Here is a 72,089-nt window from a genome sequence, read left to right on the forward strand (position 1 = left end):
CGAGTCTAATACTCGGCAAAAAAGCCAGGTCGGGTTGGCTACCCATCAAAAATCATGACCCAAACCCGCCCTCCTGTTGATCCTGGTCATACTCAGGAATTTGGATTCGGGTACACAACACACACCCGACCCATTGACAGCCCTAGGCCGAATGTTATCACTAACTTATTTTTAATCAAGTCCATTATTATCCTTTAACGAAATTAAAATAAAACTATTAGTATAATAACTTGTGAATTCTAATGGGATCCAGTGCATTAGTGTTGGTATGATTGCATTCGTAAAAGAAATGGGTGTGCCGTAGACGAAAAAAAAGCTGCAATACAAGGACTTCCCTGGATGCCATGTTTCATTGGAATGAACTTTTCCTTCAACTCAAAAAAAAAACTTGCGGTTTAAAAAGCTTATTGGATTAATGCTAATGATCATACACAACAATTAGTAAATTGACAGGTTGGTATTTGAGATTAGTTCTAGTGGCGAGTCAGGTTCAAATAGGTTTTGGTTTGATTACTCTATAGATTGGAGTATAAGTGAATTCAGCTGTAGATTGAGTAGAATCATGCGAGTTAGAATTGGAGTATAAGTGTAAACCAAAGTCAAGTTCGGGTTAATCAGGTTACAAATTGTATAAACCCATTTGGTTCAGAAATAAACGGATTGGGTACAATGAAAAAATTGATATTTAGAGTTTTTCAATTCAAAAGCTGAAATCAAGTACATAGATCACATCTGTACAGTTAGAATAAAAAAAACTAAAACTAAAAAACTCATTTAGCATGTTTGCATCTCTCTAAAATGTTTGGTACTCTCATGGGTAAGGAATCCCCCAATTGAAAGCCACAGTGGGAGGTGGTTTTGACCAAATCTAACCCTAGCATGATCAAAATAGTAACAATTAACTCTTGAATTGTACTTTCTCAATGTACAAATGTGATTTCTTGAGGATTGAAAATTTGGCACATTGTGCGCTGTTGATTTTTCAATCCCTACAAAATTTTACATATACGTTGGAAGATCATGATCCATGGTCAAATATGTGAAAAAACATTTAAAATTCAAAAATATTACACTTTTTTAATGTAGAGAGAGTAATTGAAACAACTCTTGTTGAACTTATATAACTGCTAAATTCGTGAGTCTATAAAAGTTGTTGCAGTATCAGATCCAAGATCCAAATCAAGACTCGGTCAAGATGTTTTTGGAGTCACTCAAAATAAAGTCAGCTGTGGGAAAGGAAAGGAAGTAGGACAACTGCATGAGCAGGATGAAGTTTTGGAAACCCAACTAATGAGGGAGTCAAGAAGATCTAGGTTATATTTGGTTGGGTCTCATGCAAATGAGAGAATGAATCTCATTGGGATCAGCTAAACAAACATGAGAAAATGAGTGGTGAGAAACGGAGAGAGTTGCTTTATCATTTAAATGAGAATCAGAATCACATGGAGCCTCATGATTATGATTCATATGATTCCAAATCATATTTAATTTGGAATCACATGTGACTCAACAAACCAAATTTACCCCTAATGAAAAGGAAAGAGATTGGAGTAAAAGACAAGTAATTCTAAATGAAAACTAATGAAAGTTTCTTTGGATCTCAAAATAGAGATCAAATCCATTATATTAAAAAAATTATATTTAATAAAAACTTATCTCGCCATGATTTGGTGAGTGAGAGAGATAAGAACAGTCGTAGACGTAAGACATTGTTGGGGCCGAAACACATAAACCATGTCTTCCTTACAGTGTCCTCATGTTCTTGCTCTTACAAAAGTCCCACATCGTATTGAAACGAAACATGGCCCAAACTCTCTCGCTGACGGAGAAATTCATTTCTCATGTTTGGCCTGGACCAAGTCTAAGAGTCTGTGGAGAGAAATCTATTCAGTAGCGTGACTTATGGCAACTAAGTAGATACATGGTCGAGATGTCTAACTTGAAAATCAACGGCGTGTACTTACCTGGTTGGGTTGAACCAATGATTAACATCGTCCCTGCACAGCAGCAGACTTTCAAGGAAAACCATGATCATCAATTTCCAACACGAGTTCATTCTACTAATTTCATGGTCAAACTAGACCAGTAATTAGTAGTAACATTTGAGAAGATCTTATCAAAGATACCACTAACACCAAACTTATGTAATATAAGATTGCCACACCAGAATCCATATCTGATGGTGCTTTACAGAGTTCTCAGTAATACCACAGAAAAACCATGGACACCAAAAAGGATAGAAAAGAGTACCACCAACTTCATCGTAACACTAGTTCACATTGACAGACTGAGAAAGAACTTTAATCATGGACACAAGTACTTCTTCATCCAGGACCTGAAGCGAGACCAAGCAAGATCTACTGCTGCATCATCTGGATCTGTTAATCCCATTTTCTTCCTCCTTTCAATCCCTTCTGGAGAAGCATTCATGAACGCGTGTCCATTGCCAGGATAAATATGAACCTCATGAGGAACTCCACTTGACTTGAGCTTTTCCTCTAGAGCCTTGGCAGCCTGAAAAATACACAAGATTAACAAATTACAAGATGCAAACATCGCACGCTCATGGTAATAACATCTTCAGTTGTCGTGTGTATGAACTACATATTACACTTTCCTATTGAGCACAGTGCAAAACTCAACAAATCACATGTTTACTCTATTTACACCTTGGCACTGTTTCAGAGATTGACACCACAGGGTGCCAAAAAGGATTTGTGGAATTCCCGATGTCCTAACCTATCTGAAATGAGAGATTTGACCAAGAATCCTGGAAATGGGATGGAATTTGGCATCACTACGAGTCTAATATGGATAACTCTAAAGCTCTTCGAGTCTGATGCATAAAGGCAGACATAAGGATCTCAGTCGTACGAAAACTGAATTACAAAAATAATAATAAAATAAGGTGTCTCAGTGAGGTAAAATTTCATTATATCTGCTAAAACCTTCATACAGACCAAAGCCTACAATAGGTCTGAGAAATCAGCAAAATTTATGGTAGACACCAGAGAGAAGGGCACAAACAATCTAAAGTGTCAACACATGCATATACCACGTCTTGAGAAATCACTCGACCCACCACAACCACTTTGCCTAAGGTCAATACATGCATATACGCTTAGGCGGCTCAATGAATCCATCTATTAAAGGAGAAATTAAGGGAATTGAATAAAATTCCTAGTCTTTCCTTTCTCTTATCAATAGTTATCTTACCCTTGACAAATCTATGCAAACAAAAACAGCCTCAATAAATGAATATGCAATAAGCAGCCTTACTCAGAGAAAAGGAAAGGAAAAGATCCAAATATAATTCAAGAGAAGAAGCAAATGCCGCAGTTGTGGAAAGAGTCTCGACAGAAAGGATCATACTGTAACATCTGAGAAGCCAATAAAATTATCGAGCTCTCCAAAATGTGCTTGGACAGGGGCTTTAACCAATGAGGGATCTGCAAGCTCTGAAGAAGGAACACCATAGAATGCCACAGCAGCATCAACTTCTGGAACCAAAGCAGCACTTGCAATGGACAGCGCACCACCCATGCAAAGGCCTATAACCCCTACCTGTGAAGCAATTTTACTACCATGATGTTAACAGAAAAAAGCAGCTCCAAAAGTTGGTCAACAATGTGAAACTCATTATAATACAAAATTTTCACATCAAACGTGTCCAACCAGACACACAGGCTTCTAAATGTTCGAAAGATAAAATTTTTACACTTTGGTTTACTAGAATGCCATATCTGGAAGAATGAGCAGCATGATTGTTTATGCATTTCAGCAAGATACAATGAATATACATGCACAGAAATGCTCCAGCTTATGAAAGCAGAATCACCAGCAGAGACTGATACATGTGCTGACACCATCATTAAGCACTTATGTATAAATGTGTGACATGTAGAGAACCACTGAAGAAGTCAAAATAAAATCTGCTTAGGATTTCTTTCCATCCTCCTTCAGCAGGGGCATGCTACTGTAGACCAAATTCGACGAGCACTAAAAACAACAGGAACGAGGAAAGGGTAACTGCCACCTTTTTGGTAATGCGGTGACGTGTTAGAAGAAAATTGACCACTTAAAATCATGTTCCTTTTCTTTTCGCATTGTGAGGAAAGGAGGAAACAGAACTTTATTTTCTTAAATACATTTGTTAAAATGTAACATGTAATACATATATAATATATATATATATATATTAATAAAATAATAATATAATATATAAATAAATTTTTTATTTCTTTTATTCTTTCTTTTTATTTTATTTTCTAGTACATTTTGAACTAGTTGACCATTTTTATAGTTGTTGGTCCAATGGCTACAAATAGAGCCGTTGGACTAGGTCCAACGACTCTTAGGAAGAGCTCTTCCCACCTCACTCTCCTCTTGTATATATATGGGTGACCCCCTCTTTTATATCTCAATGTTTTTTAAGCATCTCTTGTGAAGAAATAAATATTTATTATTTTAGTGTGTTCTTCCATTTTTACTCTTTTATGGGTTGTGCTTGAGGTGTCTCCAATAGATACATTTTTTTAAGGTTTCTTGTGCTTTTGTAGAAGATTACCATTTCATTACATGGTATCAGAGCCTTGAAAAACTTTTGATCTTGAAGATTCCCGCCTCATTTTTCATGCTACCCTTGCAAAGAGTTTTATCCTCTTGTGCGTGACTAAGGGATCATTTTAGAGAAGGAAAGGACTTTAGAGGAAGCTTGGCTGCGAAATTTTATGATTGTGCTCATTCTTTTCCTCTCTTATTTTTTTCTCTCTTCTTTTTCTTCTCTCATCTATTCTTTCTTTTTCACACCCTTGTAAAAGATAAATGACAATGATAAGATCACCATCATTGTCACGGGCCTATTTCCTTCAATGGGCCAGCGCGGCGCGACGGTCCTTCCTTACCGCCGCAAGCCTACTTGTCAGCTCGCTTGCCGGTCGCGGAAGCTTGTAATCAGAGTGCAAGAGAGAATAGAGGGAGAGAAATTGCAATCACAAGAAGCAATCACAACGAGGGTGAACAAAAGAAAGCTCAACGCATTTACTTCATTCACAATTTTGCCCGCAGGCTATTACAGTTCAAGTATACGGGCTGCCCCTTCGGGGTATTGATTCACCTGAACCGGGCAGCTTACATCAGACTCAACAAAAGCAAAACAGACTCTAAGCGCAACTGTACACTGTAAGTCGCAAGGGAACATGCTCCCCCCTTCAAATCATGCGCCGTCCTCGGCGCCATCTGTTTCGTGGTAAGCCCTGACTTCAACCGGGTAGCGACTGTTCATTCGAAATGCAGGCTCCCACGTTGGTTCTGTTGTTTCCTCCCACTGCACCAAGTATTTCTTCGCTTGTCCCAAGTAGTTGACCTTGTGGCGAAGGAGCTGACTAAGGTGCTTCTCGGCCCGTTGTGCTGTCGGGGCCCTCTGCATGATGGGAGCGCGTTGCGGCACACTGCGTTCCGGGTCTCCATCATCTGGATGAAACTGTTTGAGGTTGCACACGTAGAACACCGGGTGCACCTTGAAGTCTGGGGGCAACTCCAGCTTGTATGCCAGCTTGCCCACCTTCTTTGTGATGGTGAAGGGTCCCTCATACTTTTTGAGTAGTCCGCGGTGCCGCCCGCGAAAGATGCATGTGCGACCAGGATATAACTTCACCAACACTTGGTCCCCAACTTGGAACCCTGCGGGCCGACGGTGTTTATCCGCCCACTTCTTCATTCTCTTTGCCGCTTTGTGTAAGAATGCCTTCGCCAACTCATTCTGCTCGTGCCAGTCGCGAACAAACTGATAGGCGAAGGATGGCCTTCCCTTTTCTTGTGCGGCAAGCGTGTGCGGGGTCAGTGGTTGCTGCCCCGTGGCTATCTCGAACGGACTGTGGCCTGAAGACTCGCTCTTCTGCAGATTATAACAAAACTGAGTCACATCAAGAAGCTTCACCCAATTTTTCTGATTGGCACTAACAAAGTGCCTAAGGTACTGCTCCAGTATCCCGTTGATACGCTTTGTCTGCCCATCTGTCTGCGGATGGAAGCTTGTCGAAAACAGCAACTCAGAGCCAAGTAGCCGAAATACTTCACGCCAGAACTTGCCCGTGAAGCGAGCATCGCGATCACTCACAATGCTCTTTGGTATGCCCCAGTGCTTCACCACATGCTTTACGAACAACTCTGCAGTCTTCTCTGCAGGGCACTCCTTGGAAGCTGAGATGAAGGTGGCATACTTTGAGAAATGATCCACCACAACCAAAATAGAACTGAGGCCCTCTACCTTCGGCAGACTAACAATAAAGTCCATGGAGATGCTATCCCAAGGACGTTCTGGAATTGGTAGAGGCTCAAGGAGACCGGCAGCCTTCTGGTTTGTCCCCTTATCTTGCTGGCAGATGAGGCATGTCCGCACATACCCCTCAACGTCGTCTCTCATCTGCGGCCAATAGTAGCTGCGCTCAAGGAGTGCTAAGGTCCGCTCATGACTAGGATGGCCGGCCCATAGTGTATCATGGCACTCCTTAAGCAGTTCTCGGCGGAGGCTTCCCCACCGCGGCACAAAGATGCGTCCCCCTTTTGTGACGAGGAGGCCATCTTGTAGCCAGAATCGCCGAGTCTTCCCTGCCTGCGCCAGAGAAACAAGGTGTTGTGCGGTCGGATCCTGCTGCGTGTCTTCGCGGATGCGGCTCAGCAATGCGCCCTCCAAATGCACTTCAGAAGGCTCCGCGCGCGCAGCTGCCAATTCAGCCCTACGGCTCAGGGCATCTGCCACAACATTGGTCTTTCCAACCTTGTACTCCAAGGCAAAGTCGAACTCCGCCAAAAACATCTGCCATCGAGCTTGCTTAGGCGTTAACTTCTTCTGCGTCTGAAAATAGCTCGTGGCCACATTGTCTGTCTTGACGACAAACTCAGCACCCAAGAGGTAGTGTCGCCAAATCCTGAGGCAATACACAATGGCGGTCATCTCACGTTCGTGCACTGTGTAACGCCTCTCTGCGTCCTTCAGCTTGTGACTCTCATATGCGATTGGATGACCATCTTGCATAATAACTCCGCCAATGGCAAAGTCTGAGGCATCAGTGTGGACTTCAAAGGGTCTCGAATAGGGGTGGCAATCGGGTCGGGTTGGCGTGTCAGCATACCTCAACCTGAACCCGACCCGTTTATTAAACGGGTCAGCTGTGGCAAACACGAACCCGACCCGTTTAATAAACGGGTAACCCGACACGACCCACCAACCCATTTAATAAATGGGTTGGGTCGGGTAAACGGGTTTTCAGGTTCGTGGGTCAGGTTGGCGGGTCGGGTTGGCGGGTTGGCAGGTTGGCGGGTCGGGTTGACGGGTCGGGTTGGCGGGTTGACGGGTTGGCGGATCGACCCACCCGCCTAACCCGTTTATTAAACGGGTCAGCCGGGTTGGCGGGTTGGCATATCCCCAACCCGAACCCGACCTGTTTAATAAACGGGTTACACGGGTCGACCCGTTTATTAAACGGGTTGGCTTAAGCCCAACCCGAACCCGCCTAAGAGGCGGGTTGGCGGGTCGGGTTGGCGGGTCGTGTCAGAAATTGCCACCCCTAGTCTCGAATGATCAGGCAGTCGCAGCACTGGCTCCCTCACTAAGGCTTTCTTCAAGCCATAGAAGGCATCTTGGCACGCTCCTATCCAGAGCCATACTCGATTCTTCTTTAACAAATCTGTGAGGGGCGCAGCAATGAGGGAATAACCTTCGATGAAACGTCGATAGTAGTTTGCCAAACCGAGGAATGACCGCAATTCTGGCACTTTGCTTGGCGGAACCCATTCCTGGATGGCCCTTACACAGCACACCACGCCCCACAACGTGGCCAAGGAAGCTGATCTCGTCCTGCCCGAAGAGACACTTCTCTCGTTTGACACAGAGGTCATTCTCCTTCAGCACCTGAAACACGGTTCGCAAGTGCTCGACATGTTCCTCCATGTTGCTGTTGTAGATCACGATATCATCCAGGTAGACTACCACAAACTTGTCTAAGTAAGGGTAGAAGATCTGGTTCATTAAAGTCGTGAAAGTGGCTGGAGCATTTGTCAACCCGAATGGCATTACTAGAAATTCGTAAGCACCATAGCGGGTGACGCAAGTTGTTTTCGGCTCATCACCTTCGGCAATCCTCACTTGCCAGTAACCCGATCGCAGATCTAGCTTGGAAAAGATACGGGCACTGCCTAGCTGATCGAACAAGTCCGCTATCAATGGCAATGGGTACTTGTTCTTCACCGTGATCTTATTCAAGGCACGGTAATCCACACATAACCGTTTAGAGCCATCATGTTTCATCTGGAAAAGGACCGGGGCACCAAATGGGGCTTTTGATGGACGAACAATGCCTGCGTCCAACATCTCATCTAACTGTGTGCGCAGTTCCTTCAGCTCCGCTGGCCCCATACGGTATGGAACCATTGCAAGAGGCTTCGCTCCCGGGGTCAACTCAATCTTGTGGTCGACCTCGCGTCTTGGCGGAAGACGCTTTGGCAATTCCGGGGGCATCACCCCCCGAAACTCCTCCAATAGTGGGGCTAGGGTCGGTGGCACTGCTGCTTCCACCTTCCCTTCCTCTGCGCGCACTGCCACTAAGAATGTCTGCTCCCCATGCTTGACACCCTTCTTTAGTTGCATTGCCGACAATACTGAAGACTTGCATTTCTGCGTAAGGCACTGCACTGTGTGGGACAGGTCTGACTCCATGATCGTCAGCGTGTTGAATTTTGGCAACATCATAACATTCTGGCTTCGTAGAAACTCCATACCCAAAATCATCTTGAAATCGTCCAGGGGCACCACAGAGAAGTTGGCTTTACCGACCCAACTTCCCACTTGAATAGCCACATCCCTTATTTCACCAAGGATGGGCTTGGCCTCAGAGTTACCGTTTTAATGATCCTCTGCTTTGGCCCATGCTTCAAGCCCAACCGCTCTGCCTCTTCCCGCGAGACAAAGTTGTGTGTGGCCCCGGAGTCTATCATTGCTGAAGTAGACTTTTCATTCATAATAACTTCAGTGTACATGAGTTCTTTACTGACCTGCATGTTTTTAGCTGCACAACTTCTGGCTGCATTGATCGATCGCATGGCGCCCATCCTTAGTTGCATGGTCTCAGTGTCACTGCATTCAGTATCGCTGCATTCTTCCTGTGCAGCATTGGCTTGCCCGTCGTCCTTTACAAGGCGCTTTGGGCATTGTCGGGCGATATGTCTATCACCACAGAACCAACATGTCACAACCGCACCCTTGTTGCTGTTGTTATGCTTTGTGTAGTTCTGTTTCTTTTCGGATTGATGGCGTGTCGACGCCTCACCTTTATCGTTGCGCTGCTCATCCTTCTTGCCTCCGTGGTCAGGTTTTTTCCCAACTTTGGTTGATGGGGTGAAAGGCTTGCGCTGAGTGTCAACTAAGCGCTCAGCCGCCACATATGCATCTTCCAAAATACGGGGTTGCTCTTTTCCACTTCAGACTGTGCCCATGGTTGAAGTCCCACAATGAACCAGTTGAGCATGTCGTCTTCTGGCATGTTAGGTATCTCCAGCATAAGCTTCTGGAACGTTCTGACATAGTCTTGCAACGAACCAGTATGTTTGAGCCCACGAACCATCCGGTAAGCCTGTCTCTGCGCATTTCTTGGCATAAAGTAGTTGCGCAACTCTACTTTGAAGTCATCAAAGGTGTCTATCACACATTGACCCATCTCCATGTCATTTCGCTTCCGCCTCCACCAAGCGATAGCATCACCATCAAGTAAGGCCGCTGCAGCCTTGATCCTCATATCTTCGAGGGTCACATTTTGGATATTCAAGTAGTCTTCTACTTGGAACAAGAAGTTCTCAATGGCCTTGCTGTCACGAGAACCATTGAATTTTGCGGGTCTAGGTACATCAATCCTTGATGGTCTCTCACCATTTCCGCCATTTAGGGTGACCGTCTGCTGCAACGTACGGTTCCTCAACTCAAGATCGGTCACTGTAGTCGTCAATAAAGTGACCTGCCCCATTAGTAAGTTCACCTGCTCTTGCAGGCTCGCCACCACATCATTCAATCCATTGAATGATTCACATGCGCGTGAAATCGCTTCATCATGCGAAATCACATCTTCCACCAGCTTGTTAACAGTTGCAGCCAACTCTTCTTGGCCCCGAGGTGAACCCATCTCCTCAGCTTCGGCAACTGCCTTGCCTTTGGTGTTGCGCAAGTGTTGATAAGGCGCCACGATGTCTTGCTCACAAATCGCAGCCTGTCGGCGTGTCTGTCGACACCGACTCTGGAGTCCCTTCCCCAGCACGAGAACGGGCTCTAGTACCATTTGTCACGGGCCTATTTCCTTCAATGGGCCAGCGCGGCGCGACGGTCCTTCCTTACCGCCGCAAGCCTACTCGTCAGCTCGCTTGCCGGTCGCGGAAGCTTGTAATCAGAGTGCAAGAGAGCAAGAGAGAATAGAGGGAGAGAAATTGCAATCACAAGAAGCAATCACAACGAGGGTGAACAAAAGAAAGCTCAACGCATTTACTTCATTCACAATTTTGCCCGCAGGCTATTACAGTTCAAGTATACGGGCTGCCCCTTCGGGGTATTGATTCACCTGAACTGGGCAGCTTACATCAGACTCAACAAAAGCAAAACAGACTCTAAACGCAACTGTACACTGTAAGTCACAAGGGAACAATCATACTCATGAAATTAAATGACACCAACTATGTAATGTGGGCTTCAATCATGAAGCACCACATTTAGGGAAAAGGGTTGTGAAGTATAGTTGAGGTTCCGATTCAGAACCAAAACTAATTCTCACAAAAGTTGAGAATGACAAAGAAGTACCTCTCACAAAAGGAGAGAAGAATAAGACGTTGGCAACCTATGAGAAAATGTGGAAAGAATGGAGAATAGGGCATACCAAAATTATGTCATGGCTAATTAATAGCATTGACATTAAAAAATGCTCTAGTCTTGCTAAATTTGAGCATGTCGATAAAGCTTGAGAATATCTTAAAAATAGGTATTTCCTCAAAGATATTGCACATATGTGCAATTTATAAGACAAGGTTTGGACGATGACTCAAAATGACAAAACTATTAGAGAATATTACAATGAGTTACCCGAACTTTGGGAGGAATTAGCTCTTCTTGAGCCAAAATAGCATTTTTCTGAAGATATCGAGCTTCGCCAAAAGCAACTCGATATGAAACATTTTTATCAATTTATAAATAGTTTAAAGACTGAAATTTGATTCGACCAAATCGGCTCTTCTACATCATGGAAAAGTTTCCTCTATCATTGAAACTATAGAAGAATTAACTATGGAGGAAAACAGACTTAGAAAGAATACTCCAAAACTGAATGACTCTGTTCTAGTTGTGTCTAGACCGGATAACTATATGCGCACTTATAGGCATCCTCACTTTGGTAGACAAGACGGTGATTTTAAAAGAAAAAAAATCATTTGTCATCATTGTCATGAACTGGGGCACTATAGGCCTCAATGTCCTAAGCTCAAGAGAAGAGACGAAAAGAAAGTTGCATCAGTCATATCATAATCAAAGGATCAAGATGCACCGGTTTTTATGGCTCAATTGATGAAAATTCTTCAACCTCTTCTTAATGGAGCATCCTCCTCAACTCAAGCCTTAACTGGAGCAATTGTTTTATCATTCTTCGATCTCAGTAACTTTCCTTAGCTCCTTGATTCTGGTGCTTCTTTTCATATGACCCCAAATGTCAATAGCTTATTCGAATATCTTAAAAGTAACTCAAGTGTGTCAAAAGTTTTCACAGTTGATGGGACCTCTCTTGAAATACAAGGAATAGAAAATTTTAAAAAACTTCTTAAAACAAAAAAAAAATTATCCCAGAAGTTAGATATATCCTTAAACTGAATTTAAATCTCTTATCTGATTCTCAAATATCTGATTATGGGTGTAATATCTCATTCTCTTCTCATGGTTGTTTAATACAGAATCGTCAGTCAGGGAAGCTGATTGAGGAAGGCCATAGAGGAGGACTCTATTACATGGATTTTTTGAAATTGTCTAAGAATGTTTTATGTTATAATGTTCAGAAACTAGAGTTGGACTTATGGTACAAAAGACTTGGTCATCCTCGTATGTCTAAAATTCAACATTTTTCAAGTTTAGGAAAATTTTGTAATTCTGAAAGTTTTACTTGTAAATGATTGTATCCTTATTATCATTTCATGATAGAACTTTGGTTTCCTCTAGACCACTTGAATTAATACATTCGGATGTTTGGGGTCCTGCACCAGTTATTTCAAAAGGTGGATATGCATATTTTGTTATTTTTGTCGATGACTATTCTAAGCATACTTGGATTTACTTCCTTATGTACAAATCTGAGTTTTTTTCACATTTTTCAAACATTTCATAAAATGGTCAAAAATAAATTTCAAAATGATATTTTCATTTTTTGCACTGATTCAGGGAGAGAATTTGTCCAAAGAATTCAAAGACTATCTTAACTTACGCGGCATTACACACCAAAGGTCGTGTCCACGCACACCACAACAAAATGGCCTAGCCGAACGTAAACATCAACACATCATGAAAACTACTAGGACCTTACTAATAGCAAATCAAGTTTCTAAAGAGTTTTGGGCAGAAGCTGCCCTAACTGCTACCTATTTTATTAATCGAATGTCGTCTTCTTCTTTGAAAAACATAACTCCAATTGAAAAACTTGTCAGCTTATCTCCTGATTATTTTATATTAAGAGTGTTTGGATGTAGATTTGACTTCAAAATCCAATGAATGGGATCTTGAATGTGACTTTGACAATGATCAAAGTCCTAGTGTTGTTGAACACGATGATGATACTGAAGAGCAAACACATAGGGACGTTAGTCTACAATATTCAAGACGTAGAGGGTCAAATCTTCCATGTGCATTAGAAAAATATTGTGACGTACCAACCAGAAGGTCATTCAGAATTTTTAGACCTCCTAGAAAAATTGTCATAAGAATCTTTTTTACCCGCATACAGGACAGTTATTACATTAATACAATCATACATAAAATTGTCATCCTATTTTCAAGCCAAAAAACATATAGAATGGGTATAAGCCATGAAAAGAGAATTGAACGCATTAGAAAAGGCTAACACTTGGTCCATTCAAGATATTCCTCCAGGTAAGAAACCTATAGGTTGTCGATGGGTCTACAAAGTCAAAACCAAGAATGATGAAACTCTTGAAAGGTATAAAGCTCGATTAGTGGCCAAAAAGTATGACCAAGAGTATGGCATTATAAAGAAACTTTTGCTTCAGTTGCTCGTATGACCATTGTAAGAACATTAATAGCTTTGGCCTCCATTAGAAAATGATTCATATTTCAAATGGATGTCAAAAATGTTTTTTTCAATGGAAATTTAGTTTAAGAAGTGTAAATGGAAGTTCCACATGGTATTAGTAGCCCTAAGAGTAAAGTTCTTCGTTTAGAAAAAGCTCTTTATGGTCTTAAACAAACACCAAAAGCCTGGTACGATAAATTTAGTCATGATTGATATTGGTTTTCAATCTTATTTGACTGGCACTGCTTTGTTTATTAAGAATTCTGATGTAGGGATTATTATTATTCTTATCTATGTGGATGACATGATCATCACCGAAGGCGACAAACAGAAAGTTGAAAACACTAAAAAGCTTCTTAAAACTCATTTTGAAATGACTGATTTAGGTTTATCGAGATATTTCTTAGGAATTGAAGTTGCTTATTCTCCTCGAGGGTATTTGATATCTCAATCTAAATTTGTTTTTTATATTATTTTCAGATCTAGACTTAGAGATGATAAGAAAGTGGACACTCTAGAAGTTGTTCACGTTAAGATGAAAATTGATGATGGAGAACATCTTGAAGATCCTACTTCTTATAGACAACTTATAGGAGCACTTTCCTATCTTTCCATTATCATACCAGACATAGTACACGCTTAACACATAGCTAGTCAGTTTCAGCATGCTCCCATCTCTGTTCACATGGGAGTCGTTTTACGTATTATTAGATACATAAAGTCCACTCTTTCACGAGGCCTCTTATTGTATGCTTCCTCTTCGTTAGATTTAATTGTCTATATTGATAATGAGTGGAGATGTGATCCCAATAATCGACACTCAATTACTGATTTTTGTATTTTTTTAGGTGAATCCTTAATTTTGTGGCAGTACAAAAAGCAGTAAAAGGTCTCTCTCTTGTCCACTTAAGTTGAATAATGAGTCATGGCAACCACGACCATAGAAGTAGTTTGACTCAAACGTCTGCTTGCTGACATGGGAGATGAAGCAACACAAGCTTCATAAATGTACTGTAACAACAAGAGTGTGATCTATATTGCAAGCAACAGAACATTTCATGAAAACACCAAACATATTGAGATGAACTATCACTATCTCAGAGAGGAATATCTACATGAGACCATTGATCTGCCATATGTTACATCAGAGTATTAATTAGCAAACTTCTTCAACAAACCTTTCGCTGCTCCCAGATTTCACTTCCTCTTGAACAAACTTTCGTTCATTGTACCGTAAGTTTGAAGGGGAGTGTTAAAATGTAACATGTAATACATATATAATATATATATATATATTAATACAATAATAATATAATATATAAATATATTTTTTATTCCTTTTATTTTTTCTTTTTTTTCTTTTATTTTTTCTTTTTTTTCTTTTCTAGTTCATTTTGAACTAGTTGGTCAAGATCTAGTTAGATCTTGACCATTTTTATAGTCATTGGTCACGACTACAAATAGAGCCGTTGCACTAGGTCTGACTACTCTTAGGAAGAGCTCTTCCCACCTCACTCTTCTCTTGTATATATATGGGTGACCCCCTCCTTTGTATCTCAATGCTTTTTAAGCATCTCTTGTGAAGAAATAAATATTTATTATTTTAGTGTGTTCTTCCATTTTTACTCTTTTATGGGTTGTGCTTGAGGTGTCTCCAATAGATACATTTTTTTAAGGTTTCTCGTGCTTTTGTGGAAGATCACCATTTCATTACAATGTTCTGGTTGCTAGGGTCAGGCTACAGGAGTTGTTGCATGTGCTTGGAAAAGATGAAAAAGCCTACTTTAGTTTCAAGCTTAGTTCAGTATGTCACCAAACTTTGCACTTTTCATACTCACCAACCTATGCACCTCAGTTTGATTTGGACCAAAAAATCTTTTTATCTACCATTTCAAACATTCAGGTTCCACAGATCCTATTGATACCCAACAGGACATCCTACTACACTATATGTGTGTGACACGAGCAAGAATGAGAACACGATTTCTCAGATTTCTCATGATAAGACCAACTTTTGAGCCAAAATCATACTTTTTACAAAAGCAGATATCCACAAAGACCAGCTTTTGAACCACACTTTCAAAGAGTGGTCAATTTGCCACCATCCAATCATGATAAAAAGAGCCTACATGGACATCAAGGTTATTCATGTTTAACCCAACAAGAGAGACATTGTAATAAATTTATCCATAAAAAATGCACGGCAGATGTTAAGAGTTAGAGAAGAACAAGTGAAGGTACCAAACAAGATACAGTAACTAGCATTTGAAATAGACAAAAACACATGGTGGGAGGATCCAGGAAGTAGTGGTGTCAATAAACTGGATCCTAGTTGGGCTCCAAACATCACATCCAAATTTGCTGGATACAGGTCTATGGGTCATGACTCGGAATAGAAAAAGAAAAACAGGTCAGCTATGATTTCGATCTTTTTAGCCTGATTGGATTTTGATTCAGCAATTATTTATCATGAAGATCTAACTGGTTAACAAACAGTAAAGATATTCTCAAAAGAACATAAATGCAGATGCCCAAAAGGCTGCTACCAAAGCTGACGTGAAACTGAAACCAGCAATGGGAATAAACAATAGGAAAGAAAGGAAGCAATGACAAAAAGAAATAAAGGACTGCTGCAAAAACTGACGTGACAGAGAAAAAATCAAATTAACGAAAACACAAGGAAAGGAAAGGCTGCTGCAAAAAATTCATCCCCCCCTTCACGCAACCTTAAACAGGGTATTAATAGGTTGCTAACGGATCTAGATCTCGGGTCCAGTCCCTGGACCCAAGACAAACTCGATGTTGATGACATGTTGAAACGTGTCGAGATGGAACGATGTGGATGTACGTGTGCATGCTTCAGACTTTTCTCGCGGTTGGATCCACCATCCCATTGGCGTCGGCCTGGGTCACTCTATAGGGATCGGACCCGGTCCTGCTCTGCATCATTCTCCCCTGGTTGGGAAGCAGTCGGCTCTAGCAACTTGTTGTCTCCACAGTAAGCATATAAATCAGACACATTGACGATAGGCAACATGTATCGATATTCCTGGACGACTCCAAATCAAAGCCTGTAGATCGGTTTTGAAATTGACCATCTATGTCATCTGCTATGGCACCCCGTGGAAGCACAAGCTGAATTTTTGTCCCTCTAGCACGCGGTCTTAGGGGTCTGGCTAGAATACCAACAATACAAGCATGCTTACAAAAAACTGGACCACCTTCTGGAAACTTCACTATATCTGCCCCGGATGCATAGTGGCTCTGCTCACTGTTCATAGAGAAATCCCCGTTCAGGATCTTGTACACAAAAACTCTATAGGCTATTATGGTATACCAGCAACCAAGTGCATCATGTTCAATTCTAGAACCCATGTTGTCATACCACCATGCCTCGATCTTCCCATCAAGAAGAGTGGACAAGGTAAATTGAACATTTTCCTGATCATGAGGACATACTGAATGGACAAGAGCTTCATGACCCTCAAATGTAAACTGTTTAGCACCAATAGCTGCTTCCCACACCTTGATAATCTTGTCATCCCCACACATAATTATACTAAGTTGTTTGTTAGGGTGAGCAAAGCAATGTCATTAGCACCTCCAACATGAGTGTCAATCTCCAAGTGATGATCCGTCGAACAACTCGGACCGACTACAGAGGTTCCATCGCCGATCGTCCCCTTCGAGAGGTGGCCATCCTCCGTGGGATTCGATGTCGAAAATGGAGGTTGACCAGCTGACACGGAGACAGTCGGTCTTGGAAGGATAGGTGGGCCAGCATCCCTGTGCAGGCTCACTTTGACGCCATCCAGTCGCACGGCAGGTCGGTGGAAGGTTGGCCGGACTGGATCGGTTGCTCTTAAATCCATGAGACCAACAACATCGACGCCTAATCCACCACTCGTGTTCAACATGGACGTTGTGTGCATCTCCCTGGAAGACTCGATGGCCTCGAGCCGTTCTTCGCATCCATCCATACGCTTCGACGGACCGGCTACCTCCTTGTCTAGGAGTAGCAGATCTTCCTGGATCTTTGTCAACATGTCCATTCGTCGCATCATTGGATCTTCGTTGTCGGGTGTCTCTCGCGTCTTTCCACTTGTAGGTCCGTCCCTCGCTTCTTGCGACATGCCATTGACGAAGGAGGGGTTGAGCTCTGATACCATTTTGATGCAGCGAAAGAAGCCAAAACGCTTTCGCTTAATGGTTGTCGATGTTGATGCTCTTTGAAACAATGAGGGACAGAGTCACGCTATGGATGGACGTTGATGCTGGTCTTCCAATGCACAGCCAGTCGAGCAGCCACAAATAACTTAATGGAAATGCTGACGTAAGGGATCAGATCAATCGATTCGATCAATTGATGGAGAAAGGCTACAATGAATCAAGGCAACGTAACTTGCAAAAAGAGACTGAAAACTGTTGTAATGACTGGCAATAAAACAAAAGAACATAAATGCAGATGCCCAAAAGGATGCTGCCAAAGCTGACGTGAAACTGAAATCAACAATGGAAATAAACAATAGGAAAGAAATGAAGCAATGACAAAAAAAAATAAAGGACTGCTGCAAAAACTGACGTGACAGAGAAAAAATCAAATTAACGAAAACAGAAGGAAAGTAAAGCCTGCTGCAGAAAATTCGTCCCCCCCTTTCACGCAACCCTAAACAGGGTATTAATAGGTTGCTAACGGATCCGAAACTCGGGTCCAGTCCCTGGACCCGAGACAAACTCGATGCTGATGACATGCTGAAACGTTGTCGAGATGGAACGATGTGGACGTGCATGTGCATGCTTCAGACCTTCGCTCGCGGTTGGATCCACCATCCCATTGGCGTCAGCCTGGGTCACTCTGTAGGATCGGACCCGATCCTGCTCTGCATCAGATTTACTCTCTATTTATTACATCCTGTGATTATCATATCATCCACGTAGAGTAGCAGTATGACCATCCCTGCATTGGAAGACTTAACAAACAATGCAATGTCAGTAAAACAAGACTTAAAATGAAGTTGAGACATTAGATTACTAAATCTATCAAACCAAGCTTTGGGAGCGTGTTTTAATCCATACAAGGCTTTTCGTAATCTAAGAGTTTTTCCAAGTGCTAAACTCAAACCTGGTGGAGAATCCATATAGACCTCTTCATCTAAATTACCATTCAAAAAGGCATTTTTTACATACATTTGAAATATAGGCCATTTTTTAATTGATGGTATAGATATAAGGGTCATTCAAGCAACTGAGGCAAAGGTCTCTGTAATGAGATATTGCGAAAATATAAAGAGTGCTTATAAGCACTTACAACAATGAATAAAAGAGACTATCACAAGCCCACTAAGGGACAATACAAGCACAAGCCTTTAAGAAGGCAACAATATAAAAAGCCTCTTATTAAGAAGAGAGAGATCTCTCAAGCATGAAAAAATATACAAGGGGTTCACCCCTATTTATACAAGAGGGAGAGGAGAGAAAAGAAGGCCAAGGGCCTCAAAAGGAGAGCCCAAAAGGGGGCTCCCATAGAGTCGTTGGGAGCCCCCAACGGTCACATTTGTGACCGTTGGGGGCTCCAACGACTCTATGGTTGGAGCCCCTTTTGAGCCTCAAAAAATACAAAAAACAAAAAACAAAAATAAAAAAGAAATTTACATTTTATCAAAACTGAAAAATAGTTGTTTTCTAAAATAACTATGTGAAATTACAAAAATACCCCTATCGGGTATTTATGTAATATATATAATATATATATAAGAGGTACATTTTAACACCCCCCCCCCTCAAACTTTACGGGGAAATGACGGAAAGTTTGCCAAGAAGAAACATGAAGTGAGGAGCCGGAAGAGCTTTAGTGAACAAGTCTGTCAACTGATATTATGAAGTGACATACTGTAGAGCAATGGTCCCTCGTAAGAATTCGTCACGAACATAGTGGCAATCCATTTCGATATGTTTTGTACGCTCATGGAAGGTATGATTGCTCACAATATAGATGGCACTCTTGTTGTCGCAGCATAATTTTGAGGCTTCGGTAATATCAACCCCCATGTCTTTAAGCAGACTGCGAAGCCATACAAGTTTCATTGTCGTGGTTGTCATAGCCCGATACTCAGCTTCAGTGGATGATAGTGAAACTTTCTGCTGCTTCTTGCATCGCCAGGCAATGAAAGAGTCCCCTAAAAAGACACAAAAACCAGTAGTTGAGACTCGACCATTGGGATTACCTCTTCAATCTGCATCAGTATAAGCAAGAAGATTCAAGAAAGAAGAGGAGGATAAAAATAGCCCTTTATTGATGGTATTCCGAATGTAGCGAATAATTCGGAGAACAACACTCATATGCACAGTGGTAGGAGCATGCTGAAATTGGCTAACTGAATGAACCGCATGGGCGATATCTGGTTTGGTGATGGTTAAATAGGTGAGAGACCCAATGAATTGTCTGTAGGGTGTGGGGTCTTCCAGAAGAACCCCATCCTCCAACCGTAATTTGGCATTAATAACCTCGGGAGTCTCTACTTTCTTGTTATCAGAAATCCCAGACTTAGAGCAGACATCTGCAGCAAGCTTCATCTGTGATAAAATATATCCTCGAGAAGAATATGCAACTTCAATTCCAAGAAAATATCTAAGAAAACCTAAATCAGACATATCAAAATTATTTTTTAACATATTTTTAACATCAATAATACTATTTTGATCATTCTCAGTGATAATCATATCATCAACATAAAGCAACAATATTACAATACTAGTACCTGCATTTTTGACAAAAAGAGCAGTGTCAGTATAATAAGAGTGAAATCCTAATTTTATCATGATATCACTGAAACGATCATACCAAGCCTTAGGAGCTTGTTTAAGGCCATACAATGCCTTCAAAAGCTGAAGTGTTTGACCTTGCTTAATATTAATTCCGGGTGGCAGATCCATGTAAACTTCTTCACTTAAACTTCCATTTAAAAAAACATTTTTTACGTCAAGTTGATAGATAGGCCATTTTTTGGTTGATGCGACAGCTATTAGGGTCCTGACACTGGTCATTCGAGCTACGGGAGTGAATGTTTCTTCATAATCAATGTCATATTCTTGGGACTATCCCTTAGCGACTAATCTAGCTTTATATCGTTCCAAAGAGCCATCGCTTTTAGTTTTAACTTTGAAGACCCATCGACACCCAATAGGTTTTTTGTGTGAGGGTAGATTAACTATTTCCCAAGTATTAACCTTTTTTAATGCATTTAGTTTAACTTGCATTGCTTCAACCCAATGTGGTATAGATTTAGCTTGATTATAGTGAGCAGGTTCAAAATAAGAATGTAGGGTTATTAAACACGCCCGATAGTTGGGGGTTAAGGAATCATAGGATACAAACCTATTTGAGGGTATTGATATTCTAGAAGAATGCCTAACTTGTGGTTCCTCAGAAGATTCAGAAATTTGAGAGTATTTTTCGAGGGCACTAATAGGATTTTCTTGATTTCTTCTTGAGTAAACATTTATATTTGTATCACTATCATTCGAGGGTGTTATATCAAGATGGGACACCTCACGTGTATCTTCTATGTTTTCAAGAAAATCTTCTTGTATGTCATCGATAAGATCATGTAAGAATATGTAATCAATTTCATTTGTTTCTTCTATTTTATCAAAACCGTTCTCTTCTTCTAGAAATGTTACATCTTTTGAAACATATAGTTTATCATTCTTAAAGTCATAACATCTATACCCTTTTTTATTTTCACCATATCCTAAAAAAATACATTCAATTGTTTTGGAGACAACTTATCCCTTTTATGTAATAGGACAAAACATTTGCAACCAAAAATACGAAAACGATTGAAATCGGGTGGAATTTTAAAGAGCTTTTCATAGGGAGAAGCATTTTTTAATTTAGAAGAAGGCATTCTATTGATTATATAAGTGGAAGTTAGAACGGCTTCGGCCCAAAACTTCTTTGGAATATTCCTAGAAACAAGTAATGTTCTAGCGGTTTCTATAATGTGCCTATGTTTCCTTTCCGCTAGGCAATTTTGTTGATGAGTCCTAGGACATGACTTTTGATGGGAAATTCCATTTTGGGTTAGATAGTTTTGAAATTCATGAGATAAGTATTCGCCACCGGAATCGGATCTTAAAATAGATATATCATTTTGGAATTGATTTTGAATCTTTTTATGAAAATCTTTAAAGAAAGTGAATACTTCCGATTTATGACTAAGAAAGTAAATCCAAACATACCGAGTAAAGCCATCAATAAAAGTAACATAATACGAATAGCCCCCTTTAGACATAACCGGAGAAGGCCCCCAAACATCCGAATGCACCAATTCAAAAGGTCTTGATGAAAGAAAAGTTCTAGTTGGAAATGGAATAGACTTCATTTTTCCAAAAATGCAATCTTTGCAATTAATTTTTTTTTCCTTACAAAATTTGTTTCCAAAAGGAAAGAGATACATTTTGGAATAACTTGAATGACAAAGTCTTTTATGCCAAGTTTCTATGTTTTTTTCTTGGACATAAGAACAAAAATGATTTGAAGGGAGATCGAGATGGTCCATATAATAGAGGTCTCCCTTTCTATGGCCTTGCCCAATCCGCTTTCCGGACCGGAGATCCTGCACAAAGCAACCATTAGATGAGAAAGATATTTCACATCCATGGTCGGCAATTTGAGAGATCGAAAAAAGGTTTAGATTTAGTTTGGGAACAACTCTTACTTTTGGAACACAAAAAATTTGGGAATCTTTAAAAGAGCCAATACTTGAAATTTTTAAAAAGGTTCCATCGGCCGGAATTGGTGCAAACATCAATAAGTGCATTTTCATGGGGGGTCATATGAAAAGAGGCTCCGGAGTCAAGGATCCAAGAATACGTATCGGGTGATGATGTCGAAGCAATAGCCGCACCCGATGTGGAGGAAGAAACTTTTAGAATTTGTTGGAGAGCCATAGATATTTGTCTGTAAACACCCCAAATTTTCACTCACCTTCTTGACATCGCCCTCAATTGGCACATTTCGGTTCTCCAGAACCCATGAAGGGCAAAATGGTCATTTTTCAAGATTGAACCTTGCAGAAAGTCCAAAATTTCATTCTTAAGCCTCAAAATTTACATATTTAGGTTCAGAGACATCTTCAAATTGCAAATCTTCAAAATCCTTTTCTGGACAAAAAGCTAGAATTTTCAAGTCCGAGCTCAGAGTGATATTTCATAGAACATGTCTTTGCATAGCATTGCATCATTTCACTGCACAGCATGTCATTTTGAGATCCAGAACTCTTGAGTTTCAAAATTGTCCATCCAGATTTGATTTTTTAAACTTTTTCAAATTGATTTTAAAAAAAAAAAACCCTGGGATTTCAAAATTACCAATCTTTCCCATTTTACCCCCAGGACTTTGAATTACAAAAATTTTCTCAAGAAAACAATCTAGATGTTTGGATAGTGATTTTAAAGATTTTATCTCAAAACTTTTTGCAAAAGATTTTAAATTTCTTTACAAATTTTGTTTTTACATTTATCCATATTTTTGCCCTGAAAACCCAATTTTTCCAAATTCTTGAAAATAAATAATGTTTTATCTCGTATTTTCAAAATAAATGGAGCGGAACCCGCCTTTGAACTAGCATCATACTCAGACTCTCAGGTAAGTATCTTATTCTCAAGTGGGACCCACTCGAAGGTCATACCAATTTGCAAAATTTTCTTTTTAAAATTCTTATTTATTTATTTATTTTTTATAGTGGGCCCACACACATGTGGCACCCCAATTGAAAATAAAAGATTTGCAAAAAACAAAATAAAGCTTTATTTTCAAAAAGGATTTTAAAAGTGGATTGAGGTGGCATTTCCATAAAAGTCGCTCATTTATTTCCTTTTTATTTATTTGTTTTAATAAAAAAAAAAATTTAAGAAGGAGGCAGCCTTAAATGGCACAGCCGAATTTCCCTAAAGAAAAAATTTAATTTTGCCTAAAACTTAGGGAAATGAAATCAAATTTTTGAAAAAAAGAGAATGCGCCCCTCTTGAAACGGCTATTTCAAAAAAAATTCAAAAATGAGGTAACGGAACCTCATGAATAGGGGCTGCGTTTTCTTTTTGAAAGGGGATTCAAAATTCTTTAAGAAAGGGGGATTAGCCGATTGAAAGGGGGGGATTTGAATTGGATTTTGGGGTTTTTGCAGCTCAAGGTGGGGAGAAGCCATTCAGCAGATCTTCTTCAACCCACCATCTCCAGTCGTTCCTGCATCTCTCTTCAATCCAGCAGAAGAACCAGCCACCTCCAGCAGCTGCCGCACATCCATACATTCAGCCCATCCGCAGGAGAGCCCAGCCTACAGCCCCGTCCATCCCTTTGCCTTCAGCCAACCAGCAGGCTGGCCGTTTCATCCTTTTTCAATCCAGCTGCAGGAAATCAGGCGTGTTCCCCTTTCATTCAGCCCACCAACAAGAGCTCCAGCTACCATCGTTTTCCCCATTTGCCTTCAGGCAGCAGGTCGCCCCTTTTCTTCAACTCAACGATTGCTGCCCCACTCTGCTTCAGCCCATCCGTAGGTCAGTCCAGCAGAAATCCAACAGGCAGCCTCCCATCATTTCTTTCAGCCCATTGCAGATCTCCAACCTACCAACAAGAGTTGTAGCCTATTTCAGCCCAACCACCAACAGGAGATCATCAGGCTGCTGTCCCACCTTCAGCCCATCAATAAAAGAAGCTTCAGCCCAGCCGCACCTCCACTTGCAGCAGGAAGCCCATTTGCTGTCCACAAGCAGCAGGAACTTCATCATTTGATTGATGAAACTTTGCTTAGCTTGAGGGTAAAATTCTGGTTTTATGAAGTTATAGCTGGAACTTCATCATTTGATTTATGAAATGTTGCTTAGCTTGAGGGTAAAATTCTGGTTTTATGAAGTTATGCTGGAACATCATCATTTGATTTAGGAGCTTGATGTTCAAAATTCTGGTTTTATGAAGTTATGGTTGGAACTTCATCATTTGATTTATGAGCTTGATGTTTAAAATGCTTGTTTTATGAAGTTATAGCTTGGACTTCATCATTTGATGCTACAATTTCTGTTTTTATGAAGTTATGGCTGGAACTTCATCATTTTGATTCATGAGATTGATGATAAATTTCTGTTTTATGAAGTTATGCTGGAACTTCATCATTTGATTCATGAGATTGATGTTCAAAATCTTGTTTTATGAAGTTATGGCTGGAACTTCACTTGATGTTACAATTTCTGTTTTATGAAGTTAGGGCTGAAACTTCATCATTTGATTTATGAAATTTTGTTGAGCTTGATGTTCAAAATTCCTGTTTTATGTTGTTATGGCTGGAACTTCATCACTTGATGTTACAATTTCTGTTGTATGAAGCTATGGGTTGGAACATCATTTGATTTATGAGCTTCATGTTCAAAAATTCTGTTTTATGAAGTTAGGGCTGAAACTTCATCATTTGATTTATGAAATTTTGTTGAGCTTGATGGTAAAATTCTCGTTTTATGAAGTTATGGCTGGAACTTCATCACTTGATGTTACAATTTCTGTTGTATGAAGCTATGGGCTGGAACATCATCATTTGATTTATGAGCTTGATGTTCAAATTTCTGTTTTATGAAGATATGTTGGAACTTCATCATTTGATTTATGAGCTTGATATGCAAATTCCTGTTTTTTATGAAGTTATGTTGGAACACCATCATTCGATTTATGAGATTTTGTCTAGCTTGCTGTTAAAATCTCTGTTTTATGAAGCTATGGCTGGAACCTCACCCTTGGTTTTATGAGATTTTGCTTAGCTTAGTGCTAAATTCTTGTTCGCTATATTGTTATAGTATCATCCCATTTGCAGCACCAATTATACATATTGTTTCATCATTTTCACCTTTTCACCAAGCTTTTCATATCCTCTTCATGATATTCTTAAAAACAGCTCATTGCTTCCACAACCCATTTCCTGCACATTCATTTTCTGCTGCAAGTGTGCAGTCTTGATATTTGGCCATATTCATGAACGAATATCTCTATATCCAATCGTGATCTCCCAACCAACTTTTGCACGCTTCTTTATTGATATATAGAGAAGCTCTATACCCATTTTTGTTGAAATATATCTTATAATTTAGGAAATACGGCTATGTAAAGTTACCTACACAAACTGTGTATATCCATATTTTCTGATTTTACCCATTTTGTAGAATTTCCATTAGTGCATATATTTTCTCATTTTATTTCTATATATATATATGTATATCTAGGTATATCTACCTATATGTATACGTATATATGTATATATATATATATGTATATATATATATATACATAGATATATACTTATATATATATATATCCCTCCACGTGTCCTTATTTCCATATATGAGCATTCATGTATATATTTTCTCATATAGTTACACTTCCATCGTTACATGACATTTAGCACCTATTTTAGCATTTTGATATATGTATATGCCTCTTCGTTGTATATATTATATATATATATGTCCATTTCCTTGTTTATTTTGTACTGACTCTCATTTTGCAGGAAAATCTAGAAGATGCAGATTCCTTGGATCCATTTCAATTTTCTTTTACTTTATGTTATGCAATGTAACAATCCAATGTAAACCTTGGAATAAGATTTACTTTTACTGCTTAGATTAGGTCGCATCTCATATAGTTTGATTTCAGTAATATCCTGATTCTATGATGCATAAATCTCAAATTTTCAAAATTCACCGTGGATGAACACGAATGGCACGTGCACCAACTCTTAGAGAGTTGATGAACTCGGTGGAGTCCATATTTACGGCCCTAGTCGGAATATGGACGAGACCCAGATCCATCATCTCTCTACCAGTCACATTTAGCCTACACTCTTAGGCTATCTTGAAAATGCACCTCATATTTCCAATGTTTTCAAAATATTGTGAATTAATTCAAATAAACCCTGAATATATTCATGGCCACAGTCAGAATATGTGAAGGATTTATTTTGGATTAATCCACATTTTTCCAACAAATTTTTCAGAAATATTTTCAAAAGTGCATTCATTCATTTAAACCATCTGCATCATTCGTCTTTCTCATGATTTTCTCAAAAGATTTTCATTTCATGGAATCGATTTTCTCAAGAAACTATGATGATATTCGAAGTTGGATTTTCCAAATCAAAGTTTTTCTATGATTTTCCTTAAAATATTATTTTCTTAAGATTCTTTTCAAAGGAATTTCTCATTTTTCTCAAGAATCCAAGTTGATTTTCAGATATCAAAAAAAAAAAAAACCAGATTCTCAGGATTTCGATTTCCTAAGTTTTGAATTTACTTCTCCAATGAATCTTTCCTATAAATTTTCTATCCCTTTCTTAAGAAAATTCTCAAAATCCAAGTTTTCCTGATAAGTGTTTTTCTTTTCAAATGATCATCTTTTCTCAAGAATTCCTTCATTTTCCTGAGATTCTTATTTTTCATAGTTTTCTAAGTCTTTCTAAACTTTCTCAAGATTTTCCTGAGATTCCCATTTCTTCATGATTTTTTCTAAGTCTTTCTAAGCTTTCTCAAGATTTTTCTAAGATTCTCATTTCTTCATGATTTTCCAGATTTTTATAAACTTTCTTAAGATTTTCTTGAGATTCTCATTTCTTCATGGTTTTCCAAAGACTTTATAAACTTTCTCAAGATTTTCTCGAGATTCTCCCTTCTTCAAGATTTTCCAAATCTTTATAAACTTTCTCGAGATTTCAAACCTTCTTCGTCTGAGTTTTCCTGAGAGATTGATTTCCATCTTTTCCTGAGAAATACTTTTCAACTTCAGATGTTTTCTAAGCATACATCATATTTTCCAATTTTGCATTTTCCAAAAAAAAAAATCTCATGGCACATGCCTGAATTCTCTGTGCATTTAGGATAGAACACAGTTTCGGTAATTTCACTAAGTCAAGCATAATTTTGGTCCTTGGTTCGATTACCCCTGTTAAAGGCGGCAGGAACGGTCGAACCTCGTACCGACAGGTCGAGCCCCATCCCATGGATTTTCCCGCAATTTTCAAAACGGAGGCGAGTATTTTAAAATAATTTCCAAAATCCGGTCAAGTTTGAATCGCGAAAGCGTTTCCCTCTCTCTTCCGCAAGGAAGGGAAGACGGGAAAAATTTTACGACGATAACATTGTCCAAGAGTTTCTTTGAGATCATTGTTCTTGCCTTCATCTTCTTTGGTAGTAGTTTCTTCAAGCGAGGCCACCTTAGGCTTGAAATTTCCATTAAGCTTTGGGCAAGCGGGTTTAATGTGACCCGGCTCATAGCAATGATGACAAACAATCATTTTTCTTCCTCCATTGTAGTTTCCTTGTTTCCCAAAATGAGGAGGTTTATAGGTTCTAACATTGTTACCCGATTTTGATACGGCAAGTACTTCATCAACATGTTTACTCATGCCAAGCCTTGTCTCCTCTTGAGTGATTTCGGCAATAGCATCCTCAATAGGAGGAAAAATAGATCTATGGAGAAGTGAGGATCTCACTTGCTCAAATTCGGGACGTAGCCCAAAAAGGAATTGAAACAATCGTTCTTGTTCCATTTGTTTTTGTCTTAAATCAATATCTTCCATAGAAACTCATTTTGGCTCCAAAAGAGCCAATTCATCCCATAGTGGGTTTAGGGCACTATAATAGTCTTGAATGCTAGAATCACCTTGTTTGGTGGTTTTAATCTTTTCTTGCAAGAAATATGCTCTTGCAAGATCCTTTTGGGTATACATACCCTTCATAAAGGACCAAGCCTCATTGGCTCTACGAAATTTAGCTATGTTAGCACATACCTTAAGTTCAACATTGTTCATAAACCACGCAAGGATTTTTGCGTGATTGCTTTCCCAATTTTCCACTTCTTTTTGATGATTTTCAATGGCCTTGAGGCGAGCATCTCCTTCAAGAGCCTTTTCTTGACCTTCTTCGTCCTTTGTGAGCATAAGCTTAGGTTCCGAAACGGTCCCCATGACAAAACCCCAAAGTTTCTTACCTTTGAGATTATTTTTCATTGCTAATGCCCACATCATATAATTCTTTCCATTGAGCTTGAAGGATAAGTCAATCTTTGCCTCCATGATGTTGCCAAGAAGTGAGAAGAGATCCACCAAATATAAAATACACGAACCACACCTTTCCTTCAAGAATCGAGTGGCTCTGATACCATGTAATGAGATATTGCGGAAATATAAAGAGTGCTTATAAGCACTTACAACAATGAATAAAAGAGACAATATCACAAGTCCACTAAGGGACAATACAAGCACAAGCCTTTAAGAAGGCAACAATATAAAAAGCCTCTTATTGAGAAGAGAGAGATCTCTCAAGCATGAAAAAATATACAAGGGGTTCACCCCTATTTACACAAGAGGGAGAGGAGAGAAAGGAAGGCCAAGGGCCTCAAAAGGAGAGCCCAAAAGGGGGCTCCCATAGAGTCGTTGGGAGCCCCCAACGGTCACATTTGTGACCATTGGGGGCTCCAACGACTCTATGGTTGGAGCCCCTTTTGAGCCTCAAAAAATACAAAAAACAAAAAGAAAAAAGAAATTTACATTTTATCAAAACTGAAAAAAAGTTGTTTTCTAAAACAACTATGTGAAATTACAAAAATACCCCTATTGGGTATTAATGTAATATATATAATATAGAATATAGAATATATATATATATATTATATATATAAGAGGTACATTTTAACAGTCTCATCATAGTCAAATTCATATTCTTGATTATATCCCTTAACTACTAATCGAGATTTATATCTTTCCAATGTCACATCCCATTTAGTTTGAATTTTGTAAACCCATCTACACCCTATAGTTTTTCGTCCTTTGGGTAATGTTTGAATTTCCCAAGTTTTTGCTTTTTCTAAAGCTTTTAATTCATCAGTCATCGTTGTAATACATTCTTGATGGTTTTTGGCTTCATAATAAGATGATTGTTCAGTATATGAGTGTATAGCCATTAAACATGCTCGGTATATCATAGGATAGAAATCTACTAAGGGCCTTGGAAATTCTTATTGATTTTCTAATTCTATTGATTTTGTGAGTATCTTTCTAAGGTACATGGTGGGTGATCTTCGGTCCGCCGAGTGTATGTATGGTAGTATGAAGTGGGTTAATATTATCAAGACCATTGTCAACATTTTCACTTACATCATGAGTGTCTTCATTTTCACTCTCATGCTCATTATGAATGTTTTCACACCTATCATGTTCATTGATAAGATAAAAAAGAAACGAATAATCATAGTTCTCTTGGATTTTTTCTTTGCTAAAACCATCTTCATTTTTCAGAAATGTGACATTTTGTGAAACATATAACTTGTTTCTTTCCATGTCATAGCATCGATATCCCTTTTGATTTTCCACATAGCCTAGAAAAACACAAGAGATTGCTTTTAGGGAAAGTTTGTCATTTCTATGGGTAAGAATAAAACATTTACATCCAAAGACTCCCAACCTTTTGTAATCGGGGGAGATTTTGAATAATTTTTCAACGAGATATATTTTTAATAGTTTTTTAAGGCATTCTATTTATCAAATAAAGTGTCGTAAGAGCGGTTTTAGCCCAAAACATTTTTGGAACATTTTTTGATATAAGAAGTGTTCTAGTTGTTTCAACAATATGTCTATGCTTTCTTTTAGCTAGACCATTTTATTGAGGAGTGTATGGGCAAGATTTTTGATGAATAATCTCATTTAGGTCAAGAAATTTTTTGAATTCTTTTGATACAAATTCCCCAACGGAATCAAATTTAAAAATTTGAATCTTGGTTTTGAATTGAGTCTTTACATAGAAATAAAAAATTTTAAAGCATTCAAACACTTCTGATTTTTGTTTAAGAAAAAAGATCCAAGAATGTCTACTATAGTCGTCTACAAACACAACATAGTATGATACCCCACCTTTAGATATAACAGGAGTCGGTTCCCACACATCCGAATGTATTAACTCAAAAGGATTTTTTGGTATAAAATGTCTTTGTTCAAAGGGCAAAGATTTCATTTTGCCAAGAATGCAATCTTCGCAAACCAAATTCTTTTTTTTATAACTAATAAGAAATGGAAACAAATATAATTTGGTCACACTAGGATGTCCTAGTCTTTTGTGCCAATTTTATATATCTTTCTTTTCCACAAAATTACAAAAAGATTGTTTTGATAACTCAAAAATGTCCATTACATAAAGATCTCCTCTTCTATGGCCTTACCCAATCGGCTTCCCGGACTGGAGATCCTGTATCAAACAATCATTAGAAGAAAATAAAACTTTGCAACCATAATCCATAATTTGTGAAACTGATAAAAGGTTCAAATTTAGTTTTGGCACAACTCTAATACTTGGCATGTGGAAGTTTGGTAGTTTTTGAAAAATTCCAAAACTTTTGATTTTTAAAGATGTTTCGTCGGTGGTTGAAATATAAGAATTATTTGGGTTAGAATGACATTCGGATAATATCAACTCATTTGGAGTCATATGAAACGAGGCACCAGAATCTAAGATCCAAGAAGTTTTACCAGGGTCACTACTTGTGGATACGACGGCCCCCGAGAAGGAAAAAGTTTGACCTTTGAACATTGGTTGTAGTGCCTTCATTAATTGAGCTAAAGACAGTGAGTCAATGCATTTAGAGTCGTCTACATCATTTCTTTCTACCGAAGCAACTCTCTTATCATCACGGTGATCTTTTTTTCTTTTGAGACAAAAAGGCTTGATGTGTCTCGGTTCATAGCAATGATAGCATATGATTTTGCCACTTTTTTGTATTCATGATCTCATCATTTATCGTTTCTTTCATAGTTGTTGGGATTTCTCCCGTTTTCATTCTTCACAAAGTGAGGAGACTTGTAACTCCTAGTGTGGTTACCGGGCTTGGACATAGCAAGTACGGTTTCTTCATCTTTTGAAGCGGATGGCTTCTTTAATCTATTATCTTCCATAGTCAATTCTTCAAGAGTTTCGACTATGGATGACACATCTCCTCTATGAAGGAGAGCCGATTTTGTTCCCTCAAATTCGGACCTAAGCCCATTCACAAATTGATAGAAATGCTCTGTTTTAATTTGGTTTTCACGGAGTTCTACATCTTGAGGGCAATGCCATTTTAGCTCAAAAAGAGTCAATTCATCCCATAGGAGAGAGAGAGCATTGTAATATTCTCTAATATTCATCTCTCCATGAGTCATGGTTCTTACTTTATTTTGGACATTGCATATGTGGGCAATATCTTTAAGACTATATATGTCCTTAAGATGTTTCCAAGCATCGCTAGCAAAATCAAATTTTGCTAAGCTAGAGCATTTATGAATATCTACATTATTGATGAGTCATCCAATTATTTTGGAATGACCCATCCTCCACTCTTTCCATTTTTTCTCATAATCGAAAACGGCTTTACCCATTTCCCCACCTTGAAGAGCAATCTCCTTCCCATTCACATTTTTCGTAAGAATGAGCTTGAGCTCTTTTTCGGTACCATCCACCAAGCCCCATAACCCATTTTCCCATATCTCGTGTTTTACTATGGATGCCCACATCACATAGTTTGTATCGTTTAGGCGTACGTGAATAGAGATTATAACTTCTCTCTTCTCCATTTCTTTATAATACGAGAAGAAAGAGATAGTGGGAAGAAGGGAGAAAGATAGAGATACAACTTGTTTAAGAAATGACACGCTTTCCGATGCAACAATCCTTGATTTAATGTATCCGCTAAGTCCACGATCCTCTTGATATCCTCACGATCTTTCTTTTAGAAAAATGACTTTGAATCACCAAAGCTCTGATACCGTGTAATGAAGTAGATTAAATCTGATACACATGCAAGAACACACTTTCAATCAAGTAGAATACTTGATTGAATCAACGAAACCACCCACACAAGGGTCTTAACAAATTGTTATTGCATAAAAAGGCACTCCAAAGAGATGAAAAATATACATGGCCCAAGGGGCTATTTATAATACAATGAGAATAAGGGACTGACCATGTGACTCTTGGGGCTGCACCCAACGGTCACATTTGTGACCGTTGGGGCAGCTCCAACAGTCATATGAGCTGCCCCTTTTGCATAGAAAAAGACAAAAGCAAAAAATAAAAAAGATACAAAAGGAAAAGGAAAAAGACAAAAGCAAAAAAACAAAAAAAAGGTACAAAGCAAAAAAGATAAAAGTACAAAAGCAAAAGGATAAAATATCAGCCCATTAAGGGCTGACGCCTATTTGGTGAAAAGACCGAAATACCCCTAAGGGGTATTTTGGTTTATATATATATATAAACTATATCTTAACACTAGTTAGGCAAATAGTAATAATTAAATAATTAACAAGTTCCCATGTACCTAGGGGTGTCAATGGAATTGGTTTACACGGACTCAACCCAAACCAAACCCTATAGGATCCGAGTATGGTGATAAATAAGATGACCCAATTAAGACCCAAGTCAAGACCCGAAGGTCCGATTAATACATGGACCCGGGTATAGTTTGTGAAATTTTATACCAGACCCGGACCCGACCCGAGTTTCGATTAAGACCCACAAATTTCCAATGTAAAAATAATAAAAAATATGGTTTTACCGGGTATGGTCCGGATTTGGTTCATGTAGTTCTTATCGGGTCCAGGTATGGTTTTTCTTATAGTGGAACCATTTAGACCCGAGTCCAAACCCAATACCATACCCAAAAATCTGGTTCAAGTCTGGTTCCATCTGGATCCGACTGAACCAAACCCGACCCGTTGACACCCCTACATGTACCCAACTAATTGGGTTTCTAGTTTTTATAAAATTAATGCAACTAATTAGGTAAATACTAATAGTTACAAAGTTACTATGCAATTAGTTAATTTTTTATTTTTTATATTATTAAAATTTTAATAGATTGCTATGGACCATCGGGCTGGCCCGGTAGCCCGTGGGCCGACCCGGGCCCAGCCCACCTATATAACGGGCCAGGTTGGGTTTCAGCCCGGTAGCTAATGGGCTTAGGCCTAAAACCTTGACCCAAACCCGGCCCATGGCGGGCTGGGTCAGCCTGGCCCATCGGGCAGCCCGACCGTTGCCCACCCCCTACTTGGAACTTGCTGTTGTTTACTTATAACTTTCAAGCACCGAGTTCTAAGAAAGAGAAACAGGAAGACCCTTAGATAATTACTCAAGTCATCTATGGATCTTATGTGGAGGTCCGTGCAAATCCAGCCTACTGCCTTTTTCACATATTCCATTTCATTTTGATGACATAACACTAACATCATTATGGATATTACAATAAGGAGCAACAATCCCTATTGTTTGCATTCACGATCCAATTGCAGAATTGTATTATTTTAATTTCTGAAACTTATCCAATAATCAAATAAACTAAAGAAAGCCATATTTGAAACAAAGTTCATTTTTGCCATACAAATAATCATATATTTTAGAACACATGAGAGGGTTTAAGGCAGTTTTTGTGATCTAGACAGAAAAACAAAATACATCAGATAGTAACCTTTTGTGAGCCATTAGCCTTCAGCCAGTTAACCGAAGCACGTATATCCTTAACTGCACCTTGCCAATCAAGACCATCCATCAGATGCTGTGCTTCTGCAACATCCAGACCAACCTTTCCATGATACAAACTAGATTTAAAAAGAAAAAGAAAAATTACCAGGGTCATCCACAAAAATAAAAGATAAACTGAGTAATGGGTTACCAACTTACCATGAATAATGCCATCTTTCATTAAGATTCTTACTCGAAGCTACTTCTTTAAGGATCTGCTTGGATGCACCAATTTATGCTGAAAACCAGGATAAGTTGGGATATTGCTTTGCACTCTACACAATATCCCAGCTTACTGTTGGTACACATGGTAGTCAAAAACAGGATTTTGGAAAAACCGAGATTCCAAGCCTAGAGGCATGTTCTCAAGATCACTATCTTTAGAACTTAAATCGCCCCACTTCGGGATTTTCGAAAATATGAACTGGGCTTGGACCTCAAAAGTGTCATTGTTTGGTAAGATCAGGCGACCTCTCCTACATGCAAATTTACAAGTCAAACAAGATCAAAAGAATAGAAAAAGAGAAAAGGCTTGAGAATCAGAAAATCTTCTGATAATACAAAATAATGGAAATGAAGGGTCTTTATAGACTTAGGAAGGATAAAAACGATTTAGGTGATAAATGAAATTAAATGGTCATAAATCCAACAATTTAGAAAACTAGACAAAATGACCTTGAACGGTCACTCGCCTTTGACCAACGGTCAAGGACCACCAAAACCACCCAACAGTCAGAAAGCCCCTTAAACAATAGTTGGCAAACTCGTGACTTGAATCCGGATCCTTGACCCTTGACTCGCAAGCAATAGGTTGATAACTCAGACGAGTTAGGACTATGCATTTTTTAGTATTATGATATGGAAAAAATCAAACTCCAAACTGTATAATCACTAAATTTAGCACATGACATCAATGACTAAGCTATATAAGTTTTCAACTATTCATAATTGTTGATATTTATGATTTAAAAATATATGATTCTATATAAAAAAAATTCTTTTTATAAGAATTGTGCATTAAAACCAAGAAATACATGACAAAAGACACATAAGAGGCATGCGAATCATTCATCCTGAATCGGTGACCCCGTTGGGGTCCGATCCAGGTCAACTCGGGTGACTCCAGAGTCAACTCATCCGGTTTGCCAACTATGCCTTAAACATCATTTAAATGCACTTTAAATGCTATCAAAAGGCCAAATCAAGTGAGAAATAAAAAGTCAAAGTTGACTCGGTCAAAAGAACAAGGTGAGCTCAGTGCAGTCAAAACGGACCTAGGTGCCTTTGAATGCGCCGCTGCAAACGTGTGAAGTGCAAAGTGCGCCATCAAAGCATTGCCGCAAGACATATTAAGACACAAGGGTTTCCAACGTATAAGATAAAGAAAAAAACTATTTAAACCACCAGAAATTTCCCTCCTTAGACAGGAGACAACACTTTTCAAAGGTATTTTGATGAGAAGTAATAAATGCAATAAAATTTTATAAAGGATATGTACTTCCCCATCATACAAAATAGTATATTTTGAAACTTTTTCCAAACAGTTACCTGGTTTTCTGGATAAGTGGGGTTTCTGCAAACCCTTTAATTTGGCAACACTAAGCCTTGATCCCATTAAACTTTTAGCTCAAAAAGTTAATACTGGTGTTCAAACTGTGGATTCTTTGGAGTTAAACACCACCCAGTCTCGCTAACTCGGTGGTGTTAGCCCCCAAAAGACTTAATTCACTCTGAGACGATAAACGGATGCAGACACGCAAATGTGGACAGCGGCAAGGATTGATTGATCCCAAAAGTTTATCAAGAATTTCTTCAAAATACCATGAATTTAAGGATGTGCTTACTCTGGGATAAGAGCCTTAAAACCAGGATCCATTTTAGCAATATGTTGAGCGTGGTTCTTGATCTCAAAATCAACACCCCACCACTCCTGCAGCACCACTATCCCGGGGCCATCTTCTTTGCCAACAACGTAAGCATCAAACGTCTGACAAACCCAAAAGCAGCTTCAGAGAATCAACGCAACTAACAAGTGATACAAAACCAAGAAATAACAAGTAGAAAAACCATGGCATGTTATCATGGTGTAGCACCAACAACAACAACTATCAAAATTATTCATTCCTCCTCTACAAACAAAATGGCACCAAATATCAAAATCTCTAACTAGAAATCAAAAACTCATGAAGGTGAACATATTTCAACCATTTAATTGACTTTTTCAATACACCCACTTATCCAAATAATCCGATAACGTGGGAAATTGCATCATTGAAGCAAGTTCTCAACTTTTCCCACATCTTTAGAGAAGAGAGTGCATCCAAACACCAGAGTAAGAACATAGAAGGAAAAAAACAGCAGGAAAGTAAAGAAATAGGGACACCCATCAAGAGGAAGCCAAACATGTACATGATCAAAAGAAAAAGGAAAGGAAAAAACACATAAGAAAAAGGCATAGAACCAAGCAGAAATGAGAACAAAAAAGAACGGAAATGGAGGGGTGAATGTGATGGTGCTGACGGTGTCATCTCTTTGTATTTGGATTTTCTGGAATTGGGGAGATGGAGAGGTCGCCATTGATCGAACAGAGCGAGAGGGGAGCGTAGAAGAAGCCGCGCGAAAGAGACGCCCAGGTAGAGTGAGGCTCAAGGGTTTATAGAAGAGGGTCTGGTGGTTACGTGTAAAAGTTAAAAATCAAGCCATTGTGAATTGCTATGTGTGTTACACCTGTGGTCAGCGGGGTCCTGTGTCAAGCTGAAGGCCTAAGATCGAATCCTCACGACACATAGGGATGCAAACGGTACTGCTTTCGGATCAGAAAATATATTGAGAAGTTGGACTGGTTTGGATCAAAGACAACCAAAATTTACAAAATGTCCTTTTCTGAATCGAACACGTTTGCAACTAGGGGTGGCAATCGTGTCGGGTTGGCGGGTCAGCATACCTCAACCCGAACCCGACCCGTTTATTAAACGGGTCGGTTGTGGCAAACACGAACCCGGCCCGTTTAATAAACGGGTAACCCGACACGACCCGCCAACCCATTTAATAAATGGGTTGGGTCGGGTAAACGGGTTCTCAGGTTCGCGGGTCGGGTTGGCGACAGACGGGTTGGCGGGTTGACCCGCTCGCCTAACCCGTTTATTAAACGGGTCAGCTGAGTTGGCGGGTTGGCATACCCCCAACCCGAACCCAACCCGTTTAATAAACAGGTTAGGCGGGTCGACCCGTTTATTAAACGGGTTGGCTTAAGCCCAACCCGAACCCGCCTAAGAGGCGACTTGGCAGGTCGTGTCAGGTTTTGCCACCCCTATTTGCAACCCTATGGCACATGGGAGTCTCATAGTGAGCGATATTTACAAAATTCTCGTGAAAAAAATGCGAGAATTACTCTGTACGTTTTAAACGGTTGAATCTCGCGAGATTTACAAAATCTCGTGAGATTTTTTTTGTGACAAAATCTTGTGAGATTTTTTTTGTGACAAAATCTCGCGATAATATCGCGAGATTTACTAAATCTTGCGATATTATCGTGATATGTTTGTCATTCACTTTTTTTTTGCATGGTTTCTTTTAACTTAAAACCCTAAGTTTGTAAAAAACAAAAAAGTGTTGCTCATCTGCTGCAAGGGGCAACACCGCGACAGCCGATGAGTCGGTGACTTCAACCAGCTACAGTCGGCGACTGCAACAGCCAGTGACATATGGCGCTAAATTTATGTCAATAAAAAACTCTTTACTAGCACTAATATGGCACCAGTAAAGAGATTTTTCTAATTTTTTTAATAAAAAAATAACATATTTACTAGAGCAATTTTTTTTTTGCACTAGTAAAGCTTACTTTTTTGGTGCCGCTTTTGCACAGAAAAAGATTGCTTTACTGACGTGCATTTCACACCATTAAAGCGATATTTTTTAGAACAAAATGCGTGAGAAATGTGGTATTTACGCGCCAGTAAAGCAATGTTTTTTAGAGCAAAAATGCAGAAGAAAAGTGGCCTTTACTGGTGCAAAAAAGTTTTGTGTCAGTAAAGATGTTATTTTTCTTAATTTTTTTCTCACTATCAATGTATGAGCATACATTCAGTAATCTATATACATTCATTCATTCATTCATTCATTCATTCATCTATAAACTTGTTTATACATTTAATAATATATATATATATATATTCATTTGTCAACCTAGTTATATATTCAATAATATATATTTATTCATTCATTTATTCATGAACCAGCTTATACATTCAATAATATATACTTCATCATTCATTCATGAATTTGCTTATACATTCATTAAATACAAAAAGTGTTTACATATTCAATCAATTATGAACATGTTTGTACTTACATTCATTTATTCTTTGGTTCATTCACAAACTTGATTATGCATTCATTTAATAAAAAAAATGCTTATGCATTTATTCATTTATAAACTAAATCATTCGTTGACTACAAAACCTGCTTATATATGCATTCATTCATTCATCCAAACATTTAACATTCACACACACTAATATATCTCTTAATTTAACCCTTTATAATTATATCCGCTATAACTGCAACATTTATAATTGAAACGTTGCAAGAAACACAACACGTAAAGCATTTATACACATACTACTATATTTCTTTCTTCAGCCCTCTATAACTTTAAAATTTACAATTGAAACCCTTTAAGAAACACAACATACAAAACATTCAAATACACTACTATATTTTTTTCTTCAATCCTCCATAACTCCAATAGTCATATATACAAATACATAACTCCAAGTCACTATGAAAAAATGCATGTATAAATCGAAAGCAGTTTTAAAGAGTCAAATAATAGACAAAAGAATTTATTTCAAATATATACACAGTATTTCAATTCATAAATCACATAAAAGAGAGACAGTCTTAGAATCTGAGGTGCACCACACTTGTACGAGGCCTGCAAATAAACATAGGTAAAAGAATTAGATACATACATACACACAAATATATATATATATATATATAGAGAGAGAGAGAGAGAAATGGGTAGGTGTGATATTGGTATGTGATAAACAATGTGTTAAATGGGGTTTTTTTGTCCTTTCAGTATTTTTTTTTGCAGTTTCAACCCCATAAATATGTTGGGTATGGTCGATTTATGAGGAATCCACATCCAGATCATGTATTTTTGATGAAAAAAATGATATTTAGAGCCATAAAAATTTATAAAGATTTTGAATCGTTGATTTTTTGAACCTTATAAAAGCCTACCCATGTATCAAAATCGAACACTTCAAGAGCTGATCCCTATAAAATCAAGTACATAAATCACATCTGTGCAATCAAAATTTGAAAATAAAATGAAAAAGCCCTAAAAAACTCATTTAGCACCTACCAATTACTCATATATATACACCAAATACAGATTTATATACAATATTATAGTCTTTAGTTATACAAACATACCTAAAGAGCTTGAGAGAAACATGTTTGATTGTTGATCACCAGTCTCATGAATAGCTCCTTCATCTCTTTGAGCTAAAATTTCAAGTCTCTGATTTTCTCTTTCATTTGAATTATATTGGCACAATACTTATTGTTTTGCTACAAGAGTGTTGCCTTGCTTGGACCTTTATTGAACACGTTCTTAGTGGACACTTTAATACCAAGCATTTGTACATGCCTATATTTGTCTAGTCCTAAAACATGAGAAAGGACATCCACTTGCAATGAAAACTTAATGAATGAATATGAGGTCTATGACATTTGATTTATTCTGTCCCCGATCTTAAACTGCAAAACATGTATATTAATTCAATAATAATTACATTTTTTATTTTCATATATAATTCTTATATAACTAACAATGACCCATAAGTATAATTCTTATATGTAATTGTGTAGCTTTGAAATGACTCGTGGAGGTTTATGCTACCAAAGACAATGACTGTATGTACGACAAGTAAGACAACATGGCTTGGCCTCTGATCTTGGGGGCGGTTTCGCCGTGTAAAAATAAAAAAAAATGACCCAACCCTGATTGTAGTTGGCATTTGGGAATGTATCACCTCATTTGAATAAAGTTTATTCATTTAAAAAAATATAAATTGCATTTATTATAATTTATTGTGAGAGAGGCGATTTCATCAGAAACAGGGAATGAAAAAAATGGGTCTCACAGGCACAAAAGTAATATTTTGCATTTATTAAAGGAACCCAATGTGAAACAAAAAATAGTAGGATAACACTTCCTGGTTTGACATAAAAAAAATGGTCAAAGTGAACATCATTTTTGTTTAACCATTCCATAAAAAATGGCATGTTTGAAAAAAAAAAGCATTTTCATACCAAAGTGGGTGAAACAAATGCACCCTTTTAATAATTCAAAATATGATAATGTGAGCAAAGAATTAACTAATGTTTGTTTGGACCATACTCGGATGTTGTGTTTCAAATGTCTGTTGTTTGATGACAATGTGCAGACAACTTGGACAAACATAGATAATGGGTCAGATTACTTTGTTTTGAATTGTATGACCCAATCCACCCGTTATTTTACATGTTTTAACATATTATCAAACTCTATTAAATCATAAAACCTTAAAATGCAAAAAAAATATCATAATTTAAGAAATTTGATTCAAAACCCTAATCAATGAAGAAAAAACAAAAACAAAAACAAAAACAAAACTCTAATCAAATCAAAGAAAACCCTAATCAAATTAACTATAAAAAGCCGTCATTTAAAAATTTGATTCAAAGCTCTAATTAAAGAAAAATAATAATCAAATTAACTACAAAAAGTCTTAATTTAAGAAATTTGATTCAAAGCTCTAATAATAAAAAAACTCTAATGAAATCAAAGAAAACCATAATCAAATTAACTATAAAATGCTTGCATTTAAAATTTTTGTTTCAAATCCCTAACCAAAGAAAAAAAATCATAATCGAATTAACTACAAAAACCATTAATTTAAGAATTTTGATTCAAATCCCTAATCTATGAAAATAAAAAAACAAGAAAATTAAAGAATGAAAAAAGAACTAATAATACCTTAAAAAGAAAAAGAACAAAAAAGAAGAAGAAGAAGAATGAAGAAGAAGAGGAACAAAAAAGAAGAAGGAAAACAATATTAATCTATGTAGAACGAAGAAGAAGGAAAATGAAGAATGCAGAAGAAGGTGGAGAGACGAAAAAAAGAAAAAGTAGAGAGAAAAAGAAGAGAGAAGAAGAAAAAATAAAAAACAACGAAGGGGGAGGGACGAAGAAGAAGAAAAACTTGACTGCCGGGGACCCTCGTTGTGGCCTCACCACGGGTGTCGGTGATGATCGGCACCGACTCACCCCTGCAGGCCTCCATCTGGATGCAAGAGAGAGAGAGACTCGTGGTGACCCCTCTCCCCTAGATATTTTTTTTAATTTTGTTTCGCCGGTCCCCGTTCTCACCATGACAAGGGTGGAACAAAAATTACATAGAAACGAGGATGCAGCAGACACGTTCCGCCACACCCAATGTTTATTGAAAACATTGTCCCCAGTGCAATTTTTGTCCGAAATCATGCGAGGATAGTGCATCAAACAGGTTCAAGTCCGACTCTCCATATATTTAGCTGTTCCAGATATGATCCTTTTGCATCCCTATTGAATGCCACGGGTCCTGGAGACTCACTGATATATGCACGAGTTGTCGGATTAGGCCTGTGCTATATTTGAGCCTCCAACAGATGAAGGATCTGAAATCCTCAGAACCATTAAAATACCCCACTCACTAGACCAATTGGGAAGGGGGTTCACACCCAAGATCCGGTAGAATATGAAATCTCAAGGAAATTGGGATGTATGTGGGAAAACTAATTAGCAATTTTTACATGATCCACTCTCTAAGTCCATGTTAGTGCATTATCTAAATGGAAGACTTTACACGAGCTTTTGATTGTCACCATTAACCTTTGAAGAGTTGAAATGTCATGATAATATCTAGACATGGGTCAAAGATCAAGGGGAACAACATTACTTTGATTTATTTAGCTGACTTTGAAGGATTTTCTTGATTCGTGATTGATATTAGTGCATATTTGCAAAGCAAGAAAGCTAATCATTTTCATACTATATCGTGTATCGCTAGCCAAAAACAAGACATCTATTTATAACGAGGAACCCTTGCCGAAGCAAGAGAAAATTGATATATCTTTCATATATAAATGCTTTAATCAGCTCCAAGAAGATTGGCATTTTCACAAACTTCGGCAAATAGAAAAACAAAAATTCAGAACCTCAAACACTGCAAAATCGCCGAAAGCAACATAGGCAAAAGAACCATAACCTAAACAAAAAGGGAAAAAATAACAAAAAAAGGAAGGAAACACGAATTTTCCGTTCGACATCTAAACAAAAATGATTGTAGAACAACAACTAAAACCCTAAAATCAAATGCAAACATGAATTCTCCGTGCATTAGAAATCAAATACGCTGAAAACAAAGCCACATCAAACGGTTCCAAAGGAAAACAAAAGAAAAAAAACAAAACAAATAAAAAAAGACAAATTCTTCAATCTTTCTTGCTAAATCTCGCCCTAGGTAAAGCATTTGAAATGAATAAAAAAAACAAAAAAATTCAAACATGGTCAAAAAATAGATTTCGACAAACGACCGAGAGCAACGACAGACAAAGGAAGAATCCAGCGACAGACAACCAAAATAGGTTGAGAAACCGGAGAAACATGCAGAATTGAGTGCGAGAAAGAGGGGGGAATCATGACCCAACCCATTGACAACCCTACCTCATGCTGCCTTCTCACACAAACATCATTAACAATTTTTTTTTTCTTTATGAGTAGCTAAACATACCAGCCATTTTGAAAATCTTTGTATATTTGGTGATTTTCAAGACAAAACCTCTTCTTGGTGTGATTATTATTATGTTAGTGATTTTCAAATTAATCATAGGTATACATAGGTCTGTCAATGGGTTTGCAACGGGTACCCAACTTGTCCTGAAGCGGAATTCCCAGGTTTGGGCTTAAAAAATGCTGACCCTAATAATATGCGAGCCAGGTTTGGGTTATGATTTTAGCCGGGTATCTGACCCGACCCAAGTGATTTATTTGTATTTTAAGTAAATGCAAACTTTTGAAATCATGCAGATTCGGGATTGGGATTTCATTTTCATGACCCGGCAAAACCCAGACCCATCACTTTATGATTTGGCGGATGCACCCTGATGGGTCGATCACCTGACCCGTTGATGGCCCTAGCCGTATACATAGCGACTCATAAACAAATGTTAGTTTAGAGGCAGCCAATTGGTAAACGATAGCAGGGAACTTCCACCCATGACCAATGTTGTCAGGGGAGGGTGGTGTGTGTTCTCCCCCGAAGACGGACTCTTTGCTACAGTGCGCGTTCGGGGGTCTCAATGAGCGCCACGTATGGAAGCACATGGTGCTCACATCCCCGTGTGTGTCGGCATCACTTAGCATCAGAGTTCCGTGCGGTTGCAAAGACTTAAGTACCCTTTCTTATTATTCTTTCCATGAAATGACGGTTCGAGAAAATAACAAAAATGTCCTATATTCAAAAAAATAGAAATGACAGTTCAAAAAAAGGACAAAAATATCCTCCATCCAGAAAGTCGAGGATGATGTTAACTCTTTAAAGTCCAAACAACGAAACAAACCCTGAAACACTCTCTTTCTTTTCTGTGTGAACTTTCTCTCATCATCTTCTTCTTCCTTCTCCGTGAAACACTGTAAAACCCTATTTCTCTATAGAGAAGAAATTAAGGGAGGCAAAGAGCCATCGATCTAATGGTGATCGTCGTCCTCTTTCTGCTAGCAGTGGCCAAAATGCTGCCCTCGTCTAGCGGGCAACCGACTGCGGCACCCCCTCCACTACCTTCGAGGGACACCTATAACAGAATCTTCCTTCAGTACACCTACAATGGAGTGTGTCAAAATACAATCCGTCTACCCTTACGTTGGCAATACTTCCGATCGAGGCTATGCCTTCCAGGCCACCCTGATTCTGCTCAACACAGGTGTTCACACCCTCAAGTCTTGGCGCCATTCGTCGGGTTCTAGCACCTCAAGGTCCTCATCTTGACCTCCGACGCCATGCTCTCCGACAGGACCCACCTCCCCACCAACGTCGAGAATGGCACGTTCCTCTCCGGCTTCCCCATCACAGACCTCAAGACTGCCATCAGAATAACTGGCGACTACAACTTGATCATGGCAAAGATCGTGCTCAACGGGGCAATGTTCGACATCACGATTTATGATTTACACAATAGCGTTTTATGAAAATTGCGCAGCGTAAAAAAATGGCAAATCGCTATATCGAGTAGCGATTTATGAAAATCGCATAGAAAAAAAATTGTCAAATCGCTCTGCGATTTTCGTAAATCGCTATATCGAGTAGCGATTTACGAAAATCGCGTAGCGAAAAAAAATGACAAATCGCTAAATCGATTAGCGATTTACGAAAATCGCGTAGCAAAAAAAAAATAGAAAATCACGGGAAAAGGTGTTACGAAAACCTCGAGCAAGAAATAACTGAAGGAAACATATGAGCGCCACAATCAAACAAAACACTTTATTGCTCTTTTTCGACAGTTATAAGAGGGAAAGAAAAGAAAATAAAGAATTTATACTGAACCCACGCCGGGGGGAGCCCCCGGACCTGTAAGGGCAAAAACTCTGAATCAGGCTCCATAACTCATCAAGTTGAACCATGTTATAGTCAGTGTGCAGGTCAGTCCGTGCTTGATGGAGCTGTGTAGGATCGTTTGCTGAATGTGCACAAAGGCAGAAAAAGGAGGGAGAGAGAGATTGTTGATGTTTATGGCCTTCTTCATGGGGGATTCCTTTTTCGGATAATCCTGCAGTGCAGGGTCTGGGTCTTAAATAACCATCTTCGGGGTACTTAAGTCTTTGCAACTGCTCTTTTTCTAGAATCGTCATTTTATGACACCAATGGAGAAAAGGGTACTTAAGTCTTTGCAACCGCACAGGACTCCGACGCTAACTGATGCTGACAAACATGAGGATATGACCCTCACGTGCTTACATACATGGCGCTCATTGGGACCCCCGAACACGAGATGTAGCTAACGACCATCTTCGGGGGGAAAACATATAACCTGCTCCCTGTTGTCAGTATCGGTATACCGATCTTGTATTGTTTGACCAACGATTCAGGTGAATCGGCCAATACCGATACTCAAGTGAATTTTTGAATCGACTAAAAAATAATTAAAAAATATTAAGTGTCAACCAGAACATGACATGTGTTAAATCCGTTAAAACAATATTTAAAAAATAAATTTAAGTATTTTTTACATTTATTAAAAAATAGCTTATTCAGGGTGAAGTGTATCATTTTTCTGCCGATACGATATGTATTGGCCGATACAGGCTGCCGGTACTGACAACATTGCCCATGACACGGATAAAAAAAAATGTAATGCAAGACAAAATGCAACTAGCTAGCTAGAGAACATTTAGGTGGTGGTCTAGATGATGGGGTTAACCAGGTTAAATATCAACCAACATTGTTTTTTGAAAAAATAAGACAGAGTTAGCATGTTAATTGGGTGTGGCAATACCGACTAAATGTATGTGCAAACCTAATGTAATAATTGACCATAGGATCCCTTTCTTTTTTATTTAATCTTTTTGTTTATATATATTTTTTTCAATAATTTGAAGGAGATCTGGCACAGAAATCTGATAGTTCTAGCTCAGTTTGCCATACCTAAGGTTGTTGTGCCGGTGGCATAAAGCTCAAGGCTAGGACCCTTGCTCTTAGGGCCTATGTTGGGAGTCGGCTTGCTCAGAAGGTAGGCACGAATTAGAAATGAACTTTGACCACCCATCTAGCAGCTAAGGCCCCACCGCACAGAAATCTGATAGTTCTAACTCGGTTTGCCATACCTAAGGTTCTTGTGCCCGTGGCATAAAGCTCCAAGGCTAAGACCCTTGCTCTTAAGGCCTATGTTGGGCATCCGCGCAGAGGGAAGACACCCATAAGAATTGAACTTTGACCACCCATCTAGCAGCTAAGGCCCCTCTGCACCGAAAACTGATAGTTCTAACTCAGTTTGCCATACCTAAGGTTGTTGTGCCGGGGCATAAAGCTCCAAGGCTAGGACCCTTGCTCTTAAGGCCTATGTTGGGCGTTGGCTTGCGCAGAAGGGAGGCACCCATAAAAATTGAACTTTGACTACCCATCTAGCAGCTAAGGCCCCACCCCACTTCGCCTACCCCCCTTGAGTCATTGGCCCTAGCATCTTTACATCTTACAGAAAGAGAAAGATGAAGAAAGAGAAATATGAATTTGAAATCATGCATCCCTCGACGCAAAGATTCATGAGTTTGGGGGTATTTTATGCGTGTGTTTAGAAGATTTGGCATGAAGTTCATAACAATGTCTGATTCCAGATCTAAAGCATTTCAAACATATCCTCATATTAAAGCAACGAAGGGCAACTGAGTTTACACTCGTCAAACCTCTAAAGCTGATAAAAAGAACAAAAGATTAGGAGAATTATGTTGTAATGGTTTTTAATGTGGATCACAAGATATGAAGATTATGGTAAAAAAAAAAAATTGACGTGTGACATGAAGTATTGGAGCTGTCTAAAAAAACAAATTAGGCTGTGGTAAAAACCAAGGTGGAGGATAGACTACAAAGATGATCAACAAAGTAGTTCAATAATTGGGATAACGTGTGTCATGTGTTGGCAAGTGTACCTATACACTTGCGCAAGCTGAAGGCAGTTAGTCTGGGTTCAAATCCCATGTACTTCACTCCTTGCGCAAGCCCGAAGCATGGCGACTCCCTTGGGGGCATGGGGTAAGCTCACGGAGTTTTCCGTTGCCAGGACAGTGACCATAAGTTGAACACTGCATGTTTGTTGATTCATTCCCTTGTTTATCAGTCCTACCAATCAGTTGTCTACGAACAGCTTCTCAAGCTATCCACTGAAGATGGAGACAACAAACCTACCTGGGGTTACTTAACCACAAGGTGCCAACAACCAGTTTAAATATCAAGAAGATGGAGACAACAAACCTACCTGGGGTTACCTAACCACAAGGTGCCAACAACCAGTTTAAATGTCAAGAAGATGGAGACAACAAACCTACCTGGGGTTACCTAACCACAGGGTGCCAACAACCAGTTTAAATATCAAGAAGATGGATACAACAAACGTACCTGGGGGTTACCTAACCACAAGGTGCCAACAACCAGTTTAAATGTCAAACACCTAACCACATGTATGTGCTCGCACAAGTGGCGGAGCCAGAAGTTTTTCGTTGGGTGGGCAGACTTCAGGTCTCGGGGACAATGCTATGGTCTTGAAGGACGATCCATTTATTCAGACCAGTGGCAGAGCTAAAAAATTTTTGTTGGAAGAACAGTCGTTCGTGGAGAGATAAAACTTAAATAAGCCTTAAAATTAAAATAACAATTGTTACAAACCCAAACAACTAAATGCTCTTTCAACACTTGCTGTTGCAACTGACAAAGTTAATGCCAACACTACAACAAAGCAGCAGATTAGTGACGACCTCATTCCGTCGCTAACCGGCTTAGCTAGCGACGGATAGCTTACGTCGTGAATTTTTCGGCGCTAACTGGCGACGACATAAATCCATCGCCAGTTCCGTCGCTAATTGCGACGGAATAACGAACGACGGATTCTGTCGCAAATCCGCCAGTACTAAACGGCGACCTCGGCTTGGCGATGGATTTACAGGCGTCGCTAAATTATATATATAGCGACAGATATATCCGTTGCTAATCCGTCGCAAACAAGAAAAAATAAAAAAATATTTGAAAATTAAATATCGAGAACGCTACAATTTATATTTCCTGTAAATAAAAAACAAAGTACATATAAAATTACATATAAAAGGAAACTAAAACAATTAATCGTTCCACTTTAAAATTAACAAGTTTAATTATTTACAATTCAACAATTACATTTTCGAAAAAAAAAATAGAACAAATTCAACACATTAATCTAATCATCGTCTAATTTTTGTGCGTCTTCTTGTTCATTGCCTTGATCTGTCCCTTCAGCTCCGCTACACTGATTATCGCTAGCAACCTACACAAGAAAAGAACAGTCAGTATTGATAAACAAAATATATTGAAATAAATTATACACTATATGTGATTCTATCATGTGCTCATATGTGTTCTAAGGCAGCAAAAAAACTCTATATGTGATTCTATCATGCTCATATGTGCTCTAAGGCAGACAAAAAACTCTATATGTGATTCTATCATGAATGATATGTGTTCTAAGGCAGTAAAAAAAACTCTATATGTGATTATATCATGCTCATATGTGTTCTAAGGCAGCCAGAAAAACTCTATATGTAATTCTACCATGCTCATATGTGCTCTAAGGCAAGCAAAAAGCTATATATGTGATTCGATCATGCTCATATGTGTTCTAAGACAGTCAAAAAACTAAATATGGGATTATAGCATGCTCATATGTGTTCTAAGGCAGTCAGAAAAACTCTATATGTGATTCTATCATGCTCATATGTGCTCTAAGGCAGGCAAAGCAAAAAACTTTATATGTGATTCTATCATGAATAATATGCGTTCTAAGGCAGTAAAAAAACTCTATATGTGATTCTAACATGCTCATATGTGTTTTAAGGCAGTCAAAAAACTGAATATGTAATTATAGCATGCTCATATGTGTTCTAAGGCAGTCAAAAAACTGAATATGTGATTATAGCATGCTCATATGTGTTCTAAGGCAGTCAAAAAAACTTTATATGTGATTCTATCATGCTCATATGTGCTCTAAGGCAGGGAAAAAACTTTATATGTGATTATAGCATGCTCATATGTGCTCTAAGGCAGACAAAAAACTCTATATGTGATTCTACTATGATCATATGTGCTCTAAGGCAAGCAAAAAGCTATATATGTGATTCAATCATGCTCATATATGTTCTAAGGCAGTCAAAAAACTGAATATGTGATTATAGCATGCTCATATGTGTTCTAAGGCAGTCAGAAAAACTCTATATGTGATTCTACCATGCTCATATGTGCTCTAAGGCAGGCAAAAAGCTGCATATGTGATTCTAGCATGCTCATATGTGTTGTACGATAGTCAAAAAACTGAATATGTGATTATAGCATGCTCATATGTGTTCTAAGGCAGTAAAAAAAACTGAATATGTTAAGTCAATCAAAGTTACATGAAATCTAACGACATGCAATATATTGCATGAAACTTTCATACCTGAGAGGGACCTGCAATTGAAGTTCCCCTGTTAAAAAAAAAACTATTGAACTCAGCTCGGAGAACGTCGGCGATGGTTTCATGGAAGTAGTCATGCATTGTGTCCTTAACGATCTGGCGTACATCATCACCCGAAAGAATAAGATGCTGCTTGGAGCTTATGTCGACGGAAGAAGTCTGTGAGCTGTAACTGGAAGAAGCAATAACAGGTGAAGTGTTCATATTACTCCCAAACCGAAACACACGACCCTTTTTGGGTTCATCTGCTGCAGTCACCCATGCTGCAGGATCAAATGATGGATGCTGAGTAGCGTCATCGCCATATCGCTCTATCATCTGTTGCTCATATGCCTCCTACAAAATAATGTTTAAAGTATGCATTAATAATTAATGATAACATTATGATAACTTGCATATTGCAATGATTATTAATAGAATAAATACATACCATTGTCGTTCTCGCCTTCTCTGATACGAAGTCTCCCGTGGTTTTCCGTTTATGTGTTTCAACAAACATGTCCTTATATGGTACAATGCCTCCTTTTTCTGCTTCATGCGAAGTTAAATGATAAAAGATTTAGTTAACAAGTTTGCAACAATACTTATAAAATTAATATTATATATTGATGAGTTACCATTTTTTTCAGGTGGCGGACCATTTTCTAAATCACATATTCCTTGATCTTTAACATCACCATGGCGGACCTACGCACAGACATAAACAATGATTGTGATAACGGCCAATTAAGTAACTTAATGTTGTTTACAAGTACAAAATTTATGTTAGCGTCCTTACTAACTTTTTAACCACTCCACAAACTTAGTTTCACGTTCTTTTTGTACTTCTACATCAGTGAGATGTGAAACTTCTCTTCGCAACTCCAGATCAAATCATCTGCAAACAACAAATACATATATTACTGAACGTCCAATTGTTTCTAAATTGTTCTCCATGAAGCGTCCAATTCTGATAATCACTCACAAAACCCTTCCTGTATAGGTGATGTTTAACGCCATGAGGTTCTACAAATCGATTATTCTTACAAATCTTGCAGGGACACTTAATCCGACCTGTGGGATCCACTGTACTGACACTTGCCGTTGCAAATCCAATAAAACTTTCAACACCATCTATATATCCATGCGATAACTCATTGTCCGCTATCCTACGATACATCCATTTACGGTTTGCAGTCATTTTCGTATGATGTTACGAATAATAACCTAACCAGTTAAAAGAAAACCATCAGAATGTTATGATAAAGAAAATATCAAATTTATCATGCAATATATGATGTCATACAATAACAAGAATTATGATGCATGCATTAATAACTTAATATTTTCATGTGCAAACTATTAATGACACGATACATTCATTTGAAGCATGCTTTCATTATACAATTTCACATGGAAGCTATAATCAAATTGAAAGTAACTACATGCAAGCATGGATACAATTACATCAAACATTGCAATACATCGAAATCATTCATATCAAACAAATGTCAAACATGTATCTGCAACAAACACACTTCAATATTCCACCAACTACTACCATGCCTAGCATGAAATCCGTACTCCAAAAATAAGAACACTTCTATTCTCATACATTAAAATCATGCTCAGCATGATCTCCGAACTCCAATAAAGCAACCCTAGATATCAACAACTAAGTGAGTGTGTGAACAATAAAGTATTACATCCAATAAATTAAATAACATGTGATGCACATGCATTACTTACTCACCACAGGTATTTACCCGATTTACATTATTTTTGTCACTTACTTACCACGGGTGGCTGAGCACAAGCGGGTTCTGTTGAAAAATCTGCAAAAAACACTGTTTTAAAATGAAGTCACCACCTGTCGAAAAAAAATTTGAGACAAATGAAAACATTTTGCATAGGCCTTGAGAAGCCCAACACCCAATGACCTACTGAAACGCATGGGGTCGACCCCCTGTCGGAAATGCAGGGGGTCGACCCCCTGCCGGAACGCAAGGGGTCGACCCTATGCCAGAAATCGCATGGGGTCGACCCTCTGCCAGAACCGCAGGGGGTCGACCCCCTGCCGGAACAGTGGGGGGTCGACCTCCTGTCAGAACAGCGGGGGGTCGACCCCCTGCAGGAACGCAGGGGGTCGACCCCCTGCCGGAAAACGTAGGGGGTCGACCCCCTGCCGGAATTTTACAAATTACCTGCGCGTCTCTGGGCGGCGGCGGAAGGCTGATGGGGATCGGCAGCCGATGGATGGTGGGGGTCGGAGAGAGGCCGACAGGACGGATAGGGTGACGGGAGGGAGAGGGCGGCGAGCGGCAGCGGGAGTAGCAAAAGAAGAAAAGAAATAGAGGGTTGGGATTAGGGGTTATGCGACATTTAGCGACAAATTAATTCTGTCGCTAAGCCACCGTGAATCAAAACATGAAAATGGCGACATAATATATTCCATCGCCAATTTTGTCGCTAAATCGCGACAGAATATTTTTTGTCGCAAAAGACATTGCTAAATAATGCGTCCATTACGACAAAATATTCCCTCACAAAATCTGTCTCTAATTAGCGACAGATTTTGCGACGGGATATATTCCGTCGCTATTTTCGTAAATTTCATTGATTATAGTGACGAATGTGTTTCTCTCGTTAATTCGTCGCTAACTAGCGGTGAAATTATTCCGTCGCTAATCACCTATTTTCATGTAATGCAACTTAATCAATAGATACACATGAGAAAAATACAATGTGCTTTTGAGTTGCTACCATCATCTCTGTTAGCTCTGTTAAAGATTTTAAACTTGAAAACTGATCACTGTTTTGCATTTCTGCAATATATATATTCAATTATTTTTCAAGTCCAATTATGTTTATTCTAGAAAAGTCCTTAGGGTAAAGCTCAACAAGACGAATCAACTTATCTTTATCAAAAGCAGAAAAAGAATTCTTTGGACTCAAGCATGCCATTGAAAGGAGGAGCTCTGTATTTACTTCAATGAAACGATCATTCAATTCTTGAAGTTGCAAATCAATAATAGCATAAAACACATCAATACGATAGTGATGCAATGTGGTGATCTTTTCAACCTTACGTCTTGATTGTCCTTGAGGTGTATATGACTCCCCTAGATCAGAATATCAAATCTCTTACAAAATATGGACACTTTGTTTATAAGAGAGTCCCATCCATTGTCTCTCAGACCTTGAAGGCACTGTTTTGTTGTAGTGACTAAACTCATAGCATTCACAATGTCTTGATCTTTTCGTTGAAGTGCTTGTGAAAGGTCATCAGTTATTTCCAAAACTATACACATCAAATGTAAGCAAAAAACAAATTCAAAATCTTGCAACTGATGATATAAAATAATTGCATCTGAACTTTTTCCTGAATATGTATCTTTTGCAATGAAATCTAACATTTGAATAACAGAAGAATACATACTGAGTAAATTAACCAAAGCATCGTAACAAGAACCCCACTGAGTATCACCAGGTCGTTTGAAACTTATTTCTTGATTTAATCCTCGTCCTGTTTCAAGTTCACCCAATGCAAGTGCTTCAACAATTTGCATAAATTTTGCTTCTCGAATAAGCTCAAATCACTTGCATGAAGTGGAGAAAAAAGTTGACAACCTGCCTAATATATTGAAAAACACATCAAGCAATGATTTTTTTTTAGCAATACCAACTAATGTCAATTGAAGTTGATGTGCAAAATAATGAATATAATATGCAGATGCATTTTCATGTAATATAAGACTTTTAATCCATTAAACTCTCCTCTCATATTACTTGCTCCATCATAACCCTGTCCACGCAAACTTGATATGCTTAATTTATTCTTACAAAATGCTTCTTCAACTGCTTATTTGAGTGACATAGAACTTGTTTTAAGAACATGCACAAGAGTAAGAAATCACTCAACCTTTTTCATTAACAAACCGTAAAACAATAGCGATTTGTTCTTTAGTTGATACATCGCGAGAATCATTAAGTAAAATAGAAAAAAAAGTATCTCCAAGTTCTATGATAATAGCATTTGTGGTTTGTATAGAAGCAGCCTTGACAATATCCTTTTGTATATCAGGAGATATCAATTTTTTATTTTCTAGAGCACTTTTTAATACAACTTTATTTATGTCATCATTGATCTTTGCAAATATCTTCAACAACTGAATAAAATTTCCTCTATTAAGATATTCTTCAGCTTCATCATGCCCTCGAAATGCCAATCCTTGACTTAACAAGTATTTGATTACATTAATAGTTGCCCAAAGGCGAAGTCTATATTCATCTTTCTGTTCAACACTTTGTTTATAAAGTATAGCATCAATATGTTGTTTTTGTTGCATCAAATTTCGACACTTCATTCGTGTTGAATTGTGAAAGCTGCTAGAGCTTCCAACATGTTTATCAAACATCTTCTTGTGTTTCCAGCTATCAAATCATTCAGATACGAATGCCTCTGCACTAATCTTCTCTGTGCTTTTTGGCCTGAAAAGATAGCACTACAAATAGGGGTGGCAATCGGGTCGGGTTGGCGGGTTGGCGTGTCAACATACCTCAACCCGAACCCGACCCGTTTATTAAACGGGTTGGCTGTGGCAAACACGAACCCGACCCGTTTAATAAACGGGTAACCCGACACGACCCGCCAACCCATTTAATAAATGGGTTGGGTCGGGTAAACGGGTTTTCAGGTTCGCGGGTCAGGTTGGCGGGTCGGGTTGGCGGGTTGACGGATCGGGTTGGCAGGTAGGCGGGTTGGCGGGTCGGGTTGACGGGTCGGGTTGGCGGGTCGGGCAGATGGGTTGTCGGGTTGACGGGTCGGGTTGGCGGGTTGACCCACCCGCCTAACCCGTTTATTAAACGGGTCAGCCGGGTTGGCGGGTTGGCATACCCCCAACCCGACCTGTTTAATAAACGGGTTGCGCGGGTCGACCCGTTTATTAAACAGGTTGGCTTAAGCCCAACCCGAACCCGCCTAAGACGCGGGTTGGCGGGTCGGGTTGGCGGGTCGTGTCAGAAATTGCCACCCCTAACTACAAACAATATGCTTTATGCTTACTTGTACTATACTCCAACCAATCCTTATACTCATCATACCAAGCTGGAATGAACCTTCATTTTTGGTGGTTTAGTTGAAACGTACAATTTCGAGGTTGACAAGTACCTCAGATTATATATGCTCTACGAACATTATCTTGGATATTAGGATGATAACTAGAAATAGAAGGACAAAGTGCAGGGTTTGTAGGTAACTCTAATTCATCAATTTCTGTTTTGCTTATTTTCTGACTTGGTTCTTCTTCTCGAGTTACAGAAGATTTATCAAAGATTGGCCTTTTCATTATAAACTTATTCATTCCTATGCAACGAAAAAAAATAAGACAATGATCTATGAGCCAAATCTTATTGCAAAAAAGGATCGAGCAAAATAAAAATGACAATCTTCTATGAAGCTAGTAATATGCCGCTATGCTTAAAACACTAGTAATATGTTGCTAAAAGAATAAACACACAAGCATAAGCCATGCCTTAACCCATCATCGTATGATCATACGAAGGGGCCCAGTTCCCCGCTTGCAGGCAGCAGAGGCTCCTAGCCTGCAAGCTGTAGAGGCAAGGGCAGAGACACCGCACCCTTCCTGCAAGGGTGCCAGGGGCAGGGGCCTCACCCTACCTGGCAAAAAGCACTAGAGGCAGATGTGAACACCCCAAATTTTTCAAAATTTCAAAAATCCTCTTTTTACCCCTGGCCCCCACCTTTTGAGCAATTGGGCCAATCTCTGATTAATTCTCGGATTTATTTTTCTTGTTGAAGATTTGAGATCCAATTTCATTCTCCGTATTTGACCCAATTTTGAATCTAGATTTGATATCCAAAATCCAATTCTGAGTCCGGATCTTCTATTTTTAAAAAAAAAAAAATCAAAAATAAAAATCAATTCTCTATATTGGCTCAGATATTTTGTCTAGATCCAATCTTATCATGTTTCCTCAATTCGAGATCCAAACTTAATATTTTCTCAAAATCTCGGATCCAGATCCGTTTTGAAACCCAAATTTTAAAATTAAACTTTGTTATTTCAAAAACTCTCTTTTTATAAAAACCTCAAAATTTCAAATTTAATATTTTAAAAAAACCTCGCCTGGATCCTATTTTTAAAATCCTCGTATTTCCCTTGCTTTTTAGGTTTTCTTTCAAAAATATAAAATAAAAAGAATTTCAGAAAGTAGCTTTACCCTTTCTTCTGAAAATTCTTTGAAACTAGGAGGGACCCATTTTGAAAAATTTCTAACGGTCTCCTCCTATATAACAAACGCAGGGGAAAGGCTCTCAATGATCCATTTTTACCATCGCCCATCCATCTCGCACCTATCCATTCTCATCCATTATCATCCATTCCCCCCATCCACCATCCATTCCATCTACGAAGCATCCATTTTTCACCATCTCCCTTCTCTACCTCTCGTATCCCTCTTCTCCTTTATCTTTCTTTCACCTTTCTTTCTTCTTTCCCTTATTTCCTCCTCTCAAGTGGTGAAGGAATCTTATCCTGCAAGCAGTATATAGAGGCAACACCTCTTTTCTCTCAATTGAAGTCCAGCCATGGTAAGAACTTCTCCTCTTATTCTCTTTCTTTCCTCCTTTCTGTTTTTTTTCACGAATTACTTTTGCTTGTTTTCATTGATTCAATATAAAGCACCCTTTGTAGTGTCGATCTGCATATAGCAGCATCAACCTACATGTTGCAATATCATTGGAATTCTCATATTCCAACATTTTCTTTTGTTGTTTTTGTAATTTATTATCGAATTTCTTTTGCTCACGTATATTTGAATACCTGTTCATATTATTAAATTCTATACTCCCTTGTAACAACATCCATTTTGTTTCCCTGCATCCCTGTGCTTTATGATTTCATACATCTTGCATTTAAGCATTCACTACATTTCCTCTGTGCATTTCATGTTTCATCATCATTTCTTCATCCTACATTAGCATCTCATTCCATTTGCATTACATTTATTTTATCGTTTCTGGCCTGTATCATATCCATCTAACATTTTCTTGCAATTTGTAGAATTATCAATTTGATTTTAGAGTTACTTCTTTTTATTTTCATCCGATTAGTATTTTCACCTTCATTTTCACCAATACCTGCAATTAGCATCCGATCTGATCTAGTATTAGATCAGATCTACTTTGCAGTGATCCTTTATTGCACTGCTTGAGGTCTCTTCATTATTCAATGATGTTGTATTTTATTGGGTTACATTAATATTCTTTCTGCAAAGAGGACCAAATCTCTCCTCTTTCTAAGGAGATAAGTGATCCAGACTACAAATATGTTGCTCTCGGGCTTACATTTCTCTTCTTGGGACTTCTTATATGTCTACCATATCCATTTCCTTTTACACTGCAAGACATCATCTAAGGGAAATTTAGGCCATTGCTATCTTAAGACTGGAGATGCCCTTGTAGCATAGTGATATCCTCCAACAAAGCAGTATCAGTGTGACCTGTGAAGGCTCATTTCTTATGCTTGATAGGGACTTTGCCAATGGTTTTTCATCCTGAGGGTTGCTCAGGTTTGGCTAAAAAATATACAATGTTGACTCACATGCAAATTTTGTGGCACCATGTTAGGATATGTGCACGTTATTGTTCCTTCTAGACTTTTGCAGGATGACAGTAGTTTACTTTGTCATGGTGATGATGCTGGTTAAACTGTATGAAAATGATCTATGTGATTTACTTGACTCGTTCTCGTGTGTTGGATTGAAGTATCAATCTTCTGCTATTGCAAGTCGAACCATTGCAAAGAGAAGTTGGAGTTAATGTGCACTATTAAAACATAAATGCTCTATGTAGCCACTGCACATAATCTCACTGCACAATATTTCATTTCCTGCACCTTCACTTTCTTCATCACCTGCACATCACACATTTAAACACATCATTTTCATGTGTTTCCTGCACGATACTTGTATAACATCATCCATTGCATTTCGTATATTGCATCAACATCTACAATAGGTTTTGCTATTGTGTCTGCATCATCAAATTATATTGATTCCTTGTATACAATTTTCCAGATTCCCTACTTTACGTCGTTGGATATAGTCAAATCTTTATAAAGTATCTTATACTAGGAATTCTTATTCATGATCATGATTAGATTTGAGAAGAGTGTTCACGTGGATGCTCTCTCTCGATGAATGTGTATGTGAAGAGTGGGAGTACAAGTGATGCATTTCAGGTTTTTGATTGGTCACCATGTAAAGATGTTGTTTCTTGGTCAATAAGAATCTCAAGTTTTGCTTGGATATGTGTAAACACCCCAAATTTTCACTCACCTCCCCGACATTTTCACCAAGCATCAACATCCAGCCTCTGAAATCGCTGGAGGGCAAAATGGTCATTTTCTGAGCTCGGACCTTACAGAAGTCTAAATTGCATCTGCAACTCTCAAAAATTTCTCTAATTTTAACTCAGATGTTCAAAATTTTATTCCTGACAGGAGACAGACATCTCCAAGTCTTAATTCAAGATTGCATTTCATAAGACATGACATTGCATATCATTGCACGAGCATTTCAAATCACTGCAAAGCATGTCATTTCGAGGTCCAGAACTCTTGATTTCAAAATTTTCAATCCAGATTAGAATTCCAACTCTTTTCAAAATTGATTTCAAAACCCTGGGTCTTCAAAATTATCAATTCTTCCCATTTTACCCCCAGGACTCTGAATTTCAAAATATTTTCTCAGGAAAACGATCTGGATAGTTTTCAATATGGATTTCAGTCACTTCACCTTAGATTTTGCCCCTTTTTACAATTTCAAATATCTTTCTTTTACAAAATCGCCCTACAAGGGCCAACTCTTTCCAAAATTCCTGTTTTGCCCATTAGTCCAGATTTTATGAAAATTCCAAAAAGAAGTTGTTGTTTTATCCTTATTTCAATAACGAAGCAATGTGGGACCCACACTGAGGTGGTGTCACACAAGCTTTCCTTTTGAAAATTTGAATTTTGAAAAACCCAAAAATATAGGAGCCTTGTCCCCCGGATTGGTGCCACTTGTCCTTTCTCTCTCCTCCCATTTCCACGCCAAGTGTCAGTGTGGGGCTACTTTCAGAAGCCGCCACATGTCATCCCAATTATCTGCCATGTGTCACCCTATCCATCCTGCGCCATGTGTCATTCCCAAGATTACCAGGAGATGCCAAGTGTCATAGGTTGTCCTGTCTAGAAAAAGTGGAGTTTGTCTCCTCTGAGGTGGCGCCACTTGAAGTGTGTCTCCTGCAGGGGACACGTGTCAACCCCTCCTTCCTTCTAGAAAAGTAGCCTGACACATGTCTCTTCCTACTTTTCTCAGAAAAGTAGGAGACATGTATCACTCCTAAATTCCTACAAAAAAGGTAGGCTTGTCTCCTCTGAGGTGGCGCCATCTGGAGTGTCTCCTGCAGAGGACACATGGCAAGCCCTCATTTCCTTAGAAAAAGGCAAGTGCCATGTGTCATTTTCTGCTTTCTTCAGAAAAGCTAGAATTCAAATATTCAAAAATCCCCATAGGTGGCGAAAATCAAGAACTCCTACCTTTTTCATCCTGTCTGAGATGGCGCCACATGGCTTGGCCCACCTTCTCTCCCCTCTGCCACGTGTCATTCTCTGCTTCTTTCAGAAAAAGTAGAGGACACATGTCTTCTCCCTACCTCTTTCAGAAAAGTAGGAGACACATGTCACTCCTGGCCTTCTTCAGAAAAAGCAAACCATTCAAAATTCAAACAAGGCACTAGGTGGCAAAAATCCTGAGCTCTGATTTTTCCAGATGGCCTGAGATGGCGCCACATGTCCCTTTCCCTCCTTTTCCTCCCTCTTGCCACATGGCATTGTAGGAGCCACCCTGAAGTGGCGCCACATGTCCACCCTCCATTCCTCCAGGGCCAACCTCCATTTGAATTTCAAACTCCCCTCTGAGGTGGCGCCATTTGAGAAAGCCTCTCCAGACAGCTGACACTTGTCCGCCACATGTCCAGACCTCCCTGCACCAGAAAAAGTAGAAAAAACCCCCCCATGAGGTGGCGCATTTTGCTTCCTCCCTTCATGTTCTCCTGCCACATGGCATCGTAGGAGCCACTCTGAGGAAATGCCACATGTCAGCCCCTCCTTTCCTGCAGAAAAGCAAAATTTCAAACATTTGAACTCCCCAGAGGTGGCGCCACATGGCATGCCCCTACTGTTCCAACTTTACACCTCAGATCACCTTTTGAGGTGGCACCATTCCAGGACTCCACTTGGCTCCATTTTTATTTTTTATTTTAATTTTAATAAAGGTAGCCCACCATGAGGTGGCGCCACCTGCGGGCTCCCTGCAAAAGCCAAATTCGAATTTCAAACCCTCAGATGACACCCCCTGAGATGGCGCCACATGGAGGGCTCAGATCCAGCCTGTTTGAAATTCAATTTTTTTTCAGAAAATCTATAAAAACAAGGCTCCATGTCCATCAGAGGGAGATCATTTTTTAGCTCTGGTGAACTTGGAAAATCCGACCTAGCCTTCCTAGAATCAGATTTTGAACTGTGGAAATCGTGCCCCCTTTGGCGCATTGAAGAAGGTGGAGTAGAGCTCGTGCTGTGGTCAATCCGATTCCAACAGAGCTCGATTTTGGTGGACCATCCGAAGCCCGGAGCAAAGAACGAAGGAAGCTCGTGATAGCTGCCCCTTTCAAGAACTCCTACGCTGCGTAACGAAACAAGGTGCACTTCTTTTCTATTGATTTGATTCTATAATTCGAATCGGGAGTCGTTTGAAGAAAGAGCTCATCCGAGGGATGGATTGAGCTATTCTCATAAAACGACAAATATCAAATGTTTCATTATGCTTCCTTGATGATTTTAATATGCATGTAGTTAGCTAGATTTAATTTGCATTTTATTTCATTCATTTAGCATATTTCATGAATTAATTAGGATTAATTTAGCCTTTATTTCAATTCTGCTTATTTTCAGTAGGTCTTTGTTTTTGTCAGTCAGTCCACACGTAATTTCATGCATTTGTTTTTTATTAAAAATCCTAAAAAAATCACGGAATGCGCCCTTAGGTGTCCCTAAAATTTTGCCAAAAATTCGGAGCCATTTGAATTTGTTTACTGTGTTAAATATTCAAAATGGCAAGTCGGGTTTTGTTACCCGGGATACGTTTTGAAAATCATTTGCCGAATTGTAAAATCTAGATATCCCTTATGGGAGATCCGATTTTCAATCCGAAAGCGGTTCTGAACTCGGGAGCATGTCTAGTTTTTAATATGATTTTTTTAGATTTTTCTGATGTTTTTTAATGTCTGACAAAAATCCGAGATGTCAGTACACGTGTCAGAGCCTAATTTGGGTCTCTGAGATCTTGGATCGACTTAGGGCTATGGTTTCTCTTTGTGTGTTGCTCCAAATCCAAAACTGTAAAAATTGAAAGTGGTGTCCGAGATGTCCTCTGTTTGAATCTAAAAGCCTGTAAGTTTTAGAACAGTGTTGACCCCTGCTTCGGATTTTTCTTGTCAGCCCTTTGTTTTGCTATATTTGTCTGTTCTGTTAGTTTAGGCAGGAATAGTTATATTTTTATATGTGTTTCCGTTGATCAAATGCCGAAGTTATAAACATGAAAGTTGTTCATGTAGATGTCGTTCATAACTCTGATTAATTTCATAAATTTCCATGGCCGTTTTGTATTTCTTTAGCATTTTTCATCAGATTAGTGTGATTTTTACCTCTGTCCGAACTAAATCCCTGTTATTGAACTCACCATGGCTCAAATCCCAAGGCTATAAAAACCAAAAATGTTCCATTTCGGATCTTTTAGCAGTCTGCAAAATATCAGAAATTTCCATGGTGTAAATCTTGCGTTATCACATTAAACATTGCATTTGGTTCGGATCCATAGGCAAAATCCATCATTTTAGGACTTTCCTTGAATTTTAGCATTTAAATCATATCATTTCGTGATTTTTAGCATTCTAGGTTGTTTATCAGAGTGTTTAGATGCTTCATACCGAATTTGGTGCAATTTGGAATCCATTTGAGGTTCGGATCATCCATAATACCAAAACAGGGTCCCGCAGGACCCAGATCCAAGCGAAAAACAAGCGAAAATCGCTATTTTTGATAAATTGCAAAATACCAAATTCTGATTTTACAGTCTTAATGTGTCTATCAGCATGTCATCATGTCTCTTACTGCATTTCATCATCATTTGATTCAATTTGAATTTCAAAATCTCAATTTTACCAAGTTTTCCTTCAAAAAACCCTGATTTTAAAGATGTAATTTTAATTTTAGGGGTATTTTGGTCATTTTAACCTCAATTCCGAATTTCAAATTGTTTTTCACTGAATTTCTAGCATTTTCATCATTTCAAAATATCAAGGAAGCATGAGAATAGGGTTTATATCCAATTAAATCCAAAAATTTCATAATATTATTGGAAAATTTTGGAAAAACCCACATATTTGAGCTAACCTTATTTCAAGTTTGGCAGGGACATTCAAAAGAAGGAGCTGAAGTCTGCAAATTTCTTTTATTTCTTTTATTTAATGATGTAATAATGTAAATTTTGGAATAAGAGATTTAATTTCCTGCTTAGACTAGGATGCATATCATATAGTTTGATTTTATGCAATATCCTGTTTCTATGATTCATGCATTTTATTTCAAAAGCACTATGGATGTTCACGAATGACACGTGCACCAACTCTTAGGGAGTTGATGGACTCGGTGGGATCCATATTTACGGCCCTAGTCGGAATATGGACGAGACTCAGATCCATCATCTTTCTACTAGTCACATTGAGCCTACACTCTTAGGCTATCTTAAAATGCACATCATATTTCCAAAGTTTTCAAAATCATGTGCATCAAATCAACTAAGTTCTGAATATATTCATGGCCACAGTCAGAATATGTGAAGGATTTATCTTGACTTAATGCACATTTTCCTACCAATTCCTCAGAAAATCTTTTCAAAGTGCATTCATTCACTCATGACATTTACATCATGAAATCATTGATTTTCTCAAGAAAACTTCATTCTCAAGAAATCGATTTCTCAAGAAATTCTAAGGATTTTTCAAAAACGGTTTTCCAAAGACAAGTTTTTCCACAGTTTTCCCAGGAAAATGATATTTTCTTAAGATATTCAAAAGAGTTTTCCAATCTTTCTTCAAGATCCAAAATCGATTTCCAAGTATTTCAAAAGGTAAAATTCCCAGGATTTCGATTCCCCAAGTTTTGAGTTTCCTTCTCCAATGAGTTTTCTTATAAATCTTTCATCATTTTCCTAATAAAACTCTCAAAGTCCAAGTTTTCCTAAGAAGTGCTTCCCTTTTCAAAAAGTCCATCTTTTCTTAAGAATCACTTCCATTTTCCCAAGATTTTCAACTATTCCTGATTTTCTCACATCTTTATAAGCTTTCTCATGTTTTCAAAAAACCCTTTTTATCTGAGTTTCCTGAGAAATTGACCTCTTTCCTGAGAGATTCTTTCCAACTCCAAATGTTTTCTAAGCATACATCATGTTTTCCAACTTGCATTTTCCAAAATCTCATAGCACATGCCTGAATTCTTTGTGCATTTAGGATAGAACATGACTTTGATAATTTCGCTAAGTCAAGCACAATTTTGGTCCTTGGTTCGATTACCCCTGTTAAAGGCGGCAGGAACGGTCGAACCTCGTACCGACAGGTCGAGCCCCATCCCATGGATTTTCCTGCAATTTTCAAAACAGAGGCGAGTATTTCAAAACAATTTCCAAAATCCGGTCAAGTTTGAAGCGCGAAAGCGTTTCCTCTTTTTCTCTTCCGCAAGGAAGGGAAGACGGGGGAAAAATTTCGCGACGATAACAGGTTTGGCGACCGTGATGGGACCTGTCCTCGTCTGATCAAAGTAATGCTTGACTTAGCTCAATTATCAAAATTATGTTCATAAAATGTCAGCTCTTTTACTTTCAATATCATGTGAGCCTAGGAGCCTAGATTCTGACCTAGCTGACATTGATTGCATATAGCTTAGGCATGGTTTGGTAGGACCATATTGAGGAGAAATTTTCATGCTCACATAGACTTAGGTCTAAATACAATCCTCCTCAATTTAGGATCTGAATGCAAACAATGTATGCTTCTTCAAAATTTTCAAAATCTATCTCTCTAGGACTTAGAGCCCCCTATTTCTTGCATGTGATCATTTTTTCAAATCTCCATTACCTATCATTACCCGGTCTTCACGTTGCTAGGCTCTCTTCCAGAACCATAGTTCGGGACAGAGCCTCACAACTGGGCCAACTATTTGGGTTAACACCCCCCTACCACGTACCGCGGGCCACAGTCCGAAGTATATCGGTAGGCGCTCAAGGATGTTGGAAAACCTTACCTTAGAACCGGAGTTGAAATTCTATGCCACGTACCTCGGATTTCGATTCGGGTATATCGGCATAACTGGATTGGACAAAGATGATCTGAACCTAGAGTTAGGATTAGGGTCCTACAGCTGTTTTTAAATTGATGCATCTAGAGTCAGCCTTTTAGGGAGTGCTGAATGTGCATAAATGTTTGTGCAGGATGTGATTGTATGCATGATTTTCTCAATTCTTTATGTTTCCCAATGTTTTTCAACTCATTAGGTCTTTTTCCAAATATCCTTATTTTCCACAAGGTCTTTTTCTCAAACCCTGGATGATTTTCTCAAATATCCCATTTCTTTCAAAACTCGAGGTGATTTTCCATTCTCTCGTTCTACTGGATCTCGGATTTCCAGCCTTATTCCAATCCTGCCTGCAAATTTTTGAAATTTCAAATTTTGCTTCAAAAACTTTTCCATATCTCCCAGTATATCTTCCAAATTCTATCCAAATTTTTGACATGTCTTTCCAATTCCATCATTTGTTTTTCCCTCAAGAGTGTTGGTTTCAAAATTCTTTTTTTCCATCATGCTAAACATCCCATGTGGTTCTGCAGAGGGCATTGGCATAGTTGTGTGATCCTGACAAGATCAAAGACCGTGCGTGCTACTTCAGCACATTAGTTATAGACAGTGAGTGAGAAATGGATTCCATAAAGTCTGTCAAAGAGGGAGCTCAGACCATCAAGGAGGAGATTGATCCCGCCATATATCGGTTGTTCAAAAGAATGATGATTGAGATATTATCCGAGCAAGCTGAAGCCAATTTCGGAAAAGTTCCTGTTAAAGAAGGGGCATCGATCACCATCCCTATGAGCATCATTGGAGACCACAACAGGGCAACCAGTTTTAAACCCAGCAACGACAAAAACAGAGGCAGTCAAAGCAGCAAGTTAGAAGAGTCTAAAGATTTGAAAGGAAAGTATTCTAGAATCCAGAATAGACCTTTTCAATCCAGCCCTCAGCAAAAGGAAAAAAATCAAGGAAAACCAAAGCGCGGAAATTGGAGCGGCGATCAAGATTTCACTCCTATAGACAAGCCACTCGACGAAGTCCTTGAATACATGTTGATTAAGGGATTAGTGAAGCTCCCAAAGGCCACAACTCCTCCCACCATCATGGGAAGGTTCAAGAATCAGTTTTGTAAATTCCATCGGGCAGTAGGGCATGACACTGATCGATGTTTTGTCTTCAAAAACATTGTGCAAGACTATATTGATAAGAACCTGTTTGTTGAAAGCAGAGAAAAAGAACATCCAGTAGCCCTAACCAAGCAAGTTCAGTCCAATTCCCAGAAAGAAGTCAGCATTCAACAGAAATCCAGCAATCCGAAGAAGATAAAGCGTGATGGTTGGAGTTATGATCGCGAGTTTACTCCTTTAGGTGAGCCAATCGAAGAAATTCTTGGATATCTGCTCTCGAAGGATATGATCAAACTTCCAAGGATTGTGGATCCTCCCGTCACCATGGGGAAATGGAAAGATTGTTTCTGCGAGTTCCATCGGGCAATGGGGCACGATACTGAACGTTGCTTCGTTCTAAAAAATATTGTACAGGACTACATTGATAAAGAGCTTTTGGTGCCGGAAGAAAGGGAGGGACGAGTTGCAGTCCTGACCAAGCCTCTCCCAGATCACTCTGAAGAATGACAATGCCAATGCCAATGCCTTCTCATTTTGTCAGGACGATATAGTCCTAGTGGTTTTCCCTTTTCAAGTCATCATCCTTTTTTAGGCATCAATAAAATCATCAACTTTTCTCATTTAATTATGACATTCTTCTTGTGGTTGTTCTGTTTTGTTATTATTCTCTCTCCCCCATTACACTGAGGCATCTTTTTGAAAATTTGTTTTCAAGCATTCTATATGCAGGCAGGATAAACAAATTCCTCATTTCATGCACTTGTGCATTCATGCATCAACTCATATTCATTTGCATTCAATTGTATTAATAACAATCCGGTCGGTATTGGGATTTCAACAAACAGTCCCATCACAATTCCTAAATGATCCAAAGATCATCGCCAATACTGAACCAAAACCCAGCACTCGAACTGGTATTATTTCAAAAATCCAGTATTCAAGCTGGCACATTTTCAACTTTTAGGAAAACCGAGTTCCGACTCGGGTTTTTATTCAAATCATTTTCCTTTGTTGATCCGGGTTTCGACCCGTGATCTCTCTACTTTATTCGAGCCTTGACTCGAACTCTTCATCTTCCTTTGTTGATCCGGGTTCCGACTCGCGATCTCTCTACTTTACTCGAGCCTTGACTCGATTTCTCCATCTTCCTTTGTTGATCCGGGTTCCGACTCGTGATCTCTCTACTTTATTCGAGCCTTGACTCGATTTCTTCATTTTCCTTTGTTGATCCGGGTTCCGACTCGTGATCTCTCTACTTTACTCGAGCCTTGACTCGAACTCTTCATTTTCCTTTGTTGATCTGGGTTCCGACTCGTGATCTCTCTACCTTATTCGAGCCTTGACTCGAATTCTTCATTTTCCTTTGTTGATCCGGGTTCCGACTCGTGATCTCTCTACTTTATTCGAGCCTCGACTCGAACTCCTCATTTTCCTTTGTTGATCCGGGTTCCGACTCGTGATCTCTCTACTTTATTCGAGCCTCGACTCAAACTCCTCATTTTCCTTTGTTGATCCGGGTTCCGACTCGTGATCTCTCTACCTTATTCGAGCCTTGACTCGAATTCTTCATTTTCCTTTGTTGATCCGGGTTCCGACTCGTGATCTCTCTACTTTATTCGAGCCTTGACTCGAACTCTTCATCTTCCTTTGTTGATCCGGGTTCCGACTCGTGATCTCATTACCTTACTCGAACCCTGATTCGAGTCCTTCATTTTCTTTTGTTGATCCGGGTTCCGACTCGTGATCTCATTATCCTATTTGAGTTATGATTCGAGCCTTCCATTTTCCTTTGTTGATCCGAGTTCCGACTCGTGATCTCTATTTTATTCGAGATCTGACTCAAACTCATCATTCTCCTTTGATTGATCCAAGTCATTTCAATCATCAGGGTATGTCAATTGCTCAAGTTTGACATTTTGCCCTCCAAATTTCAATTTAAATCTTCAAATCAGGCAATTCTCCAATTTCGACCTCTGGGTCACCCAATTTTCAATTTCAATTACCAATCTCAATTTCGACCCTCGGGTCAATCAATTTCCAATTCTCGACCTTCGGGTCAACCAATTTCCAATTTTCGACCTTCGGGTCACTTAATTCTTTAATTTCGACCTTCGGGTCAACCAATTTCCATGTTTCGACCTTCGGGTCATGCAATTTTCAAATTTTGACCTTCAAGTCAATCAATTTCCAATTTTCGACCATCGGGTCATCCAATTTCCAATTCTCAATTTCAATTTCCAATTTCCAATTTTCGACCTTCGGGTCAATCAATTTCCAAATTTAGACCTTTAGGTCAACCAATTCTCAATTTCGACCTTTTTGGTCAAATCAATTCTCAATTTCGACCGCCAGGTCATCCAAATTTGTGACCTTCGGGTCATTCAATTTTCAGCAACCAATTTTCCAATTTCGACCTTCGGGTCAATCAATCTCAATATCCAATTTCAATCATTTTCTCTTGCGAAAGACCCTTTTAGGGAGAGTTCGAGGGAGCTCGTTCTTTTCGCATGCTATCCAATTCGTTCACTTAGCCCCTTTTCAGGGAGAGTTTGAAGGGACTCGCGTCTTTGTGAACCGTTTGCAAAACAATTTCCAATTTCACACAAGAAACCCTTTTAAAGGGAGAGGCTCGACGGAGACTCGCTTTTCTTGTGACCCCCCAATTTCATACTAGGCCATTTTTCGTCATGAAAGACCCTCTTTGCAGGGAGAGTGTGATGGACTCGTTCCTTTCATGACCCAATTTTCAGACCTCACTATTATCGGCCCCCTTTCCATAAGAGAAGCCTAATATTAGGGAGCTTTGACGAAAGCTCAATTTCTCTTCGAAAGTTCGTTTTGCAAACACCTCCTCTTTAGGGAAGAGAGGAGTATTTCCCATTCAGGTAAGGGCTAAGCCCGAGTCTCTCTTTTTGGGGAAAAAGAGAGGAGAATTTTCGTCACGGATGTATTGAGCCGGATTTCAAATACTCACTTTCACCAAGGATTTCAAGAAAATTTTGTCAAATTTGTCAATCAATTGTTGATTTCAGAATCTTTATTGCACTAATCTCTATCTCAATTTACCTTCAGCATCACTTCCAAAAGAGTGAAACTTTTGCGAAAAGGGATTCAAACTTCAAATTCTTTCTATTGGCCAACCAAAAGGAGGAAGGATAAGTCCTCGATATGGCCAGAAAAGAAGATTCAATGTTATTGAAAAGCCGTAGATGATCGATATTGATCACAGTCAATGGCGCATCTTTAAGGTTTATTCTTGTAAAGACAAGGCAGTGGAAATATCCTGAGCGCTAGAAAAGAGAGCGTTTACCAAAGCCCCGTTTCCTCAAAATCACCTAAGCTGCAATTAAATATCCGCAAAAGGGAGCTCTCACCTGTCGTCAAGATGAAGGCGAATTAGGCGAGTATACCCCTGGGGCCAAAGAAGATTCGAAACATCTCCAAGATGACGGAGTTTGTGACGGGTCCTTTCAGGGAAAGTCCAAAGCACTGTCGAGATGAAGGCAGATGCGATGAACCTCTCGACAATCCCTAAAAAATATTTAATTTCAGCTATCATCCAAAGATCTCCAAACCCATCGTCCAAGAAGGATCGAAACATCTCCAAGATAAAGGAGTTTGTGACGTACCCTTCCAAAAGAGAGCAAGAGAGGAAAAAGAAAGAGAGAGAAAAAAAAGTCAAAATATCTCCAAAATGAAGGAGAGTGTAGCAAAAACCCAGAGAGCCAAAAGAGTGCAGAAAGATTATCAAGAGAGAAGCTCTCAGGATATCAAGCTGCCAGATTTATCAAGAATCCTCTTTAATCTTGTGAAATTCTATTATCAATACTCTTTCATCAATTGCTTTCATAACATCAAATTTTCTTTCCTACTCATATCAAGGAAATTGATAACTTCCTTGAAGAAGGTCAATTGTAAACAATTTGGGTTTTCAAGTCTCGATTCTACAAAGTGAACCTTGTGTGGAGGTAATGCTTTAGGTAGAAAAGAAGGAATATCTTTGCAACAATGTGCAACATTTTCAAAAATTTTGAACCAACAGCAGAATTTCCAACATTTTGACAATATTTTCTAGCTATCCTGACGTGAAGTGAGAGCTCGATATCCGTCTTCGATGCATCCTGACACCAATTTTAAATCCCTCCTAAGGACTTGATTCATTCCCTTCTTTGAGAGCATGAACTCTCAGATTTGCACACTTCCCTGTGTCTCCACTGTCCCACCATAGACAGTCCCATTTCGGTTCGAGGTCGAACCACCAATCATTTTCTCGCAAAAGGCAATTTCAAAAGCTGATTTTAGTCTCAGCAATGAGACGCCCAAAACCAATCCCTTTTCAAGCTTTAGGGACCCCATTTTCCTTCCTTTTGCAAAACCCCTGTCGGATTTACTGTGCAAAATCCGAAGGTTCCATCATGGTCTCTTCCTTCGAGGATTCCATTTCATTTTCCGCCCGATCAGGATAAGGGTACAAACCTGAGCCTCAACCAAAGAGGTATTTCATTTTCCGCCCGATCAGGATAAGGGTACAAACCTGAGCCTCATCCAAAGAGGTATTTCATTTTCCGCCCGATCAGGATAAGGGTACAAACCTGAGCCTCATCCAAAGAGGTATTTCATTTTCCGCCCGATCAGGATAAGGGTACAAACCTGAGCCTCATCCAAAGAGGTATTTCATTTTCCGCCCGATCAGGATAAGGGTACAAACCTGAGCCTCATCCAAAGAGGTATTTCATTTTCCGCCCGATCAGGATAAGGGTACAAACCTGAGCCTCATCCAAAGAGGTATTTCATTTTCCGCCCGATCAGGATAAGGGTACAAACCTGAGCTTCATCCAAAGAGGTATTTCATTTTCCGCCCGATCAGGATAAGGGTACAAACCTGAGCCTCATTCAAAGAGGTATTCCATTTTCCGCCCGATCAGGATAAGGGTACAAACCTGAGCCTCGATCAAAGAGGTATTCCATTTTCCGCCCGATCAGGATAAGGGTACAAACCTGAGCCTCAATCAAAGAGGTATTTCATCTTCCGCCCGATCAGGCTAAGGGTACAAACCTGAATCTCATGTCATGAGATATTCCATCCCCAATCAGGTCAAAGGTTAAAACCTGAGCTTCGTTCCATGCGAGGTATTTCTGTCCCATCCAGGTTAAGGGCATAAACCTGAACTTCACTCTCATAGAGTGAATCTTTTCTCTCCATTCTTCGCTTCATATCTACCATCTTCCTCGGGCTAATTTCTTCACACCCAGTCAGATCCTTCTAACTGGGGCATTTTTTTCGTATAGCCCAAATTTGGTGTGTTTTCTTTGCCACTAAGCTCGGCCATGAGCCGGCTTAGTAGCAAAGAGGGGCATCTGTAAACACCCCAAATTTTCACTCACCTCCCCGACATTTTCACCAAGCATCAACATCCAGCCTCTGAAATCGCTGGAGGGCAAAATGGTCATTTTCTGAGCTCGGACCTTACAGAAGTCTAAATTGCATCTGCAACTCTCAAAAATTTCTCTAATTTTAACTCAGATGTTCAAAATTTTATTCCTGACAGGAGACAGACATCTCCAAGTCTTGATTCAAGATTGCATTTCATAAGACATGACATTGCATATCATTGCACGAGCATTTCAAATCACTGCAAAGCATGTCATTTCGAGGTCCAGAACTCTTGATTTCAAAATTTTCAATCTAGATTAGAATTCCAACTCTTTTCAAAATTGATTTCAAAACCCTGGGTCTTCAAAATTATCAATTCTTCCCATTTTACCCCCAGGACTCTGAATTTCAAAATATTTTCTCAGGAAAATGATCTGGATAGTTTTCAATATGGATTTCAGTCACTTCACCTCAGATTTTGCCCCTTTTTACAATTTCAAATATCTTTCTTTTACAAAATCGCCCTACAAGGGCCAACTCTTTCCAAAATTCCTGTTTTGCCCATTAGTCCAGATTTTATGAAAATTCCAAAAAGAAGTTGTTGTTTTATCCTTATTTCAATAACGAAGCAATGTGGGACCCACACTGAGGTGGTGTCACACAAGCTTTCCTTTTGAAAATTTGAATTTTGAAAAACCCAAAAATATAGGAGCCTTGTCCCCCGGATTGGTGCCACTTGTCCTTTCTCTCTCCTCCCATTTCCACGCCAAGTGTCAGTGTGGGGCTACTTTCAGAAGCCGCCACATGTCATCCCAATTATCTGCCATGTGTCACCCTATCCATCCTGCGCCATGTGTCATTCCCAAGATTACCAGGAGATGCCAAGTGTCATAGGTTGTCCTGTCTAGAAAAAGTGGAGTTTGTCTCCTCTGAGGTGGCGCCACTTGAAGTGTGTCTCCTGCAGGGGACACGTGTCAACCCCTCCTTCCTTCTAGAAAAGTAGCCTGACACATGTCTCTTCCTACTTTTCTCAGAAAAGTAGGAGACATGTATCACTCCTAAATTCCTACAAAAAAGGTAGGCTTGTCTCCTCTGAGGTGGCGCCATCTGGAGTGTCTCCTGCAGAGGACACATGGCAAGCCCTCATTTCCTTAGAAAAAGGCAAGTGCCATGTGTCATTTTCTGCTTTCTTCAGAAAAGCTAGAATTCAAATATTCAAAAATCCCCATAGGTGGCGAAAATCAAGAACTCCTACCTTTTTCATCCTGTCTGAGATGGCGCCACATGGCTTGGCCCACCTTCTCTCCCCTCTGCCACGTGTCATTCTCTGCTTCTTTCAGAAAAAGTAGAGGACACATGTCTTCTCCCTACCTCTTTCAGAAAAGTAGGAGACACATGTCACTCCTGGCCTTCTTCAGAAAAAGCAAACCATTCAAAATTCAAACAAGGCACTAGGTGGCAAAAATCCTGAGCTCTGATTTTTCCAGATGGCCTGAGATGGCGCCACATGTCCCTTTCCCTCCTTTTCCTCCCTCTTGCCACATGGCATTGTAGGAGCCACCCTGAAGTGGCGCCACATGTCCACCCTCCATTCCTCCAGGGCCAACCTCCATTTGAATTTCAAACTCCCCCCTGAGGTGGCGCCATTTGAGAAAGCCTCTCCAGACAGCTGACACTTGTCCGCCACATGTCCAGACCTCCCTGCACCAGAAAAAGTAGAAAAAACCCCCCCATGAGGTGGCGCATTTTGCTTCCTCCCTTCATGTTCTCCTGCCACATGGCATCGTAGGAGCCACTCTGAGGAAATGCCACATGTCAGCCCCTCCTTTCCTGCAGAAAAGCAAAATTTCAAACATTTGAACTCCCCAAAGGTGGCGCCACATGGCATGCCCCTACTGTTCCAACTTTACACCTCAGATCACCTTTTGAGGTGGCACCATTCCAGGACTCCACTTGGCTCCATTTTTAT

General features: G+C 39.1%; 1 protein-coding gene across 1 annotated transcript; it reads right to left on the reverse strand.

The window, feature by feature from the left end:
• Positions 1-2,013: 2,013 nt before the first annotated feature.
• LOC149832019 (uncharacterized) lies at positions 2,014-36,572 on the reverse strand. The gene is made up of 5 exons (XM_090014267.1): positions 36,417-36,572; positions 35,741-35,883; positions 33,844-33,973; positions 3,373-3,564; positions 2,014-2,514 (listed from the first exon to the last, which is right to left on the reverse strand). The coding sequence occupies exons 1-5, from the start codon at positions 36,471-36,473 to the stop codon at positions 2,305-2,307; spliced, it is 732 nt and encodes a 243-aa protein (XP_089870393.1). The 5' UTR covers positions 36,474-36,572; the 3' UTR covers positions 2,014-2,304.
• Between the last annotated feature and the right edge of the window lie 35,517 nt (positions 36,573-72,089).

This window comes from Nuphar pumila, chromosome 7 (assembly GCF_984573655.1).
Source record: "Nuphar pumila chromosome 7, dmNupPumi1.hap1.1, whole genome shotgun sequence".
Taxonomy (NCBI): domain Eukaryota; kingdom Viridiplantae; phylum Streptophyta; class Magnoliopsida; order Nymphaeales; family Nymphaeaceae; genus Nuphar; species Nuphar pumila.

Bases quoted from the DNA above. Each gene is read 5' to 3' on its own strand.
- LOC149832019 (XM_090014267.1), bottom strand. From the start codon at position 36,473: ATGGCGACCTCTCCATCTCCCCAATTCCAGAAAATCCAAATACAAAGA. The intron at 35,884-36,416 runs GTCAGCACCATC...TGGGTTTGTCAG, and splicing joins AAATACAAAGAGATGACACC to ACGTTTGATGCTTACGTTGT. The intron at 3,565-33,843 runs GTTACTATCTGA...ATTGCTTCACAG, and splicing joins AGGCTAATGGCTCACAAAAG to GTAGGGGTTATAGGCCTTTG.